Source organism: Hordeum vulgare, chromosome 6H (assembly GCF_904849725.1).
Source record: "Hordeum vulgare subsp. vulgare chromosome 6H, MorexV3_pseudomolecules_assembly, whole genome shotgun sequence".
NCBI classification, from domain to species: Eukaryota; Viridiplantae; Streptophyta; class Magnoliopsida; order Poales; family Poaceae; genus Hordeum; species Hordeum vulgare.
In genome coordinates this window covers 501,528,721-501,599,870 of record NC_058523.1, presented here as the reverse complement: position 1 = coordinate 501,599,870, position 71,150 = coordinate 501,528,721, and the positions used below count along the sequence as shown (strand labels likewise).

The 71,150-nt window shown below is 45.5% G+C and overlaps 4 protein-coding genes across 5 annotated transcripts; 3 read left to right on the top strand and 1 right to left on the bottom strand.

Annotated features, from left to right (window-relative positions):
• The first annotated feature begins 12,971 nt into the window (after positions 1 to 12,971).
• LOC123402419 (photosynthetic NDH subunit of lumenal location 4, chloroplastic) lies at positions 12,972 to 14,801 on the top strand. Its single transcript, XM_045096345.1, has 6 exons — positions 12,972 to 13,426; positions 13,553 to 13,645; positions 13,743 to 13,803; positions 14,078 to 14,146; positions 14,247 to 14,364; positions 14,445 to 14,801. Exons 1-5 carry the CDS (start codon positions 13,052 to 13,054, stop codon positions 14,312 to 14,314), a joined length of 666 nt encoding a protein of 221 aa, XP_044952280.1. The 5' UTR covers positions 12,972 to 13,051; the 3' UTR covers positions 14,315 to 14,364; positions 14,445 to 14,801.
• A 5,936-nt stretch (positions 14,802 to 20,737) lies between these two features.
• Positions 20,738 to 23,861, top strand: LOC123405001 (2,3-bisphosphoglycerate-dependent phosphoglycerate mutase 1-like). Its single transcript, XM_045098879.1, has 9 exons — positions 20,738 to 20,992; positions 21,256 to 21,488; positions 21,577 to 21,800; positions 21,909 to 22,027; positions 22,112 to 22,268; positions 22,508 to 22,609; positions 22,708 to 22,827; positions 23,343 to 23,400; positions 23,497 to 23,861. The coding sequence occupies exons 2-8, from the start codon at positions 21,257 to 21,259 to the stop codon at positions 23,385 to 23,387; spliced, it is 999 nt and encodes a 332-aa protein (XP_044954814.1). The 5' UTR covers positions 20,738 to 20,992; position 21,256; the 3' UTR covers positions 23,388 to 23,400; positions 23,497 to 23,861.
• Positions 23,862 to 25,207: 1,346 nt separating this feature from the next.
• On the top strand, positions 25,208 to 28,354 carry LOC123404998 (type I inositol polyphosphate 5-phosphatase 5-like). Its single transcript, XM_045098876.1, has 8 exons — positions 25,208 to 25,676; positions 25,774 to 25,860; positions 25,953 to 26,040; positions 26,165 to 26,269; positions 26,373 to 27,215; positions 27,303 to 27,411; positions 27,531 to 27,679; positions 27,785 to 28,354. The coding sequence occupies exons 1-8, from the start codon at positions 25,451 to 25,453 to the stop codon at positions 28,005 to 28,007; spliced, it is 1,830 nt and encodes a 609-aa protein (XP_044954811.1). The 5' UTR covers positions 25,208 to 25,450; the 3' UTR covers positions 28,008 to 28,354.
• LOC123404999 (phosphatidylinositol transfer protein 3-like) lies at positions 28,312 to 33,402 on the bottom strand. 2 transcript variants are annotated; one of them, XM_045098877.1, is made up of 6 exons: positions 33,251 to 33,402; positions 30,686 to 30,776; positions 30,396 to 30,572; positions 30,085 to 30,183; positions 29,742 to 29,984; positions 28,312 to 29,261 (listed from the first exon to the last, which is right to left on the bottom strand). In XM_045098877.1, the coding sequence occupies exons 2-6, from the start codon at positions 30,755 to 30,757 to the stop codon at positions 28,641 to 28,643; spliced, it is 1,212 nt and encodes a 403-aa protein (XP_044954812.1). In that variant the 5' UTR covers positions 30,758 to 30,776; positions 33,251 to 33,402; the 3' UTR covers positions 28,312 to 28,640. The 2 variants fall into 2 exon arrangements, with proteins under 2 accessions (XP_044954812.1, XP_044954813.1); XM_045098878.1 differs by having other exon boundaries at positions 33,205 to 33,374.
• Between the last annotated feature and the right edge of the window lie 37,748 nt (positions 33,403 to 71,150).

Here is a 71,150-nt window from a genome sequence, read left to right as displayed (position 1 = left end):
ATCACTCCTGATATGTTTGATCTTGATGCCGAAGTTCGTCGAGGCCCTTGAAGAAAATCGTTTGAAGATTTCCTGCACTTCAGTTTTATACACTATAATATGCACCCAAGTGTATCTGGAATAATCATCAACTATGACAAAGCCATATAGAGATGCTGCATTGGTTAGTGTTGCATAGTGAGTAGGTCCAAATAAATCCATATGAAGCAATTCAAATGGACGTGTAGTGGTCATGATGGTTTTGGAGGGATGCTTGGATCTGGTCATTTTCCCAGATTCACAAGCACCGCAGAGATGATCCTTGAGGAATTTGACTGATTCGATGCCAATGACATGCTTCTTCTTTGCAAGTGTGTGCAAATTCCTCATGCCTGCATGACCTAGTCTTCGGTGCCACAGCCATCCTTCTGAGGTTTTTGCTAGTAAGCAAGTGGCTGGTTGAGGACCTGTAGAGAAGTCAACAATGTACAAATCCCCTCTTCTTACACCTTCGAAGACTTTGGATCTGTCAGATTCCATGATGACTACACATCTATATCTACCAAAGATAACAATTATATCAAGATCACAAAGCATCGAGACTGACATGAGGTTAAAACCAAGGGATTCAACAAGCATCACTTTGTCCATATGCCTATCCTTGGAAATAGCTACTTTGCCAAGTCCCAATACCTTGCTTTTACCTTTATCAGCATATGTGATTTGCTTCAGAGGTGATGGAGTTAGTGGCATATTCATCAATAGGCTTTTATCACCAGTCATGTGATGTGTGCAGCCACTATCGAGAACCCACTCAGTATTTTTGGGTTTGTCATCCTGCAGATGAATTAGTACAGCTTACCATCTCATATGCTTCAGATTTGAAGAATATGATACTAATTTCATCAGTGAAATGTAAGGACGTGTGAAATATTTCTATTTCATCAATCATTAGCTTGCGTCCTATCAAGCATTTCCTCAGGTCTCCAGCAAATTCTTCAAATGATGATTTTCATCTGGAGACCTGACCTGTAGAAGTGATTAGTTTGATTTCTTCACCACCCACATCTGAAGGGGTGGCAAAGCGTTCATCATCCTGCGAGCACCATATGAGAAAGGTGGCATTGAAGCTAATGCACTTCTCTTAACAGTAGGGGGGTTAAAGTACTCATATGAGTATGCAGAGAACTGGTTTGAGGATTTATGAACATAATGATTTGAGGAGTAGCGTTCATAATCATATTCCTTGTAGTTTCCCTGCATGTTAGACGCATAAGCACAGGTACGAGCATAGTTTTGACAAGTTGAGGATTTTGATCCTCTTGAAGACTTTGGTCCTCCTGAGGAATTTGATCTGGGATTCAGATTCTTCAGAGGTGATGTCATGAGGACATTCACTTGAAGATTTTCAAGACAACTTTTGGGAACCCAGATTTTCCTCAGAGGAGGGCCATTCCTGCAGTTAGTTCCAACATATCGAGCAAATACTTCACCAGATCGATTTTTGAACAGTTTATAGTTGGAATCGAATGACTCATCCAAGGAATAGGATAATTCACATGAAAAGCCAGTTAGATTAGATGGATCAAAAGGAGGCCCAGTAGCAGCAACCCATGAGGTTTTGGGATACTGCTCAGGTTTCCAATAAGATCCATCAACATTCAATTTCCTCTCAAAGGCAATTCCTTCTTTCCTTGGGTTCCTGTTCAAGATCTGCGTTTTGAGCACATCACAAAGGGTTTGGTGTCCTTTGAGGCTTTTGTACATGCCTGTCACGTACAATTCCTTCAACCCTGCATTTTGATCAGTAACATTTGTGTTTTCCTCAAGTGAGGAAATAGACACAGCAGGTGCAGTTGAAGAATTTGTAGCATTTGATGTTTCTGGTGAGGAATTAGCAGTTTCACGTTCAATGCATTTAAGACATGGAGGAATAAATTCAACTTGACTAGCGCTAATCTGTTGAGCTAGTAATGAATCATTTTCCATACGAAGATCATCATGAGACATCCTCAGCTTCTCAAGATCAAGCTTTCTTTGAAGGAATTCGTAGGAAAGCTTCTCATGATCAGTGAGGAGTGTATCATGACTATCCTGAAGATTATCAAATCTAGACTGAAGATTTTTCATGTCATCAGCGAGGATTTGATTAAGATTCATTTCATCATTCAACAGATCATCACTTTTGTCTAGCAGTTTTTGAAGCTTTTCCAGAGCAGTTTGTTGTTTAGTGGCAATGATGGCAAGTTTACTGTAACTGGGTTTTTTGTAATCATCATGTTCACAGTCACTTGAATCAGAGGAGGAGGCATTATTTGATACCTTTGAACCTTTTGCCATGAAGCAATAGGTTGGAGCGAAGTCATCAGTATAGTCATCAGTATGGATGGTGCACTCATATTCTTCAAGATTGAAGATTGACTTGCTGACGAAATTTGTTGCTAGTACAAGACTACCTGTCCGGATTCTGAGTCTTCTCCAGAGCCTTCTTCTTCATCACATTCCTCTGATTCTGCCTCGGAATCCATTTCCTTGCCAATAAGTGCCCGAGCCTTTCTGAAGCTAGTCTTCTTGTGTAAGGAGGACTTTGAAGATGAGGATTTTGAAGATTTCTTCTTCTTCTTTGAGTCATCAGAACTGTCATCCTTGTATTTCTTCTTCTTTGATTCCTTTCCCCAGCGGGGACAATCAGCAATGTAATGACCTGATTTCTTGCACTTGTGACAGGTCCGTTTCTTGTAGTCCTCAGATGCAGATTCTGATTTCCTCATGTCTCTTCTTGATGATTTACCGAACTGGCCTCGTCGTGTAAATCTCTGGAATTTCCTCACAAGCATTGCAAGCTCCTGACCAAATTCTTCAGGGTCACAACTGCTGTCATCTGTGTCTTCTTCTTCAGATGAGGAAATTGCTCTTGCCTTCAGTGCACGTGGTCTGGAATAGCTTTGTCCATATAGATCTCTCTTTTCTTCTAGCTGGAATTCATGAGTATTTAGCCTTTCGAGGATATCAGCTGGATCTAGCATCTTGTAGTCTCGTCTTTCTTGAATCATCAGAACTAGAGTGTCAAATGAAGAATCCAAAGATCTCAGCAGTTTCTTCACAACTTCGTGATCAGTGATGTCTCGAGCTCCCAGTGCTTGCAGTTCATTTGATATGTCAGTGAGGCGATCAAAGGTGTCTTGGCAGCTTTCATTGTCATGTCTCTTGAAGCGATTGAAGAGATTGCGAAGAATATCAACACGAGAGTCACGTTGGGTTGATACTCCTTCATTTACCTTGCACAGTCTCTCCCAGATCAGTGTTGCAGAGCCTAAGTCACTTACTCTTCCAAACTGGCCAGGGCTCAGATGACCACAGATGATGTTCTTCGCTTGAGAATCGAGTTGCTTGAATTTCTTCACATCAGCCGCAGTGACACTGGCAGAGATGATGGGGACTCCATTTTCCACAATATACCAGAGATCATTATCAATAGCTTGTAAATGCATTTGCATTTTGTTCTTCCAGAAGGGAAAGTTCTTTCCTCCGTAGGTAGGACATGCTGCAGTCACCTTAAACATGCTTGCAGTCGACATAACTAAAACTCCAGGTGGTTAAACCAAAATCACACAGAACAAGGGAGTACCTTGCTCTGATACCAATTGAAAGTGCGTTATATCGACTAGAGGGGGGTGAATAGGAGATTTTTAGAATTTCATCACTGAGGAAATTCCTTTTGAGGAAATTCCTCACTGATGACTAACTTACAGCCGAAACAGTTAAGGATCAGTCGTGCAAACGTTCACCACAGCAGTATTACAGAGTGAAGATTATGAAAACAGATTGCATAGTAAGCAGGCACGCAGAATACAGATGATGATTAACTCAAGTGAAGAATTTGGGGTTGAGGAAATTCAGAGAAAGTCTTCAGCAAATTCTTCAAACAGTCACAGTGAAAGTCATCAACACATAATACAGAGAATGTAAAGAGTTGAGGAAATAGAACCCGATTCTTGGTGAAGACTGTTGTTGATGACCCAGTTCCAACTGTTGTGACAGTTGTACATCTGGTTTGGAGCGGCTTGGTATTGAAACCAAAGGACACCCAGTCCCGGGACACACAGTCCCTACCGTATTCTCCTTGAGCTAAGGACACACAGTCCTCGCCCAATACTCGTGGTAAGTCTTCAGGGCAGACTTCCAAACCCTCACAAACTCGGTCACCCGGCGATCCACAATTGACTGCTGGATTGCTCTAGACCATGACGCCTAACCGTCTGGAGGATGCACAGTCCTCAAAGGTAAAAGGCTTCAGTCCCACACAGGAACAACTTCTTCAGTGATGCTCAATCACTAGGTTTGGTTTGTGGTTTCGGTGGGTGGTGTATTTCCTCACTGATGATTTACTCTCGAAGGCTCTGAGGAATTTGGGTTGCTCTTATGACCAGTGTCAGTTTCTAACGGAGCAGCCAACCAGCTAGTGGTTGTGGGGGCGGCTAGCCTGGGAGCATCCCAACATGATTTGACACTAATGCCCTTAAATAATATGACCGTTGGAGTGGATAAGACCAGTGACTTGGCGTGGCTATCGAAACGGTCGGGACCCTCAACTGTGAGAATCCTCATGTCACTCATATTCCTCACTTGAGGCTTTTGGTAGGATTTGGTTTGGGTTGAGCATCATGAGGAAATTCATTCAATAGCGTTACTTTGACCCCCTTTAACAGTACGGTGTTCCTATTCATCAAATGCAAAGAAATTAAAACAGAAAACGTAAATCTTCACGCTTCAATTTCTTCAAAATGATTTTCTTCAGGAACCACCGATCTTCTCAATATCAATATCTTCATGAGGAATATCAATTTCATCGCAGATTCCTCGCGATTCATTTCTTCAGCTTCAGACCAATTTCTTCAACTGAAGATATACATTTTTAGGGGTCGATATTCTTCAAATCTCAAACTCCTCAATGACTTATAGATCCTGTGTATACTCACAAACACATTAGATACTTAACCTATAAGTCTTCAAACCACCAAAATCACTAAGGGGCACTAGATGCACTTACACCTGTCATGGCCAACCCCAAGTGCAACCTTTTCAGACTTAAGCACACGAGTAAGAACAATAGCATGATCTAGTTCCTTTTGCAATTTAGTGCAATCATCGTTGCGTGACTCCTCAAGAGCCAAACGAAGACTGCGCTCTTTTTCTAGTGCAATAGATAATTCAACAATCTCATCGGCATAGTCACGACTATGTCCTTGCAGCTTAGAGATAGTCTCCACATGAGACTCAATGAGGTCATTAGCCTCACCCAGTTGTTCCAAAAGAGCAACAAAGTGCTTCTTGGATTCTCCTTTGATTTTACACAGAAATTTGTCAAAATCATGCTCATTAAGTTCCACAACATCAGTATTATCAACACAATTTAACAATGAAGGAGCAGTAGTGATGGTGGTCTTAATGTTGGGTGTTACCTCACCTTTGGCCATAAGGCACTTGGCGATGTGGTTATCGTTGGGGGCGTTGAAGAGAGACATCTTGGGAGAAGGGGGGCAATGGCTACATTCGTAGTTGCCACCATATCGTCATCGTCATCATCATCGGAGAGGTACTCTTCAAGTGCCACCATACCCTTTGGATGGGGTTTCTTGACAAAGTTGTTCTTGTTTGTGAAAGACTTGGCTTTGTCTTTGCGAATGAGCTTGCCCCCGTTGTCTTCCCTCTTCTCATAGGGACATTTTTCCACTAAGTGACTCACATTGCCGCAGTTATAGCATGTGCTCACACGTTGCTTGGACTTGAACCCACTTGAGTTATTCTTGGAGAAGTTGGGGATTGAGTTTCTCTTGTTGCCCCAAAATTGCCTTGACGCAAGAGCCATGTGCTCGTGATAAGCATACTTAGTGTCTTCAGGGCAGCTCTCCTCTTCCTCATCCTCTTCTTCTTCTTCAGAAGCAACCTTTGCTTTTAAAGCAAGGTTGGGTGAAGCTGTCTTTGACCGAACACGAGCAAGTGCATTATCAGCGGTCTTGTTCATGATTGACATTGCAATGAATTCATCCAACACCTCACTCGAGGACAAGGAGTGGAAATCTGGTCATTGGCGAATGACGGATGACATGGCTTTGCTAAATGGAATGATGGCCTTGAGAAACTCGCGCTTGATCCATGTGTCATCCACATCCTTGCTCCCATGATCCTTGATAGCAACAACAATAGCAGTCACCCTTCGATAGAGATCACGAGGGTCCTCATGTTTCTTCATCACAAACTCATCAGCCTCTTCAAGCACCACTTCATAGTTGGATTGTTGAATGGTTGAGCTTCCCTTGTACAACACCATAATGTGCTCCCAACAGTCCTTAGCCACAGTGAAGGGCGCAAGTGAGGAAGATCTTCAGGAGGCACTACGGACTGGAGAATAAACAATGCGGAGTGATTATATTGATTGTCCGCTTCTTCTCTTGGAGTGATGTTGCTTGGGTCATGTGGATAGTAGCCTTGCTCAATGATTCTCCATAAATTTGTTGAGCTGTGATTAAAATGAGACTTAATGGAAAATACCCAGTTAGCAAAATCACACTTAACAAGCTTAGGAGGAGGACCTACAGGATTAATACGCGGAGTAGGAACCGGCTCTCCATAGACCATGGGAGGTGGAACTAAGGTATAGGTTCCAGTCCCATTAATATCGTGAGGGGAAGAAGGTTGCATACCTTTAGTCGCTTCCTTAGAGGAATTGGCCTCTGAATCCGTGTTGACGGGTTTAGCCACCAACACCGGTTCGAGAGAACTTTTAATTCCCTCAATTAACTCTTTAAGCATGATCTTGACTTCGTTCGTCAAGGACGTGCTGAGGTTGGCCATAGCCGCATTCAAGTCGTCCCTGGTGATCGATGTCAAGGCCATGGCCTCGGGTTGCTGATGGGTTCCTCCCTCATCCTCATCCATACTCTTCGGGCGGTGAATCCCTTAATAAAGAGACGTGGCTCTGATACCAATTGAAAGGATCGATATGGTTGACTAGAGGGGGGTGAATAGGAAAATACCACTTTTTAGCAATTCTTAACAAGTTAGAGTTAGCAACAAAGGTTCTCTAAAATGACAACAAGGTGATCAACCTATATGATGCTACCAACTACAATCGCTAAAACAAGTAAGAGATAATCTACAATAATAACATACGCAATGTAAAGGTTAGAGATAACCACAAGTGGAACCGATGAAGACGAGTATGTGTTACCGAAGTTCCTTCCCTTTGACAGGAAGTACGTCTCCGTTGGAGCGGTGTGCAGGCACAATGCTCCCCAATAAGTCACTAGGACCACCGTATTCTCCTCACGCCCTCACACAATGCAAGGTGCCATGATTCCACTATAGGTGCTCTTGAAGGCGGCGACCGAACCTTTACAACCAAGGTTGGGGCTAACTCCACACAAAGCTTGGAGGCTCCTAACAAGACCACGGAGCTTCACCACAATGGAATGTGGCTCCGAGGTGACCACAACCGTCTAGGGTGCTCAAACACCCAAGAGTAATAAGATTCGCAAGGGATTAATGGGGGGAATCAAATTTCTCTTGGTGGAAGTGTAGATCTAGGCCTTCTCCACCAATACCTAGAAAATCAACAAGTTTGATTGGCTAGGGAGAGAGATCAGGAACTTATGAGCTTAGGGAGCAACAATGAAGTCTTGGAGGGTCAAAGGTAGGGTTCTTGAAGTGAAAGAACCATTTATATAGTGAGGGAACAGATCCAACGGTTACCCTCACTATCAGCACGAGCAGGGCGATACTATCGCTGGCAGTAGCGGTACTACCACTGCCCCTCCAGCGGTACTACCGCCAGCTCCAGCGGTACTACCGCTCGGCCCATGGTAGCGCAAGAGCTACTACCGGGCCTAGCACCGCCAAGAAAGTCTTCGCAATAAGTCCGACCCAGTATAGCCACAAGGATGGCGGTACTACAATCTTGGAGCGGTAGTACCGCTGGCCAGGGGCAGTACTGCCGCCAGCTAGCGGTACTACCGCCAGGATGGGGTGGTACTACCGCCAGCTCCAGCAGTACTACCGCTAGGACCGAGCGGTACTACCGCCACACGCCTTTTTGCAAGATAGAGAGAAAGAACAGAGAGGGAACAAGCTCCATGGTTGTAAGGGAAAAGAGATGAAGATAAAATGTGTGCGTGCGAAATTGATTCCACCCAAACCTTTCTGACACGGATCCCCTTTTAATAGTACGGCGTTCCTACGAGTCAAAACCACCAAAGAAAATCGTAGATGACAATGTGCTTCTATTCCACGGAGGGGTGCCGAATCGTCTTGTGCCTTTGTCATGTATTATCTGAAATGCTCAATGCACACGATTAGTCCACTGAGGTACTGTCATCAATCACCAAAATCACTTAGGCATAAATATGCCCTAACACACCATTTCTCAAACCTAAACATCCTAGGGGAGGTAACCCTCCGAGCCCCAGTGTCAAGGATCAGCGGGGTATGATCACTTCCCACTCTCGGCAAGGTTGTCAACACCGAGAGAGGGAAATGACCATACCAAGAGGCAAAAACCAGTACACGGTCAATGGTTGCAAAGATAGGATTCTCCTTGTTGTTACCCCAAGTGTAACACCTATTAGCAATGTTAATCTCCATCAAAGCCCATTTATTAACCAAATCATTAAACAAATAGACTAACTGATGTTTGACTATCCCATTATTCTTATCTGCAATGGAACGAACCAGATTAAAATCCCCCCCCCAAAGATGACTAGATAAGTGAGTCCAACCATCACTTCATGCAGTTGTGCTATAAACTCCATTTTAAACTCATTATAAGTCGTGCCATAAATTATAAATTGCCACTAGATTCCAAACAAAACCATCTTTTTTATTCTTAAGAGTAGCAATACAACATTATTTTTTATCCACAAAGCCTATGATATCAAACAACTCATTATTTAGACCCACAAGGATCCCTCCTGCCATATTAACAGCAGGAAGCGAGTGCCAGGTAAAATCCCTGCCGCCCGCAATCTTTATCAAACTATTATCCTCAATGATCTCTTTTTTGGTTTCAAAGAAACCAACAAAGTCAACTTTATTAGCTTTCAGAAAATCGCAAAGGCGTTGTACTTTACCAGGTTTACCTAGACCTCGGATATTCCAAAAGGCCCCAATCATTTAATTTTAAAAGGGTGTGATAAGCCACAAGGCTTATATTTCATTTGAAGTTTAGGACTCTCCACCTCCAGCAGTGCCCCCTGATGTAGAAGGTGAATTGTGCCTAGAATCACTCTCAACTAACCCACGAACCATGTCCAGATTATCAGGGAGAACAATCTCTGGGTTGTTATTTGCAAACTGAATACCTTTAAATTTCTCCTCATCAATCATATCAAAGATTATACCTAACTGCTCCGCCTCGTTATCCCCTATGCATATATCAACATTATTTGTATAATAAATTAGGGTTTCAGGTGTAAAGGTAGCAAATGATTTACCTTTGAAAGTAGCTGGAATTTCCAAATTCTTCTTCTGCATGTATGCAGCAGCCTTATCCATGATCTTGACTCCCCCATGTTCCCTCGTCTTTGGTTTGTTGTTGAGGACAGGACCCCACCTCCCATCCTTACCAGCGTTGATTTTCTTCTTTTGCCCTGCTTCTTTCTCCAAGGTGTCCAACAAGGATCTCTTAGTAGACCCCAATGCAATAGAGATCTCTTTCGCGAGACATTGCATTTTAGGCATCATACCCACTTCCTCCTCATCAGATTCCAACATATCGAATTTGCGGAGTTGTCCAGAGCAGTAGTCCAGATGGACCGACATAGGCACGACACTGGTACAGATGGGAGAACCCATATCCACATCCAGCTCCTTCCCCATATCTGTCTCCAGGTCCAACATCTCCTCCTCACGCAGTTTTTTCCTAGTTTCCTCGACAAAGTCCTCATGGATCCCATCCAACAAAATATGGGGGCGGAAATCAGTTGCAGAAGCAACACAACCTTGAACACATTTATTACCACTCCGAGCTTCCAAGTTCTTGGACTGAAAATTGGCCTTATCAATTTCATCAATTGCTTCATCCTCTCCATCATCACCCATGTCATCTCCCTCAGCTTCTCCCCCTTGTTCTTCATCATTTACCTCATGGTTATCTTCATCAATATCAACACCATCTCCATCAGTCTCTCCACCAATTTGATCAGAACCTTCCACGGTGAAAAATAGGATACAGAGTTTCCTTTTCATCTCCACCAACCTCTCAAAGGGAATTTTCTTTGGGTCCCTGCAGGCAACTTTAATCCTGACTATTTCATAAAAACTCTTGAAAATCTCATTCCAATCCACATCCACAAAGATGCCAAAACAGGCAGCAACTTGAGCGAAACCTTCCAAGCACGCCACTTTGGAGGGATTCCTTCAATCTGAACCCAAGCTACAGTTAGTTCCCCAAATGGGTCTAACATGCCTTGCCATTCACAGATTTTCAGAGACACGCCATCAATCGGCAACTCAAAAGCAAAAAACTCAATTAGGTCATTTACATTCTTCCAAGGTAGAAACCTCAACAGGAACTTTTTCTCCTCCAGCTCTCTGATCTGCCATGGCCAATCCTTGTTCTTACAAAAGATCCCATTTAGCTGAGTTAACAGCTCCGAAGCAGAAACTTCACCTTTAATCACCTTAAGGATGGCACAATTTTTATAGTTTAACAAGCTTGATTCCATAGCCACGGGAATATCAATATGGTAGAATCCTAACCCAGCAGCCGCACTACCAAAATAAGTAGTAGTAGGTTGCAGTTTAGCCCAAGCAACACAGTTGTTCACATTGTGACTGCCCACACATATGAAACATCTTTTGGCCTCAATACAATTCCCCACATAATGACCTGGCCAGCTACAATTAAAACATATCATGTCCTTGTACCTGGGTTCAAGGGCCTGCACCGCTGGGATCTGAGGGGGTGCAGGAGGTTTGTCGGCAAGAGCTGGGGCAGGCGCAGGGATATGTTTCCCTCCAGTCCCAGCCTTGGCCATCGGCGCTTCTTTTGCTTGATTTCGAATAGGGGCAACGTTAGCCTCCTAGAGATTCTTCTTGCCAGGTGGGGGTCGACGATTCCTCATCTGGTTTCCCTGTCCCTTGTTCTCCATCTCCCCCCGCACAACTTGGGCGAACGATCTAGATCCAGGGGAAGTCCCCTCGGAGGAAACTCTAAAGAGAGTAGGGGATGGGTCAAAACGACCAACAGATCTCACGGGGAAGCAGTCTTGGAGAGTGAAATCCTTAGCTAGGAACAGATCCTTCCTCACCCAAAAGAGTTTGGGGAACGAGGAGCTAGGGTTTGGAGGACCGGGCTTAGCCTTATAACGCCTCGGTCGCCGGCACGGGGATGGAACCACCCAGAGCTGTCCAAAAAATCCACTACCTCCTGTGAAACCCCGCAAGTCAGGTGAGAATACGTCTTTTTATTTGGCACTTTCTTCCTGACCACACATCCATGTATGGCCGGGATCAGGAGTTATCGGACAGCTCCCAACGATCTTAGGCTAGATCAAATCGCTCCCCCCTTCGATTGCAGAAGCAATCTCTCGATCATTCCCCGATAACTCCTCAACCGGATCCTCGCTAGGACCAGAACCAACTCCTAGATTACTCAGAGGGACAACCCTCAAATCACCCTCATTACCATCTATCTCTCCATCAACCTTCATCATGAACCGATTTTTTTTTCAAATGATAATGCGAGTGGGACTTGGATCGACATACCTGAACAGATGACTTTGAGATTGCTCCATGATCCCCCGGCCAGGGAGGCGGCTCCAAATTGCCCCGTCGTGCTCTCCTGCCGGGGTTCAATCCCTTCAGGAGACCCGGGGGAGCATCATCCCCGGTGGCAGGAACTCCCGGGGGATCCTTGCAATCTCCACCACCGGAGGCGGACGAATGTTGAGCCTGGACGGGTTCCTTGTCCTGAACCGCATCCATCTCTCTGCCTGCACCGGATCTACGGATTCCGCCTCTTGAATCGCCCAAAACACCATCCCGTAATCCATTGCCATGTCGTCCCCGACGAACCTCATCCTCTCGACGAACTCCGAGCACCAGATGATCTCGACGCAGATATCCGGCCACCTTGAGCGGTCGGGGAACCTCTCCCGCACCACGCGCACCATCTCCGCCCTGGCCTCCGGAGATGATGACTCCACCCATGGCAGCTCCATCGCTGTAAACGGACGCAGCGGCGCCGGTAACGGGTCCTCCGCCACCGGATGAAGAGCTAGCGGTGGCGCCACCATATGTGCGGGATGTGGCCGCCTCAATCTCGCCTTGCGCCGCGACCCTCCAGTCATCTCGATCTAGACGACCTGGAGGAGAAGACAGAGGGCGTGGTGTGCCGAAGACTTGAGAAGGCAGGGTAGGTGGCTGCGAGAGGAATGCGAGCCCCTTAATGGTCGAGGAGTCGCCATTAATGGGGGTAGGTGGGGCATTGGCAATCGCCATGCATGGGGGTAGGTGGTGCGTCGGTTCACCCATCCCTTTGGCCTCTTATTTTCTTTCACTGCTATATGTGTATTTTACCAGCAGCTTTTAGAACCTACTTGACTCACTTCAGGACTCACTCACTTCGAATATTTTTATGACCCGTGATGAATGATTTACACACATTTAGAACCTACGATGAACGACTTCAAATTTTTAAGACCTACTTGATACACTTGAAATACTTTTAGGACCTTCAATATATTTTACTCATAAAAGAAAGCATCGATATTTTAAAAAAAAATCAAAGAAATTACTGTTTATCAACGAGCACGTGAGCTCGGGATAAAAGAACACTTTCACTGTATCACACTGAATGTTTTTTTGTTTTTGAGAGGCTGTATCGCACTGAATGTTTTTTTGTTTTTGAGAGGCTGTATCACACTGAATGTTTGCATGAATAATAAAGAACTCCTGAAGGAAAACCAATTTTCAAGCCCACCGGGCCTTAGGCGCGGCAAACGAGCATCGCGTAAAACGACCATCCGGGGCGTGCCCGCGCGCGGCTTGCAGCCACAGTTTGGAGATAATCATCATGCCGCCTCCTATCTCCCCGCTGCCGCTCATGGCCTCCAGCCCAATCCCGTCGCCTCCGGCCGCGCGACCCGGCAGCGGCAGAGCCATCGCCGCCGTCGCGCCCTGCAACTCCTCGGCGTCACCGTCGCCCTCGACGTCGGCGTCTTCGGCTGCGGCGGCGGGCGGCAGGAGGGGCGTGCTCGCGCTGGGCGCGGGGTTCCTGGCCTCCGCGGCGCTGCTGTGCCCGGCAGGGGACGCCGGCGCGACGCGCATCGAGTACTTCGCGACGGTCGGGGAGAAGCTCTGCGACATGGACTTCGCCAAGTCCGGGCTCGGGTACTGCGACGTCGAAGTCGGCACCGGCGTGCAGCCCAAGCGCGGCGAGCTCATCAATGTGGGTGCCCGGGCGGCGTTGGAGCTGCACCGATCGCTCTGCCCCCTGCTTGTTTCACCTAGAGAGTTGGAATTTTTGCAAGTTCGTGACCCGTCCTTCTGTTCTGTCTCGATGGTTGTCACTCAGATACACTACACGGCGAGGTTCCCCGACGGGACGGTGTTCGACAGCAGCTACAAGCGCGGGAGGCCACTGACGATGCGCATCGGCGCAGGCAAGGTGGGCAGCATTTGGTCACTGAAAGATGCAATGCTCATTATTGCAGGCAGCCCAAGATTTCTCTTGGCAACTGCTTAAAACACATTCTCGTTTGCAGATCCTCCGAGGGCTTCAACAGGGGATCGGCGGCGGCGGCGGCGTCACACCCATGCTCGTTGGTACTGTCAGGCTCTGTATATTACAAGCATGGGCATTTTGTTCCAAATAAGTGAATATCTTCTACTCCCTCTGTTCCTAAATATAAGTCTTTCTAAGAGTTTCACTAGTGGACTACATACCGATGTATATAGATATATTTTAGGGTATAGATTCACTTATTTTGCTCCGTATGTAGACACCTAGTGAAATATCTTAAAAGACTTATATTTAGGTAGGGAGGGAGTAGTGGTATGTTTTTTGCTGAACTGCGTGATGTCTCGAAACTGCTAACAGGCGGGAAGCGCAAGCTCATGATACCTCCGATTTTGGCATACGGGCCTGAACCAGCAGGCTGCTTCTCAGGTACAGTAATTCGGCTAACGCCGATCACATTCAGCCTCTTCTTCCCTGAAAAACTCAACCCACGCATGCATATTCAGACTAGCTTATCGATTGTTGACAGGGGACTGCAACATTCCTGGGAACTCCACGATACTATACGACATCCTTCTCGTTGGCATCTACAAGTGAGCGCCTGATGGCAGCGAACACCCAAGCCTTGAACATAGGTCCAGTACAAGGTAGTATCCTTTTTCTTCCAGCAAACCTTTTTCCCTGTGCTGGTTAGTGGTTACACCTGCAGTCTCTGTTGCTCTGGCAGAGAGTTTTTGGAGCACGTCGCACGGGAGACTGAACTATACAGGCGGGCGGGCAGACGAAGAGAAAGATTTGCTAGTTCTTCAGGTGGTGAAATCGAGTGCTCCCCGGTTGCCGATGCGCAAGGCGATATAGGGGGGCAAGCAATCTGTACAAATAGCATTCGTGATTATGAGGAGCATGTAAAGCGTCACTCTGTAATCTGTAAAGTCGAGTCGTGGTATATATGCTGCTGATTTTCCAGAAGCCGTCTTTGCTCAAGCCGAGATGAACTTCTGCGCGCTCGCTGCTTGACTCGGTGGGGTGGTGATACAGCTCACGTTTATAACATGCAGAAGCTGTCGCACGCTCTTGTTGATCACTTTCTTTGTCAGGGTTTGTTTTGTTAATTGTTATTTCGTTTCCAGCGTCAGGGATTCTCGTAGATCGCATGTGCGGCAGCCTCGAGTTTAGTAGGCTTTTGTCCCTCCAAGCAAAGGCCGTGTCTGAGAACTAGGTGCCGGCAACTGTTCTTTCCTAGAGCATCTTCAACCACACTCTTGGGCCAGTTTTTTTGGATGGCATAAAAAATAAGTTGTTTTTCCCAACTTAAAAAATAAATGAATTTCAAAATTATAAAGACTTTTAAATTAATTGTGTTATAACTAGTTTAACACTTTTTTTTCACTACACCCCCGGACGCAATGATGGCTCACATTGAACGATACCCTTTCATAAAAAAAGGGCAATATGGTCTGTTCTTCCGTTCCGACGTACGCACGTCAGCCCCGCGGCGTCAGCGGACGGTCGAGCGACATACATATACCGGGGATACGCATCGTATCCGTGTCAGCCGGCGTGACGTGCCTTCTCCACGTCGGCCTGACCGCGATCAAACCAGACCCGTCGCACCGGTTCCAGATTGACCGTCGGTTCCCGATGCCGCCGCCATTAATCCCTCCTGCGTCGTCAGTTCGTCGTCTCCCAAGACCGGCGTCATTAATCTCGCCCACGTCGTCAGTTCATCGTCTCCCGAGGCCCGTCGCATTGACGCTAGACGCCACCGCCTATAGACCGCCATCTCCCGAGGCGATGCCGCCTATTGACCGTCGGTCCGCCGTCTCCCAAGGCGAAGCCGCCTATTGACCGTCAGTCCGCCTATTAACCATCGGTTCCCGAGGCCACGAATTAACGACTGATGCCGCCGTCTCCCGAGGCCCGTCGCCTCCCCGAGGCACCGCGTTTACTCTGGGGGAGTAACGCCGCCCAACCACCCCGTCGCCTCCCCTTCCCTCGGGGGACTATATAAAGTCGGTGCCCACCCAACACGTCGTCAGACTCGTCGCTCTCCTCTCTCCTCCTCTCCCCCGTCGCCCCGCTACTCCTCTCTTCCTCGACCTCTCGCCCCGACGATGGCATACTCCGCCGACGGCAGGAGTTCCGGCGCTGGTGGTGCCCTACCGAGCATCTGGTCGTCGAGCCTTGACGCTCTGGCGACGGAGGAGCTCCACCGCTACGCGTTGCTGGTCCCGCCGGGGCGTCGGCACGCGAAGCCGTGGAGAGTCGGCAAAGACGGTTACGAGACGGCGACGGGCTGCGGATTCGTTGCCAGTGCCCTACCGAAAATCGCCACGGCGGCGGCACTGGCAACGAATCCGCAGCCCGTCGCCGTCTCGACGACGACAACATCGACTAGGATAACCTCGGCGACAGTTCCGACGACGACGACGGCGCGGACGGGGACGACGCGGTGAAGGGGCCGGACGTTGTCTACGTCGACGAGTTCGATTAGATTAGTTTTACTAATGTTTAATTAAATTTCGTTTTTAGTTTTAATAATGTTTAATTAAATTTTGTTTTTAGTTTTAGTAATGTTTAATTAAAAACGTATTATGCTCGAATGTAATATGAATGAAATATGGTTATTTAAATTAAGTGTTGTTTTTATTATTTCTTCAGAATATCAAAACAATTTTTGAAATATGTTAAAAATCGGCCTTCCTTACATTTTAAAAAAATATATACAAACAGTTTATAAAATTAAAAACAATCAAAGTATACGATTTTGAAAAAGACACACAAATGAAATTATCCAACTTTTGCCGGCATTTGAGAATGCACATTCAATGATGACACATAAAATTTCAACGAAATCAAAGATCAAACACACGTTGCGTCACGTCCGGCATCTGTTCTTGTCTATTTTTACATGAGAATTTACAGAAAAAAGCACCCATGCTCGTTGGTGCTGCCAGGCTACAACAACTATCTGTACATTACAAGCATGGGCATTTTGTTCCAAATAAGTGAATATCTTCTAGTGGTAGTATGTTTTTGCTGAACTGCGTGATGTCTCGAAACTGCTAACAGGCGGGAAACGCAAGCTCATGATACCTCCGATTTTGACATACGGACCTGAACCAGCAGGCTGTTTCTAAGGTACGTAACAAACAGAAGAACAGACTTGCTAATACCGATCATATTCAGCATATTCAGGCTGGCTTATCAATGTTGACAGGGGACTGCAACATTTTCTGATGGCAATGGGTACCCACTATCCGCATACCCAGTGGATATTTACCCATTAAGGTGAGGTTATGGAAAAAAATATTTACCCATGAATAAATAAATGATAAAAAGTATGCACCCATTAGGTATTTGCGGATGCGGGCATGGTACATCAAAATCCATGCATGCGTACCCACATACCAAGTATATATGACATGTGGGTCTATGAACCAAGGTAATTCTGAAAAAAAATCCCAAATAAATCTATTAGTCCACGGAGACGCAGTCACGCGTCGCCTCCATCCTCCTCGTGTCGCTTCTAGTCGTCATTAACGCTGGAGGTTGGACTTCTTGACTTCCACGCCCTTGTTTCCTCTCCCGTCTCCCGATCTCCTCAATCACCGCCCTGCGCCGCGCCCTGCCTTTTCTTCCTCCCATCTCGTCTTCTCCTCACCTCACTGTCTCCTCAATATCCTCCTCACAAGTCACGAGCTCACCTCACCGCCCTGCCGATTCCGACCAGCGGCGTGGAGAACTGAAGCAATTTAATGTGTGATAAACCTAGTTATATCTTATATTCCCTGTCATATGAACCTTTATTGTAAATTATAATCATTAAATTATGGACTTCTGAAGTTGATCGGGCATTCCATGTGATTGTTTTGCACATGTATTGACCGAAGTTAGAACTGTATATATTTTTATGCTTCTATGCATCTTATGTTGGGCTGCAGCCTCTGCATTAATGTTATTTTCGAATTACATAGTGTTGTTAATTTCATATACATCATAGTATATCATGTTGAGTTTTTTTTGGTGTGTTTACCCATGGGTTTTTAATACCCACATGGGTGCGGGTATGGTATAAAATTTATACCCAGACACGGGTGCGGGTGTGGTTAAAATTTGAAAACATGGTGTGGGTTTGGTTGAGCTCTACCAAACGACATCCTTCTCGTTGGCATACAAGTGAGCGTCTGACGGCAGCCAACACACAAGCCTTGAGCATAGGTCCAGTACAAGGTAGCATCCTTTTTTCTTGCAGCAACATTTTTTTTCCGTGCTCGTCGGTGGTTTACACCTGCAGTTTCCGTTGCGCTGGCAGCCAGTTTTTGAAGCACGTCACGTCGGCGTGCGGATTCACAGAGGAGACTGAACTACGGGCAGGCGAAGAGAAAGGTTTGGTTGATAGAAGTTCAGGTGCCGGGCTCCGATGCTTATGCAGGAGGCTATTGGGGGGGGCCAATATGTACAAAGATTTGATGATGACTTGATGAGGAGGAGCGTGTAAAGCGTCACTCTGTAATTTGTAAAGTCCAGCCGTGGCATATATGCTGCTGATTGTCCCGAAGCCGTTTCTGCTCACGCCGAGACCAACTTCAACTTGTGCATGCACACCCCCTTTGCTTCACACAGCATGCACAAGTGGTCGCACGTCGCCTCTAGTTAATCACATTTTTTTTTACCTTTCAGGGGTACCTTTTCTCTTTTTCTTTCTTTCTTTTATCACAGCTTTAGGGATTCTCACGTGCGGCCCCGGCGACACCAACTGTTCTTAGGTCGAGCTGCTGGGCATCGAAATGGGAATATTATGCACCGGTAAGAGAATATCCCTTTTCTTCTTAATTAAGACGAGCGCATATCCTTCGGACATCAAAAGAACTGATTAACCATGCCTCAACTCAACTGAGACGGAGGGTTGCATGCCATCATCGATCCATCCATGCATGAAGCGTGACCCGGCCGGGTCTGGACGGTGCCCACCAACCCGATCGAGCTGGGCTGGTGAGCGGGGCGAGAAGAAAACGACCGACGACTGCCTTTTTTGCGTCGTCTAAACAAGAAACTGTTTTCATTGACATGGGACAAAACTCAGGCCATTGTTGTCGGCAATGGCGAGGAGGCCAGAAGGTGAAAACGTGTCCCGTAGGGAAAGCATAAAATGAAAGCCGTTCATTGGCATAATTCAAAACTCTGTTTAGCCTGCCATTCTCCGTGTCGATCATACCAGCGGTATACACGCAAAAAAAAATTAAAAAAAAAAAATCATACCAGTGGTAATACTAGTATATATCTTAGTGGTGGGCAGGGGGTGTGTCATCAGCAGGTTCAGAGTGATTGGGCTCTTATCTCTTTGGTTAAGCGGCCGAGGTCAGAGCCGGGGAGCCGGATTGGTTCTTGGAAGCGCCAAGGGCTGCTTTGGTCGAGCCTGGAAATGGCTATTTTGCAAGGGAATTTCTGTTTTTCAGCTGCATGGTCGTTTTTGAAAATCGGCCCCTCCTGGCATTGGCTTGCCGAGGATGTCAAAGCCTAAATGCCCCGTGGTGCCTCGCTCGTCATCGTTACAAATGTGCTTTTCTCTCTCTCTCTCTATATATATATATAGAGAGAGAGAAACAGGGATCTCTCTTGTTCCATTTCATTGAGATAGAAGCTGCGGGGTTCAGAAACCGTATGTCATCCCGACATCAGCACAATACTAAAGAACAGAGTGTCACTCTGTTGGCTAGGCTCATGGGTGTGCAGCCATCCAGCCCGCCCCCGTTCGGACCTTGAAGCGTTGTGCTTAAGGATTTGTCTTCTATTTAAAAAATTGTTTTTAACGGCTACTTCCTCTGTTTTCTAAATAATTATAGTTGAACAGAACTAAGTTAGTTTTCCTCAAATGTAATTATTTAAAAACGGAGGAAGTAGTTTTGATAGTCATTGTTACTGTTTTGCTAATTCTTGTTCTTCTAAGAATTTGGATACCAAGAATTTATGTTCCAATGTTGGAACCGGTGCACTATTCCACATTTTAGTTGAAATATAAGAATAACAATATCTTCTTATAGGTTTGATAAATTATTACAACATTGTGTTCTTTTTTATAAAATTATATACAGAAAATTGTAAAGTAGACCAACAAATTAATACGACAAGTGACTACATTATGACATGTATAAAATATAAATTTATAAAACATTTTTTAGAAAAATATTACAACAAAGACGCTCCAATACATGCGCAAAAAGCCGTACACCCACCTGTATGTATGCACAGACATCGAACCCGCATGAGTACCTTCGAGACTGAACTGTAAATCTTGAGATTGATAAAGTGATCACTTGCGTTTTGTAGCTAATGAAAACGCCATCTTTCAATAAAGATACATCGCTGAAAAACCTAAACTAAAGCTCTCCTGCTTAAAAAAACGTAAGGTTCCATTCGATGGCGAAGCGTGAACTAAATCCAGGGGCAATAGAACTATAAGGATTAAAGGGTTGGATAATTAACATGGAGTTTAAGGGGGGCGGACCCCTCTTGGTCCCGCCGATGCTCCGCGCAGTGGTTTCATCGTCCACCATGTACTTCTTCTAACATTCCTCTTCTTTCTCGTCTTTTATTGTCTTGTCAAATAAGATTTTGTTTTCTCTTTGACAAGACAGTACGTTCTACCCAAATAAGCGATTATTAAATAAAATACTAATATTTATTTAGCTTGTAGATAAATCACGGGAATGATTTAATAAACAATTAAATAGACAATCATATTGATATGAAAGGCAATCATCAGTTAACATGTCATAAAGTATTTGAACCTTGGTGGATTGATTCCAGCACAAAAAAGTTAAAACGCAAAAAAAAAAGCGTGAATTTACGCACATTTACGTGTGCTCATAATGGGCTAAACCGCTAGAAGACCGCGCCGCAACGCATGTCACGGTCTTCTGCTTGGACCAACCAAACCCGGTCGCCTTTTATAAAACCGGCCCCCGACCCACGCACACGCACACGCACGGCACAGCCAAACCAACCGCGCCGCAACCACACCTGCACTGCACAACAAGAACGGCCCGAACAAAAATAGTCTTTCCGTCCCGTTGTTGTCTTGTCCGTTCCTTGGTTTCGTCGCCGCCCCCCGGCGATCTCCGCGACCGCGACCCGCCGCCGCCACAGATCTCGCCGAGGAAGCCGCGCTCGGTATTCCCCGACCTACTCGGGACGTCCGCGCCCATAAAACGCCGCCCTCCCCGCCCCCGGTCGAGCTCCCCGAGGCCGAGGCGCTCTTCTCCCGCCGCCCATGTACGTGCCGTATCGTCCCTCCCTCCCTCCCGCTACCTCCCCCCCCCCCCCCCCCCCCCTCCGCGTGGACGCGATTCGTTCGTGGCCGGGGGCTTGCAGCTCGGAATGCAATGGCCGGGAGCGAGCGATTTTTTTATCCCTCTTGGCTCGCTCTCGATCTCTTTTGCGTGCTTCTTTTGATTCGATATGCGTGGACTGATTGCTCAATCTACCATGTGACGGGAGGGTTAGCTAACCTTGCTGCTTTCTTTGGTGCGGAGCAGAATGGCCGCGTGCACGTCTCAGCATGCGCTCGTCTCCGTCAAATCGCGGCCCGCTTCCGCCAGCTTCAGCCGTGACAAGAGGGCCGGCAATGCGCGCTTCGTTTCAGCAGCGGGTTGCTGCCCCAGCAGCCGGAAACTGGGCTTGGTCTGCGCGTCGAATTCGCAATCTTCAGTGATTGAGCCGGCCCAGCTACCGTCGAGCCCCGAAAGCGGCAGCACCCCCAAAAAATCAAGTAATCTTCCTAACTTCTGTCAGGCTATGCAGCGGTATTCTCTGTTTCGCCTGCTATAATATCAATCAATTTCCTCATGTGCTTGTAGGCGAGGCTGCGCTGATATTGATTCGGCACGGGGAATCGCTGTGGAACGAGAAAAATCTGTTTACTGGCTGCGTTGATGTGCCCCTGACCCCAAAGGGTGTCAATGAGGCGATCGAGGCGGGTAAAAGGATATGCAATATACCAGTTGATGTTATATACACCTCATCACTAATCCGTGCTCAGATGACCGCCATGCTTGCCATGATGCAGCACCGTCGTAAGAAGGTTCTCTACATTTTTTTCTCTATCAGATTTGTAGTAGAAGCACGCTGTATCTGGATACTTTGAATCAATTAATATATTTGGAGGTCTTCGTGTCTGTGATTTTACCAGGTTCCAATCATTGTGCACAAGGAGAGCGAACGGGCACACCGGTGGAGTCAGGTGTACAGCGAGGAAACAAAGAAGCAGTCCATTCCTGTCATAACAGCTTGGCAGTTGAATGAACGGATGTAAGGGTTCACTCATATATCATCACAATTGTATTTCTGCCTCTTCAGTATCATGTGGACTTGTATTAATGTTGTGTCTCACAGGTATGGTGAACTGCAAGGCCTTAACAAGCAAGAAACGGCTGATCTGTTTGGCAAAGACCAAGTCCATGAATGGCGTCGTAGTTATGACATTCCTCCCCCAAATGGCGAGAGCCTAGAGATGTGTGCAGAAAGAGCAGTTTCTTACTTCAAAGATCAAGTAAGAATATGTTTCAGTGCTGTTAATTTTAGTTGGACCTTTGATTGTGGATACTTATGGTTTCACTTTGCCCTCCCAACTGTCTCTTGGCTCTGAAGACATATCAATTTGTGCTTTTGTGTCATCTGTTATCACCCAATGTGATATAAAATCAGGAGTCTGCATTCAGCTTTGATTTGCCGTTCTGAGTTAGTAACATATTTAAGAGGACTGTAACCATCATATATTTTGACCTACAGATTATACCTCAGCTTGTGGCTGGAAAGCATGTTATGATTGCTGCCCATGGGAATTCACTCCGTTCAATTATAATGCATCTGGACAAGTTGACTTCTCAGGAGGTGATATTACTTTGTATCTAGTAGTTTATCTACACTTTGCAATCGGCCGTATTTTATTGAGATATATAGATAATAATGCATGAAGACTTTTTACTCAGGTAATAAGCCTTGAGTTGTCGACTGGCATTCCTATGCTGTATATATTTAAGGAAGGGAAATTTATCAGGCGGGGTAGTCCGGCAGGACCTTCTGAGGCAGGTGTCTATGCTTATACCAAGGTAAGAGTCTTCTGTATTTTCTAACTGGAACATGTTGGGTGCAACAGGACGCTGATTTCATATATTTAGTGTAACTTGACCATTGTCCGACATTTAAAGCTTACTCATGTACTCCCTCCGTTCCTAAATATAAGTCTTTTAAGATATTTCATTAGGAGTCTACATACGGAGCAAAATGAGTGAATCTATTCTCTAAAGTATGTCTATATACATCCGTATGTAGTCCATTAATGAAACCTCTTTAAAGACTTATATTTAGGAACGGAGGGAGTATGTAAAACGGCAATCATAAGCCAAAATAGCTAACAGTGCCTTTTCTTTTACTCTGAACAAAACTACTTAGAAGTCAACGGGAGTAATTTCTGAGGTCAAGTGGAATTCATCACTTTTCATACATGTGTTTAAATGAATACTTAAAATTCACCGGTATTTGTTATTTATTTTTTATGGAGGGATATGCTGACATTTTAAATGGTTCATAATTTAAATCTGAAGAACTTAAATTTTGACTGCAGAGTTTGGCCAAGTATAGGCAGAAGCTTGATGGCATGGAACAGTAAGACAGTAACCATTGTAAGCAAACAATTGCTATTTAACACATAACAAGAAATATATATATTCCAAAGAGACCGCTCTAATGCCGATCCTTTATCTTGAATGGGCATGCAGGCTTTGTTTTGCAGCAGTGGTCTGAGGCATCCTCACTCGTCGAACATGCATTTCTCCCTCAAAGAAGCGGGTTGACTTCACATACTATTGACCCCTAGTAACTTTGAGATGTAAGGAGTTTGCTGCAGTTTGCAGCTTCTCCTCTGTTTCTTTTGAAACCATTGCAGCTTGTAACAGGGAAATGTAGAGACAATATAGGCTACGGCCTATAAAAGATTAAATGGGGATAAATTTCTGCTCACCAGTGTCTTCCCCACATTCTTTAGATGCGACTTTACCACGACTCGGTATTGAATGTTTTTGTGTTGGGTACTGTCAGAAATGATACTGTGTGATGGGAACATTTGTCTTCCCTTATTCTTGTATGGAGTTCTTGCCAAGTAGAATTTTTTTTTTTGAGTAACTCTTGCCAAGTACTCCCTCTGTACCTAATAATTGTTGTTGGAGAGAACTAGTCTAGTTCTCTCCAACAACAATTATTTAGGTACGGAGGGAGTAGATAATCACTGCTCATCATGTACATATGTTTACATTTTGTTAGGACATGTACATATGTTTACATTTTTTTGGAGAACTGTACATATGTTTACATGATATATCGTTTAATCCATTTGGGCTCATATTCCCCAGCCCATATAAGCAATACACAAACACAAGCGCTCAGCCCAGATCACTCACGGGCCTGTCTTATGTCTTGACCCAGTTCTTCTAAAAAAAAAACTTTTGACCCAGTTTTCTAGAGCTTCAGAAAATACGCACACGAAGGGTTAAAAAACTGGTTGCGTCGATCCAGAGGCGCGGAAATCAACAAGCGTACGTATGGCGTTTGAAGTTGGAAAAGTGGGTGATAAAAAACCTGTGGATCTGAGCTGAGGTCCACGTTCACCGTCCACATGTGGCCAGAAACTTAATGCTCGCTGTTTTGACCTGCTCATCCATAGGAGTATTTTATTTACCGCCCCACTCCCTCCACACTCTATCATGGCATCTCTTCAGGTAAATCCATCCATGACATTAAAACGCACATCATACTTGTTGACATGGCTCGTAATCAAACCCAGCAGCATCGGACAGATTCCAGGAGCATCCTAGGCAGAGTCTGAATTGACGCCTAGACACAAACAGTGCTCATGTCATTACACACTTCAGTTGCTAAAGTCGAAAGCAAAGAAAGACACAAACAAAAATGCCGAACACCAAGCAGCAAGAGGCCAAGAAGGAACATCTACACTTCTTTACATCGACGAATGGTCGCTGTTCTGGTGCGTTGGTTTTATGAGGTCTTAGCTACTACAACAAGTTTTTTCCAGCTCCGACGGGGAAGGGGTGATGATGACGGCGCGCCTTCGGCTCACTTCAACGCTTGTAGTCGTCGCTAGATGGTCTGTCAATCTAGATGTACTCCCTCTGTTTATAAATGTAGGACGTTTAGGATATTTCAATGTGAACAACAAACGTATTGAAATAGGTGAAGAAACGCACTAAAATGTGTATATATACATCTGATTTAGAAAAAATAAAATTAGAACATCTTATATTTGCGAACAGAGGGATTTTTTTTAATTATTACTGTTGCAATGTCATTTTTAATGATGAATAGAACGGAAGTTCTCTTGTAAAAAAGGGAAGGAACCAAAAGGGGTGCGTCGACCTATAAGCTATAGCTGAATACCAGGCGCCCGTTCATTCATTTTTGAAGCAAGCACAATTCCCTCCCCGCCACCCATTCTCACCCCCGCTTTGTTTCCTGCGCCCACCACTCCACATTTCGCTCTCGCCTTGCCTGCCGGGGGCCGTGGAGAGGGGACGAAGAGCAGAGAGAAACAAGGAGCTTCCTCTCACGACAGACAGACAGAGACAGACGAGGCGCCCGTCCCGGATGAGGGTCCATGCATCACGATCACGCCGTCCCCTCCTTTTTACCGCGACCGCGACCGCGACCGCCAGCGGCTGAATGTCAACCCACCACCAGCACCACCACCACCACCACCACAGCCTCAGCAGCAATGCCGTCCCCCGCGACATCCCCAAGCCCGCCTCCGCCGACGAGCTCGCCAAGAATGGCAAGAAGAAGAAGTCCTTCATGTCCAACATCTTCCGCAAGAAGGGCCGCAGCGGCGCCGGCGCCGGCACCTCCGACAAGCGCCCGCCCTCCCGCCGGGACCGGGACTTCCTCTTCGGTGCGTGCGTCGCCGTCGCCTTCGCCGTCATCGTTTTTTCGACGGTCATCGTTCTCCTATGTTTCTGACGGGCGCGCGGTTTCCTTTGCCATGGCAGATTTGGAAGAGAAATGCGGCGAGAGGGCGGACGCCGCGGCGGCGGAGTTCCTCGACGCGACCCCCACCGTCCGCAAGAGCGTCTCAGGTGAGCTCTCGTCGTCGTTTGTTTTGGGGGAGAAATGCGTGTGTGTGTGTGTACGCTCGTCGTGATCCATGGATCACATCGTGTCATGTCAGATCGGCATTGCGCGTCGCGAATCGAGAGCCTGACCCTCAGCTGCCTGGACTCGCCCAACAGGCAGAACGTCGACACACGGGAGTACAGGTAAAACAAACAAGACACCACGATCTTCAGCCCTCGTCTGATTGATTTTGTTGGATCGAAAGAGAAGAGGTTGACATTCTTGTCAGTCAGGTTGACGGCATTGCTGTGTTCTTTGCCGTCGCAGGGTGTTCGTGGGCACGTGGAACGTGGGCGGGAGGCCCCCTAACAGCAGCCTTAACCTAGAAGATTTTCTGCAGATAGAAGGGCTACCTGACATATACGTCCTAGGGTACGTACAGTACAGATTCTCACTGCAGTTTTTCACATGATCGACAATAACGATCGATGCTGCACATTTTTTCCGATCAAGTTATGATCTTATACGGGCGCAGGTTCCAGGAGATCGTGCCGCTGAACGCGGGCAACGTGCTGGTGGTGGAGGACAACGAGCCGGCGGCGAAATGGCTGGCGCTCATCTACCAGGCGCTGAACAAGCCCCAGCAGCAGCAGCACCAGCAGCAGACGCAGACGCAGCAGGAGCAGCCGTCCTCCGGCGACGAGCTGTCGCCGACGGAGTCCGTGGCGTCCTCCTCCCGGTCGACCCGCCCGGCCATCCCCAAGTCCTCCAGCGGCGGCGTGCTCCTCTTCCACAAGCCGTCCCTCAAGGCCCTCAGCAAGAACTACCGCGTCAACAGCGCGCTCGTCAAGACCTGCACCTGCATGGCCGACCCCTCCACCATGCACCGCCGCGCCAGGGAGATGCGGGACTTCATCTACCGCGTCGAGGCCTCCACGTCCGGCGCCGACGAACCGGACTACCCCTCCTCCTCCTCCTCCTTGTCGGCGGCGATGACGACGCCGCCCGCGGGGCTCGAGGCCGGCGGCGTCGGCGGGGGCGGCATGAGCTACTGCCTGATCGCCAGCAAGCAGATGGTGGGCATCTTCCTGTCGGTGTGGGTGCGGCGGGAGCTGGTGCAGAACATCGGCCACCTCCGGGTGGACTCCGTGGGGCGGGGCATCATGGGCCGCCTCGGCAACAAGGGCTGCATCGCCATGAGCATGACCCTGCACCAGACCAGCGTGTGCTTCGTGTGCAGCCACCTGGCCTCCGGCGAGAAGGACGGCGACGAGGTCCGCCGCAACTCCGACGTCGCCGAGATCCTCAAGAGCACCCAGTTCCCCCGCATCTGCAAGGTTCCCGGCCAGCGCATCCCCGAGAAGATCATCGACCACGAGTAAGCCAACCCCATCACCCACCCACACAACAAAATCATAGCCTCTGTCTGTGCTTGCTGATGTTGATTTCATCTGTGAAAATGCAGCCGGATCATATGGCTCGGGGACCTGAACTACCGCGTGGCGCTGACCTACGACGAGACCAGGGCGCTGCTGGAGCAGAACGACTGGGACACCCTGCTGGAGAACGACCAGGTATCAATCAGAATGGTGAACTGCATTTTTCAGATATGCTACAGTGCATGGCAGCAGCAGCCAAAAACCAAAGCAAACTCTGCTGGCTGACACCAAGAAACCTTTGTATCCCTGGGCAGCTGATGATCGAGAGGCAAGCAGGGAGGGTGTTCAAGGGGTGGAAGGAGGGCAAGATCTACTTCGCGCCGACTTACAAGTACAAGCTCAACTCCGACACCTACGCCGGCGAGACCACCAAGTCCAAGAGGAAGAGGAGAACACCCTCATGGTAGTCACCGGCAGAAAAAAGAATGGCCACTGCTGGACCTGAACCATGGAGGTTTCAGGTCTTTTGCCAAACTCTGACAGTAAGGTTACCTCCATGTCGATGCAGGTGCGACCGGATACTGTGGCACGGCAAGGGGATAGAGCAGCTGCAGTACATCAGAGGAGAGCACCGGTTCTCCGACCACCGGCCCGTCTGCAGCGTCTTTGTGGTCGAGGCCGACGTCGACAACGGGAGCAGGATCAGGAAGGGCTACTCCACCCTCGACTCCAGGATCCACTGCGAGTCCCCGTTGCCGATACCGCAGAGACACAGCTTCTATGACTTTTGACCTGTTATAGTGGTTCTCTTTTGTCTATACTTGTTCTATAGGTTACAAGGATCAGAAATGTCTCTAGTGAGAGTGGGGCTGAAATGTTTTTCAACTTTCATGCCTAGCACTCTTTCTTGCTGACTGAAATGTAAATGGTGGCTTCTAGCAGATATACAAGTTGTTGCCAACTCCTTGAGTTTTGACACTAGCTGGTACTCCTTGAGGGGTAAATAACAGTAGAAATTACTAGTATTTTTATCAGTCAAAAGCAGAGTAAAAACGACAGGAGGCGGTCAATGCGAAGTAAACATCAACTCTGATGTGCAGAAAAGGGCAGAAAGCCGATATTCAGATTTACTAAAAAGGGCAGGAAATATCATACATTCCAATAGATTCCAAGGAGCAACAGGCGTACAAAAACCCTGGGTAGCAAAGTACTTTATCATCGTTACCGTTTGATACGTTCATTTGTCGCCAAAAGGTCCTTCGAACAAGGTGACAAGGGCACCGACTACAAAATAAGTGAGGCAGCTTCCCCTTTGTTGTGTGTTAAAAGGGTTGTTATCACTTTTAATGTTCATCTGTTGGTGGGAATTCACTGTGGTGGGAGCTCATATCAACATCTGAGACGTACTTTTCATCCTGATAACTTCACGGATCAGATGAACTGCCACTTTTCTCTGCTGATGCACTACCTTCCCCTCGCGAGCTTGTCGATTTTACGGTGCTTGATTCGGTCTCTGTTTCTTCTTTCTTTTCAGACTCAGTCTCTGTTTCTCCTTTCTTTTCAGAAACAGTATCAGTTTCTTCCTTCTTTACAGATTCAGTCGCAGTTTCTACCATCTTCTCCGATGAAGTCTCGGTCTCTTCCCTCTCCTCAGATGCAGCCTCGGTATCTTCCTTCTCCGATCCAGTGTCTGTTTCTCCACTCTTTTCAGATGCGGCCTCTGTTTCCCCAATCATGTCAGATGCAGTCTCTTCAGTCTTCAAACCCGAGTCACCTTGTTGAGACCCGTGGTTCTTCATGCGATATGGCTCAGTGGCAAGAGCCGAATTCTCGGGGCTCCAGAATAATGGCATCTTTTTATCATCTTCTCTCATCCTTGCAGCATAATCATTTATGTTAAAAGTGGCCGGGTTTCTACCGCCAAATGCGCATTCTAACTCGTCCATATTGAAAAGGTCTTCCATTATCTTGTCAGTTTCAGGTCTATCTGAGTATACAAATTTGACCTTATTTTTCGTCTTTGGCTCAAGAAGGGGACTTGCCATCTGCATTCAGATCTAGAACTTAGTTTCGGAAACAGGTAACGATAAAAATAAATAAATAACACTGGATGCTCCATTTCCTTTGATATGCTAATATGCTATAATTGTTACTCACTGACAGAAACTCCACAAGACCAAAAAGAGAACATGAAGAAAACAAATACGAGGTGTTCTGATTTTAAGAAGAAGTTTTTAAGTTTATAACCAACCGTGATGTCTTATATTGGAAGTCTACACGCAAAGAGGAGAACAAAGATATGCTTAGGCACTAGATATGGAAAACATCACATCCCTATGTTTCTGAGACATTGAGGTATATTATGATAACCTAACTTTTCCAACCAGCTTTTGCCTATTTTTCTGCTTTCATGTGTATTTTACCACAGCAGATTATAAAATAAGGTTAGCACAACACAGTTTAGCAACCGCAAACTGCGGCTAAATAGATAAAAATAAGATGCTGAAAGCTTTTACAAATCATACCTTCCAGAAAGACTCAAAAAACTTGGGAGCGTTATAAAGAATTGCCACACCCAATCTTTCAGGATAATGACCTTGTAGGACATCCGCTGTTAACTTTGTCACTAGAAGTGATACATTAGGCAAGCTGAAGCCAGCAAAATCAATGAGCCAAACCATCTGATCCTGTCCAGCTGGAAGATTTAGAATTGCATTCTCCATACAGTATACCAAATACCTGATCTGTCCTTTGGACTTCTTGGTATTCTGAAAATGAGTCACCAAAATGAGAATGAAAAAATGACACAATCTAATGTGCATACATATGCACATTTTGATACAATAAAAAAGAAGGGCATCATTAAACCTGGCATCCAGGTCTCATGACAAGAATACTCCGTCCACTCTTGTCAAAATGATCACTTCGGTAAATTTTTCCAGTCATGGCTTCACCCGATATCTCATCCTATATCACGAAATTGAAATTAATAATGTTTGTCAAATACTAAGCCATCAGACGTACTACAATAATGCATCATTTACTCGGCTGTTTCACAAAGCATACTACAAAGATCCAGTACGTTACAAGGCGAATCACTTGTACCATATGGATACATGGCATGCTATTTCTTTGGAGAAATATAGGTTTGCTTAAGTCAAAAGGTGGGGACGGCTCACCCAACGTATCTCATCTGGCTTATACTCTGAACGCCATTTCAAGGTTTTTGTAAGCATTTTGGTAGCCTTCCTCACATCCCAGTTCCTTGCTATCAGGTACCTCGCAATTGAACCATCTGAGCAATACAGTGCAGATTTTCCAGATAGTTGTCCTAGAGCAGCTCTAACTTCACCAATCTAACAAGGAAGGATATAAATATGAGAAATAAAAACTGTATCCGCGCACAACAGGGTAAAGAATAATGAGTTGTATCTAAGCAAAATACTCAACCCAGGAGATACTGGATCACCTTTGACAGCTGCTGCTCATATAATGCTGCTTCTTTCGCATGGCCATTAACTGCACCACTCCCTGAGCTCATAATTCTGTTTTGCTATTCCCTATCATAAAACAACAGAAATTGCTTGTAAGAACTGTAAACTGAGTTGCATCAAGTTAGGCCAAAGAGAATGCCTGTATTTAGATGATATGAGAAACAGTATGATGAAGATAAAAAAAAAATCTAGCAGATCTGCACAACACAAGTGATCACGTAACTACGCTTAAAGATTACAGTTATGCTAGTTTGCACCCATTTGCAATGATAAACTCATAGCCAATCATATATATTCCCCACCACCCACACCCACACCCACACCCAAGAAAGTATGGCTCATACAGTCTAATCTCCCTCCCTCCCTCCCAACCCTAGCCGCCTCCCCCTCCCCCTTCCTTCCTCGCCGCCGCCTGAGGCAGCCGCCGGGCAAGCCCGGGGCACCAAGGATGGTGGCGGCGGGGCCTAGGCTGCCCTGCCTCTGCATGCGGAGTCCCGGATCTGGAGCGGCGGCTCCATTGACGAGGCACGGCAGGCTAGCAGCCGTGCGGGAGGTGGATCCGGCGTCTTGGCCGCGCGGGCGGCGGGATCCGGTGGTCGTTGGCGTCTGGCGGCGGCTTTTGCGGTGGCCAGTGCGCGCGATCTGTCGCCTCCCCTCCTCCCCTGTTCGGCGTGCGGGCCAGCCTGGTCGGGCCACGCTTTCTTGGATTGCCGGTTTTGTACAGGAGGTGCTACTGGTGGTGGGGATCTAGTTCGGACGAAATCCCTGGTCGGCCATGGCCGGCCGCGTCGACGGCGACGCCTGAGGGCGTCGTTCCCCTCCTTGGAGGCGTCGGTATGGACTGATCCCCTCACTTCCCCTTCCCCTAGGTCTCTCGGGCGAAAGCCTTAACTTTGTTGGGCGGCGGCAGCGCTTACGGCGCCGTTCCCTTCTTGAAGGTGCCGCTTTGGGAACCTTGGGGCTGGGTGGCGCTTGTGGGTGGTGGGCGACGGCGGTGGTGCGGCCCTATCCTAGCATGGATCTCCGTCCGTTGCTTGGAGATGGACTCGCGTAGGTGGAGGTCGTCGTTTGGCGCCATGACGGCGTCGATGGCGGAGGCACCTACCAAGGCTGGTACCTCAATCTGATCTGAAGATGGACCAGTGGAAGATGGCGGCGACGACACATGTGAGTGCGTCGGACCGGTTTGTGCCCCGAACCCGGTATGTGGCTCGGTCAGGGTGTCCGGCTTTAGATGTTAGGCTTAGGTGAGAGGTCTGGGTATTTGGTCCAGCTTGCACCCCTTCATCATATGGATAGGAGTAGCGACAGATGTTGCCAAGATGGTGGATTCAGGCATATTGTTGTACTGCTTCGTAAGGTCCTCGAGAATAATCAATAAAATGGCCGCATGCATCTCCCAGATGCAGAGGCCGGGGGTCATCCTCCTTTTCTAAAAAAAGCAATTGAGAAGACGGTGGTATGGACTGGGTGAAGTGAAAGTGACAGGGAAATAGAGCATTCTGTTGGTGATCTACATGAAGCATAACAGTTCATCGATGCCAACCAACTCATCTTTTTTCTCAATTAATACAATAGTCTGTAAAAGTAGACCTGTAACTGAAACAAGGAGAAAGTTACTGAGGCTGGAGCATTTTTTGTGTGTATAAAATTACCTACTCCGGTAGTATAGATCAATATTTGTGTGTATGTTTAAACCTTCATAGATCGTATTTGTCTTCAACTTGTGTGTTAATCCAATCTGACAACCAAGGAGTAGAATACAAGAAAAATAATGGACAAGGATACAATGTTCACATCAGCCATCACTGCGAGATCTTGATGCTGAATCTGCCGTGTCAACTATGAACACTGTCCAGTTAGCCATCCCGCAGGAGGCAGCAGAACAACCCAGTAGCAAACAAGACTCCCGCAAGTAAAAAAAAAACAATAGTCCCAAATTTCCACTGCCGGCCAACCACTCCGGAACGGCAAAATTGAGAGTCGTGTGCCCCCAAAAGGACACTAATCAACAGGCAACCTCGAGTACGCGACCCTCACCAAGAATCATCCAGATCCTCAACAATCTACCTGAACCATTTAAAGAGGGGGGGAATTGCGGAGCAGCCAGATTCCTGAAGGAACCTCCCAAATCAGGCTGGAAATCGCAGTAAATGAATACAGCCAAGGGCCATAAAACCACAGCTCCTGCCTGCCCGGGAAGGCGGCGCCCGCCGCAAGGACCAAGGAACGCCGCCGAAGTGGCACGCGCCCCAAGACGGCGGGGTTAACAACTCCCCAAGAAACGCCGCCGCGGGCAGGAATGCAAGATCCCACCCAGCCTACGCCTGGCCTCGAGCTAATAAACCACGCGCGCCCAGGGGATCCCGCCAAGCCGGGAGCTTTCCGGCACATGCAGCAGCAAATCGTCCGTCCGGAAGCAAAGCAACAACGCCCAAAAAGGACAGGCAGCCTTTCTTCCGGAAGAAAGAAAAAAGAGAGGAGAAACTGGTACCGGAGAGCAAGGGCTGGCTGGCTGGCTGGCTGTTCCAGGCGCTCACCTCGTCGACGGCGAGGCGGGGAAGGCGGAGCGCGCGAGGGCCGGCCGGGTCGGCCGAGTCGTCCTCTCCTCTCCTCTCCTCTCCTCTCCCACCACGCATGGGAAGCGAAGACGCGAGTGAGACGAGTACTAGTAGTAAAAAAAAAGTGGAATCTGCCTCCCGTCGATACGTTCGGGGAATGGAATAAATCGGACGGCCCCGCCAGGCCCGATCCCCTCGCGTCGGGCCATCGGACGGCCGGGCCCGCCCCGCGTGCTGGGCGGTGAACGGGACAGGCAGGAAACGGAAAAACTATTTGGGATTGTCGGGAGGCCGTGAGCTGTTTTCCCGTCTTGTGTTACCGTGCTCGTGTTTGGGCGCCGTGATCGCGGAATGGGATCGGATTGGGCGGTTAAGCGCTGAGGATAATGATATGAGAACATGCCACCATGGCGAAAGTGCCATTCTTCTTGGAGGTGGTGTGAATGCGCGGCGAAGAAATACTCGTTGGTTTAGCAACGGGGATAAATATCATAGTTTTATTTATTTTTTTACTTTTTGTAAATGGCTCAAGGCCATATATTAAGTGAGTTTTTTTAGAAAAAACGCATGCACAACTGAACTGCTAGAAAAGGCCCCTTTCAGATGAAATTGATGTAAAAGACCACTGGGCTATCGCGGCACACGCGTCAGCCGACACGTGACACCTGCCGCCAAGCCCACATGCGGCAACACCGGTCACTCCTGGCGCCACGGCAACACTGTTCATCTAGGATGAACGGTAATTTTGAAAAAAAAATAGCAGGAAAACACAAAAAAAAACCTGGAATTTTGCATCTAGTTATAACACTCGATCATCTTTGCTTGTTGGCAAAAAATTTGCTGCTATTTTTTTGGGGGAATAATGTTCATCCATAGTGAAACATGTTTTCTGAGCAAAAATCGTCCTTCGTCTAAACAGTCGTGAACATTGTTGTTGTCCTTGGTCGTGGCGGCAGGTGACACGTGTCGCCATGGTCCGGGGGTCTTTTCTATCGGCATGTGGTCCTTTTGAAAAAAAAATATATTAAGTATCGCAATTTCGTAAAGCAAGATGTGGTTGGATGGTTAAAGGACAGTTGTATCAAGACGTATGTAACGACTTCGTCAATCTTAAAATGATGTGTTGGTTCAGCCTTTTGAATAGGCTGTGAGGTATTTGCCCGCGTTGTTTACCATGCTCTTGTTTGGCGGTGTGATGGAGAAATCGGATTGGATCGGACGGTTAAGTGTTGAGGATAATGATAGGAGACCATGCTCTTTTTTGAACATGATAATACGCAGATACTCACTCATACACATATACATTAGATATGAGAACATGCTATCATGAGGAAAGTATCGTTCTTCTTGAAGATAATGAAAATGTGCGATGAAGAAATATTTGTTGGTTTAACAACGATGATAAATATTAGAATATTCTTTTTCACTTTTGCAAATGGCTCAAGGCCATAAGTATCTCAGTTTCGTACTAACGCACCCATTTAACACATATTAGAGTTACCCCTAAGGTTTCGGTTTGCGATATAATCTACCCTATTTAGCAAATTTCTTTTCAATTTTTACTACTCGATTTATGCAGATTGTTGCTACTTTTACCCCGTCTAATTTATTTATTTTTGCCTTCTGACTAGTCGGCCCACCTATAAGTGTTGTCTTGGATGCCATTCGGTTGGTTAATTTGGCTAACCCATTTTCTTTTGTTACGTTTGGTTTTTCTTTTCAGGACGAGTGAGTCCAATGCAATGGTGTTTCGCGAGGGTATTGTTGTTGTTAGTTGCCTCGTCCTCGTCGTCATCGGGTTATCCATCGGCACACTAAAGTAGTGGTGTTGTCGGGGCGGTAAGCTCATGCTCACGAGATGGGTGGGAGGCGAGAATTCGCTGAGTGTGCACTAAGCTCAGGAGTGTTAGAGGGCAAGAGAGGGAGATGGAAGAGGTGAAACAACAATAGAAAGCTCAGCACAAAAAGGCGAGGACGCTCTGTCGAGCTAAAGGAGCTAAAAAATAATGACATCATTGTTAATGGTGGGTATCGAAGCTGACGCTTGTGGGGTGGCAGATCCAGGATAAAGGGTTGCTCGGGGACGGTTATAAGAGCTTTGCCATCACCATGTAAAGTCGATAAGAGGAGAACAAAGAGCGGGGACAAGACTGTAGGGACATATCGATCGCGGTGACGACAGGCCAGAGACGAGGAAGAAGAAAGGGGTGATGGTCATAAAGGGCTTCCCGGGTTGACTTTGATGGAGTTGCTCCGGGGGCAGGGATGAAACCTCTTAGACATGAAGGCGTAGAGAAGCGTGGACGTTGGCCCAAGGCGTGGACGGTGGCTACCATGCTCGGAGCCCTGATTATTGTGGCCACATGAAAAGTTGGTACCACTATAACATGAACCCAACAATCATCTGGAGAAATAAACCAGCCCATTTGGCAAGCCAAGTCAACACTTACATGTGGACCGAACTGTTGGAATTATGCCCTAGAGGCAATAATAAATGTATAGTTATTATTATAATTCCTATATCAAGATAATAGTTTATTATCCATGCTATAATTGTATTGAATGAAGACTCATTTACATGTGTGGATACATAGACAAAACACCGTCCCTAGCATGCCTCTAGTTGGCTAGCCAGTTGATCGATGATAGTCAGTGTCTTCTGATTATGAACAAGGTGTTGTTGCTTGATAACTGGATCACGTCATTGGGAGAATCACGTGATGGACTAGACCCAAACTAATAGACGTAGCATGTTGATCGTGTCATTTTGTTGCTACTGTTTTCTGCGTGTCAAGTATTTATTCCTATGACCATGAGATCATATAACTCACTGACACCGGAGGAATGCTTTGTGTGTATCAAACGTCGCAACGTAACTGGGTGACTATAAAGATGCTCTACAGGTATCTCCGAAGGTGTTAGTTGAGTTAGTATGGATCAAGACTGGGATTTGTCACTCCGTGTGACGGAGAGGTATCTCGGGGCCCACTCGGTAATACAACATCACACATAAGCCTTGCAAGCAATGTAACTTAGTGTAAGTTGCGGGATCTTGTATTACGGAACGAGTAAAGAGACTTGCCGGTAAACGAGATTGAAATAGGTATGCGGATACTGACGATCGAATCTCAGGCAAGTAACATACCGAAGGACAAAGGGAATGACATACGGGATTATACGAATCCTTGGCACTGAGGTTCAAACGATAAGATCTTCGTAGAATATGTAGGATCCAATATGGGCATCCAGGTCCCGCTATTGGATATTGACCGAGGAGTCTCTCGGGTCATGTCTACATAGTTCTCGAACCCGCAGGGTCTGCACACTTAAGGTTCGACGTTGTTTTATGCGTATTTGAGTTATATGGTTGGTTACCGAATGTTGTTCGGAGTCCCGGATGAGATCACGGACGTCACGAGGGTTTCCGGAATGGTCCGGAAACGAAGATTGATATATAGGATGACCTCATTTGATTACCGGAAGGTTTTCGGAGTTACCGGGAATGTACCGGGAATGACGAATGGGTTCCGGGGGTTCACCGGAGGGGGGCAACCCACTCCGGGGAAGCCCATAGGTATTTGGGGGGGTCACACCAGCCCTTAGTGGGCTGGTGGGACAGCCCACCAAATCCTATGCGCCAAGGAAGGAAAATCAAAGAAAGAAAAAAAAAGGAGGGGAAGTGGGAAGGGGGAAGGACTCCCTCCCACCAAACCAAGTAGGACTCGGTTTGGGGGGGGGAGAGTCCTCCCCCCTGGCTCGGCCGACCCCTTGGGGTTCCCTTGGACCCCAAGGCAAGGTCCCCCTCCCTCCTCCTATATATATGGGGCTTTTAGGGCAGATTTGAGACGACTTTCTCACGGCTGCCCGACCACATACCTCCATAGTTTTTCCTCTAGATCGTGTTTCTGCGGAGCTCGGGCGGAGCCCTGCTGAGACAAGATCATCACCAACCTCCGGAGCGCCGTCACGCTGCCGGAGAACTCTTCTACCTCTCCGTCTCTCTTGCTGGATCAAGAAGGCCGAGATCATCGTCGAGCTGTACGTGTGCTGAACGCGGAGGTGCCGTCCGTTCGGTACTAGATCGTGGGACTGATCGCGGGATAGTTCGCGGGGCGGATCGAGGGACGTGAGGACGTTCCACTACATCAACCGCGATCTTTAATCGCTTCTGCTGTACGATCTACAAGGGTATGTAGATCACTCATCCCCTCTCGTAGATGGACATCACCATGATAGGTCTTCGTGCGCGTAGGAAATTTTTTGTTTCCCATGCGACGTTCCCCAACAGTGGCATCATGAGCTAGGTTCATGCGTAGATGTCTTCTCGAGTAGAACACAAAAGGTTTTGTGGGCGGTGATGTGCGTTTTGCTGCCCTCCTTAGTCTTTTCTTGATTCCGCGGTATTGTTGGATTGAAGCGGCTTGGACCGACATTACTCGTACGCTTACGAGAGACTGGTTTCATCGTTACGAGTAACCCCCTTTGCTCAAAGATGACTGGCAAGTGACGGTTTCTCCAACTTTAGTTGAATCGGATTTGACCGAGGAGGTCCTTGGATGAGGTTAAATAGCAACTCATATATCTCCGTTGTGGTGTTTGCGTAAGTAAGATGCGATCCTACTAGATACCCTTGGTCACCACGTAAAACATGCAACAACAAAATTAGAGGACGTCTAACTTGTTTTTGCAGGGTATGATTGTGATGTGATATGGCCAAACGATGTGATGTGATATATTGGATGTATGAGATGATCATGTTGTAATAGAAATATCGACTTGCATGTCGATGGTACGACAACCGGCAGGAGCCATAGGGTTGTCTTTATACTAACATATGTGCTTGCAGATGCGTTTACTATTTTGCTAGGATGTAGCTTTAGTAGTGATAGCATAAGTAGCACGACAACCCCGATGGCGACACGTTGATGGAGATCATGATGATGGAGATCATGGTGTGGCGCCGGTGACAAGAAGATCGTGCCGGTGCTTTGGTGATGGAGATCAAGAAGCACGTGATGATGGCCATATCATGTCACTTATGAATTGCATGTGATGTTAATCCTTTTATGCACCTTATTTTGCTTAGAACGACGGTAGCATTATGAGGTGATCTCTCACTAAAATTTCAAGATGTGTTCTCCCCGACTGTGCACCGTTGCTACAGTTCGTCGTTTCGAGACACCACGTGATGATCGGGTGTGATAGACTCAACGTTCACATACAACGGGTGCAAAACAGTTGCGCACGCGGAACACTCGGGTTAAGCTTGACGAGCCTAGCATGTGCAGACATGGCCTCGGAACACATGAGACCGAAAGGTCGATCATGAATCATATAGTTGATATGATTAGCATAGAGATGCTTACCACTGAAACTACTCTCGACTCACGTGATGATCGGACTTGGGATAGTGTAAGTGGATCATGAACCACTCAAATGACTAGAGAGATGTACTTTTTGAGTGGGAGTTTAGCATATAATTTGATTAAGTTGAACTCTAATTATCTTGAACATAGTCTAAGTCCACTTTGAATATATTTGTGTTGTAGATCATGGCTCACGCAAGTGTCATCCTCAATTTTAATACGTTCCTAGAGAAAGCTAAGTTGAAAGATGATGGAAGCAACTTTGTAGACTGGGCTCGTAATCTTAAGCTAATCTTACAAGCTGGAAAGAAGGATTATGTCCTTAATGCTGCGCTAGGAGATGAACCACCCGCTACGGCTGATCAGGATGTTAAGAACGCTTGGCTAGCACGTAAGGAGGACTACTCAATAGTTCAATGTGCAGTCTTGTATGGCTTAGAGCCGGGACTTCAACGTCGCTTTGAGCGTCATGGAGCATTTGAGATGTTCCAGGAGTTGAAGTTTATCTTTCAGAAGAACGCCCGGATCGAGAGGTATGAGACCTCCGATAAATTCTATGCTTGCAAGATGGAGGAAAGCTCGTCTGTCAGTGAACATGTGCTCAAGATGTCTGGGTACTCAAACCGTCTAGCTGAACTAGGGATTGAACTCCCGCAAGAAGCTATCACTGACAGAATCCTCCAATCACTGCCACCAAGCTATAAAGGCTTTGTGTTGAACTACAACATGCAAGGGATGAACAAGTCTCCCGGCGAGTTGTTTGCGATGCTGAAAGTCGCAGAGTCTGAACTCCGTAAAGAGCATCAAGTGTTGATGGTGAGCAAGACCACTAGTTTCAAGAGAAACGGCAAAGGCAAGAAGGGCAATTCGAAGAAGAGCGGCAAGCCTGTTGCCAATCCGCCGAAGAAACCCAAGGCTGGACCTAAGCCTGAAACAGAGTGCTTCTATTGCAAGGGTATGGGTCACTGGAAGCGCAATTGCCCCAAGTATCTGGCAGATAAGAAGGCGGGCAAAGAAAAATCAGGTATATTTGATATACATGTTATTGATGTGTACTTAACCGGCTCTCGTAGTAGTGCCTGGGTATTCGATACCGGTTCTGTTGCTCACATTTGCAACTCGAAACAGGAACTGCGGAATAGACGAAGGCTGGCGAAAGACGAAGTGACGATGCGCGTAGGAAACGGTTCCAAGGTTGATGCAATCGCCGTCGGCACCGTGTCACTTCAACTACCATCGGGATTAGTGATGAACTTAAATCATTGTTATTTAGTGCCTGCGTTGAGCATGAACATTATATCTGGATCTTGTTTATTGCGAGACAGTTACTCTTTTAAGTCTGAGAATAATGGTTGTTCTATTTCTATGAGTAACATCTTTTATGGTCATGCACCGAATGTGAGAGGATTGTTCATATTGAATCTCGATAGCGATACGCATATACATAACATTGAGACCAAAAGAGTTAGAGTGAACAATGATAGCGCCATATTTTTGTGGCACTGCCGCTTGGGTCATATTGGTGTAAAGCGCATGAAGAAGCTCCATGTTGATGGACTTTTCGAGTCACTTGACTTTGATTCACTTGACACGTGCGAACCATGCCTCATGGGAAAGATGACTAATACTCCGTTCTCCGGAACAATGGAGCGTGCAAGTGACTTGTTGGAAATCATACATACCGATGTGTGTGGTCCAATGAGCGTGGAGGCACGCGGCGGATATCGTTATTTTCTCACCTTCACTGACGATCTAAGTAGATATGGTTATGTCTACTTGATGAAGCACAAGTCTGAAACATTTGAAAAGTTCAAGCAATTTCAGAGTGAAGTGGAAAATCATCGTAACAAGAAGATCAAGTTCCTACCGTCTGATCGTGGGGGTGAGTATCTGAGTTTCGAGTTTGGTACTCACTTAAAACAATGTGGAATTGTTTCGCAGTTAACACCGCTTGGAACACCACAGCGTAATGGTGTGTCCGAACGTCGTAATCGCACTTTATTAGAAATGGTGCGATCTATGATGTCTCTTACTGATTTGCCGTTATCGTTTTGGGGTTATGCATTAGAAACAGCTGCATTCACTTTAAATAGGGCACCATCGAAATCCGTTGAGACGACACCGTACGAACTGTGGTGTGGCAAAAGGCCAAAGTTGTCGTTTCTTAAAGTTTGGGGATGTCAAGCTTATGTCAAAAAGCTTCAGCCTGAAAAGCTGGAACCCAAAGCGGAAAAATGCGTCTTCATAGGTTACCCAAAAGAGACAGTTGGGTACACCTTCTATCTCAAATCCGAGGGCAAAGTGTTTGTTGCTAAGAACGGAACTTTTCTCGAGAAGGAGTTTCTCTCGAGAGAATTGAGTGGGAGGAAGATAGAACTTGACGAGGTTGTCGAACCTCTCATCCCTCTGGATGGTGGCGCAGGGCAGGGGGAAACCTCTGTCATTGCGACGCCGGTTGAGGAGGAAGTTAATGATGATGATCATGAAACTCCAGTTCAAGTTTCTGTTGAACCACGTAGGTCGACGAGATCACGCGCTGCTCCAGAGTGGTACGGTAATCCCGTCTTATCAATCATGTTGTTAGACAACAATGAACCTGCAAATTATGAAGAAGCAATGGTGGGGCCAGATTCCAACAAATGGCTAGAAGCCATGAAATCCGAGATAGGATCCATGTATGAGAACAAAGTGTGGACTTTGGAGATACTACCTGAGGGCCGCAAGGCTATTCAGAACAAATGGATCTTTAAGAAGAAGACGGACGCTGACGGTAATGTGACCGTTTATAAAGCTCGACTTGTGGCAAAGGGTTTTTCACAAGTTCCAGGAATTGACTACGATGAGACTTTCTCTCCCGTAGCGATGCTTAAGTCCGTCAGAATCATGTTAGCAATAGCTGCATTTTTCGATTATGAAATCTGGCAGATGGATGTAAAAACGGCGTTCCTTAACGGTTTCCTTAAGGAAGAGTTGTATATGATGCAACCCGAAGGTTTTGTCGATCCTAAAAATGCTGACAAAGTGTGTAAGCTCCAGCGATCCATTTATGGACTGGTGCAAGCATCTCGGAGTTGGAACAAACGCTTTGATGAGGTGATCAAAGCATTTGGGTTTATACAAGTGGTTGGAGAATCTTGTATTTACAAGAAAGTGAGTGGGAGCTCTGTGGCGTTTCTAATATTATATGTGGATGACATATTACTGATTGGAAACAACGTAGAGCTTTTTGAGAGCATAAAAGGTTACTTGAATAAAAGTTTCTCTATGAAGGACCTAGGAGAAGCTGCTTACATTCTGGGCATTAAGATCTATAGGGATAGATCAAAACGCCTGATAGGACTTTCACAAAGCACATACCTTGATAAAGTTTTGAAGAGGTTCAAAATGGAATAGTCCAAGAAAGGATTCTTGCCAGTGTTACAAGGTACGAGATTGAGTAAGACTCAGTGCCCAGCAACTGATGAAGATAGAGAGCATATGCGCTCCGTCCCCTATGCTTCAGCCATAGGCTCTATCATGTATGCAATGCTGTGCACTAGACCGGATGTTAGCCTGGCCATAAGTATGGCAGGTAGGTTCCAGAGTAATCCAGGAGTGGATCACTGGACGGCGGTCAAGAATATCCTGAAGTACCTGAAAAGGACTAAGGAGATGTTTCTCGTGTATGGAGGTGACGAAGAGCTCGCCGTAAAAGGTTACGTCGATGCAAGCTTTGACACAGATCCGGATGACTCTAAGTCGCAAACCGGATACGTATTTATTCTTAATGGGGGTGCAGTAATCTGGTGCAGTTCCAAGCAAAGCGTCGTAGCAGATTCTACATGTGAAGCGGAATACATGGCTGCCTCGGAGGCGGCTAAGGAAGGTGTCTGGATGAAGCAGTTCATGACGGATCTTGGAGTGGTGCCAAGTGCACTGGATCCAATAACCTTGTTCTGTGACAACACTGGTGCCATTGCCCTGGCAAAGGAACCAAGGTTTCACAAGAAGACCAGACACATCAAACGACGCTTCAACCTCATCCGCGACTACGTCGAGGAGGAGGACGTAAATATATGCAAAGTGCACACGGATCTGAATGTAGCAGACCCGCTGACTAAACCTCTTCCACGGCCAAAACATGATCGACACCAGAACTGTATGGGTGTTAGATTTATTACAATGTAATTCACATGGTGATGTGAGAGCTAGATTATTGACTCTAGTGCAAGTGGGAGACTGTTGGAATTATGCCCTAGAGGCAATAATAAATGTATAGTTATTATTATAATTCCTGTATCAAGATAATAGTTTATTATCCATGCTATAATTGTATTGAATGAAGACTCATTTACATGTGTGGATACATAGACAAAACACCGTCCCTAGCATGCCTCTAGTTGGCTAGCCAGTTGATCGGTGATAGTCAGTGTCTTCTGATTATGAACAAGGTGTTGTTGCTTGATAACTGGATCACGTCATTGGGAGAATCACGTGATGGACTAGACCCAAACTAATAGACGTAGCATGTTGATCGTGTCATTTTGTTGCTACTGTTTTCTGCGTGTCAAGTATTTATTCCTATGACCATGAGATCATATAACTCACTGACACCGGAGGAATGCTTTGTGTGTATCAAACGTCGCAACGTAACTGGGTGACTATAAAGATGCTCTACAGGTATCTCCGAAGGTGTTAGTTGAGTTAGTATGGATCAAGACTGGGATTTGTCACTCCGTGTGACGGAGAGGTATCTCAGGGCCCACTCGGTAATACAACATCACACATAAGCCTTGCAAGCAATGTAACTTAGTGTAAGTTGCGGGATCTTGTATTACGGAACGAGTAAAGAGACTTGCCGGTAAACGAGATTGAAATAGGTATGCGGATACTGACGATCGAATCTCAGGCAAGTAACATACCGAAGGACAAAGGGAATGACATACGGGATTATACGAATCCTTGGCACTGAGGTTCAAACGATAAGATCTTTGTAGAATATGTAGGATCCAATATGGGCATCCAGGTCCCGCTATTGGATATTGACCGAGGAGTCTCTCGGGTCATGTCTACATAGTTCTCGAACCCGCAGGGTCTACACACTTAAGGTTCGACGTTGTTTTATGCGTATTTGAGTTATATGGTTGGTTACCGAATGTTGTTCGGAGTCCCGGATGAGATCACGGACGTCACGAGGGTTTCCGGAATGGTCCGGAAACGAAGATTGATATATAGGATGACCTCATTTGATTACCGGAAGGTTTTCGGAGTTACCGGGAATGTACCGGGAATGACGAATGGGTTCCGGGGGTTCACCGGAGGGGGGCAACCCACTCCGGGGAAGCCCATAGGTATTTGGGGGGGTCACACCAGCCCTTAGTGGGCTGGTGGGACAGCCCACCAAATCCTATGCGCCAAGGAAGGAAAATCAAAGAAAGAAAAAAAAAGGAGGGGAAGTGGGAAGGGGGAAGGACTCCCTCCCACCAAACCAAGTAGGACTCGGTTTGGGGGGGGAGAGTCCTCCCCCCTGGCTCGGCCGACCCCTTGGGGTTCCCTTGGACCCCAAGGCAAGGTCCCCCTCCCTCCTCCTATATATATGGGGCTTTTAGGGCAGATTTGAGACGACTTTCTCACGGCTGCCCGACCACATACCTCCATAGTTTTTCCTCTAGATCGTGTTTCTGCGGAGCTCGGGCGGAGCCCTGCTGAGACAAGATCATCACCAACCTCCGGAGCGCCGTCACGCTGCCGGAGAACTCTTCTACCTCTCCGTCTCTCTTGCTGGATCAAGAAGGCCGAGATCATCGTCGAGCTGTACGTGTGCTGAACGCGGAGGTGCCGTCCGTTCGTTACTAGATCGTGGGACTGATCGCGGGATAGTTCGCGGGGCGGATCGAGGGACGTGAGGACGTTCCACTACATCAACCGTGATCTTTAATCGCTTCTGCTGTACGATCTACAAGGGTATGTAGATCACTCATCCCCTCTCGTAGATGGACATCACCATGATAGGTCTTCGTGCGCGTAGGAAAATTTTTGTTTCCCATGCGACGTTCCCCAACACGAACTAGTTAGAATGGCAAAAAGGGTAGAAAGTGGCAACCTTTTATTTAAGTTAAGTAAAAATGTGTTAAATGGAGCACATTGTGTAAGAAATCTGAAACTTGGGCATAAAAATGGAGTTTACTCCACACATTACCTAGTAAACAGGACACAAATTACAACAAATGAAGCTCATTTGTAATTTAGCTTGGACATCAACATTACCAAGGACAACGATTGTATATCTCCTAAACAATCTTATTATTACTGGTTTGTTGGCCCTTGTGGATGGGTTTTTTGTCAAAAAATACCTAAAATTATAATAGATTTGTTAATTATTGAGAAAAACAATAACTAGTAAAATAGGAAGATAATTGGATAGAAATGACCGATAAAAAACAAATTTACACTAAAAATCATGCCGGTTATCTTGTTCCTTCAATAATACACCGTCCACTCAAGATTGAAAATTTCAATAAAATGGCATAGAAGGGAAGAGACACCTGCAAACACCCTCGCCGCTTGAACTAGAAATTGTTGAAGAAACATCTGTTAGGGCATTACCCTCTTCAATACACACGTACAATTCTTCACTACAAATCTAAATGATTGGAGAAACCCGACCAAAAAAATCAAAAGAAGATGTCGAAGTCGTCACACCAAAATACTTCGCAAGCCCTTCATCTGTGTCAGATTGAATGGCATTGAGGTAGGGAGATACCGAAAAGGCATTATTTCAATGTGCATCGCCGCCGCCATCTTGTCGATGCAACCAGAAAATCAAAACCTAAAGAGAAGACATACCTAGTAAAATTGACGAAAACAACGAAAGAGACTACTATTGAAAAGGCCTTATTTCAATGTGCATCGTTGTCGCCATCTCGCCGATGCTACCAGGAAATTAAAACCTAAAGAGAACACAAACCTAGTAAAATTGAAGAAAAAAAATGAAAGAAACTACTTCGAACTCATCTTATCGTCGATGAGACTGTCGGATAGGAGAGCGGATGAGCATCAATGCGATGGCACGGAGAAGGCCTTGGTGTCGGCTAGGGTTGAGGGGACGGGAGACGTATCGTCTGGCCTTTGCCACTAGTTGGTTTCCGGCCAAAATCACTGTTTTGACCCTTTACACATAGATTAACACGATTTAACCATGTTTTAAAAATAATTTATGGTCTGGCCATTTTTATAGCGCATGTAACAACGGCGCTATGGTCTTTTCGGTATGCAATAAAATTGCATCAGATCGGCCAAAAATACACCTAAGTCTACGATCGTATTCATAACACCCTGATGTTGGACGCTATGGTCTATATATACCATATCGTTACTGTGTAGGATGCTATATTGTGAAAAAGAGTAACGCTGTCGGGGAATAGCATCGATGTCCTCGGCGTTAGAGTATCTCCAGCCGCCCCCTCCCCCAAAAGCCCCCCAAGGTCCTTTTTTAGCGCCTACAGGGAAAAAATGACCCAATCGTGCCCCGAGGATGTCGAATTTCGTCGGTTCGGCCCATTTTTTGGCCCGGCGATCCCAGGCGAAACCCAACGCACTAAGTGGCACCTGGGGGCTCCGGCGAAAGAAAAAGTGGCACGTGGGCCACCACCGTCACGTGAGAAACACCTTTTCCCCGCCCGAATTTGACCCGCGAGCAACACTTCCCACCCAGGATGACACTTCCCCTTTCGTCGCCATGTCGATCATTGAGAGCGAGAAGGAGGAGACAATGTTTGACATTGGACCATATTTTAGGCAGGGTCCTTTTGCAGTTGTTGATCACCACGTACTGTCAGCATGGTCTGCCTTCTTTAATATGTGTCAGGAGATTCGAGACCAACAGTACATCAAGAACCGCAACACGATGTGATGGAGCACCTATGTAGGCTGAAGAACAACGCTTAGTTCGATGTGTTTTAATCTGTGTTTGAATTATAAGCTTGCTTCATTGAAGTATTTAATATTTATTGGTTACTATTGTTAGAGTAAAATGAGATTGAATGAAAGTGAATGAACCATTAGTCCTGTTTCTATTGATTCTCAAGTATATATACATCTGGAAGAGGTGCAAAGAAGAGGTGTCTGTTCGGAGGCATCCCTCCAAAACAGGTGCCTATTGGAAATAGAGAGAGAAAAGACACGACTGTTCGGGGTTGGACACATCCCTTGGATTAATCTAATAATTAATTTCCAACACTCCCCCTTGTACAACACCGCTCCTTGAATGTTTCATCGTTGAAAGCTTCTTGCATATAGATCTTCCATCTTGAGAAATCTTCCAGATAATCTTGAGAGTCTCCCCCAAAAACCCTGTGGGAAAAATATGAGGAGAATAGAGTAGATATGTTGCTAAAACTCCTTTAAACCCAGTGGGAAAATAAGGAGAAAATGATGCAACATATGATGATTATTGTCTCTTGATAACTCATACGAGAAAAACCTTTAAAGAAGGAGAAAACTCGCCGATAAGTTTAGAGAACAATTAATATGTCTTGAGTACTTTCTTTAAAAAACCCGATAGGGAAAATAGAAAGTATGACATATGATCTTTGAGAAGATATTGCCTCATTAAAAACCATTATGAGAAACTTGAGATAAAACTCATAAGGGAAAAGAGTGCAATCTTACATGCCATTGAATACTCCTTTAAAATCCAGTGGGAAAAATACAAGGAGAAAATGATATGACATATATGTTGGGGAACGTCGCATGGGAAACAAAAATTTTCCTACGCGCACGAAGACCTATCATGGTGATGTCCATCTACGAGAGGGGATGAGTGATCTACGTACCCTTGTAGACCGTACAGCAGAAGCGTTAGGGAACGCGGTTGATGTAGTGGAACGTCCTCACGTCCCTCGATCCGCCCCGCGAACAATCCCGCGATCAGTCCCACCATCTAGTACCGAACGGACGGCACCTCCGCGTTCAGCACACGTACAGCTCGACGATGATCTCGGCCTTCTTGATCCAGCAAGAGAGACGGAGAGGTAGAAGAGTTCTCCGGCAGCGTGACGGCGCTCCGGAGGTTGGTGATGACCTTGTCTCAGCAGGGCTCCGCCCGAGCTCCGCAGAAACGCGATCTAGAGGAAAAACGTGGAGGTATGTGGTCGGGCTGCCGTGGGAAAGTCGTCTCAAATCAGCCCTAAAACCTCCGTATATATAGGTGGGAGGGAGGGGGCCTTGCCTTGGGGTCCAAGGACCCTCAAGGGGGTCGGCCGAGCCAAGGGGGAGGACTCTCCCCCCCCCAAACCGAGTTGGACTAGGTTTGGTGGGAGGGAGTCCCCCTTCCTTCCCACCTCCTCCTTTTTTTTTTCTTTCTCTCTTGATTTTCTTCTCCTTGGCGCATAGGGCACTTGTGGGCTGTCCCACCAGCCCACTAAGGGCTGGTGTGTCTCCCCCAAGGCCTATGGGCTTCCCCGGGGTGGGTTGCCCCCCCCGGTGAACTCCCGGAACCCATTCGTCATTCCCGGTACATTCCCGGTAACTCCGAAAACCTTCCGGTAATCAAATGAGGTCATCCTATATATCAATCTTCGTTTCCGGACCATTCCGGAAACCCTCGTGACGTCCGTGATCTCATCCGGGACTCCGAACAACATTCAGTAACAAACCATATAACTCTAATACGCATAAAACAACGTCGAACCTTAAGTGTGCAGACCCTGCGGGTTCGAGAACTATGTAGACATGACCCGAGAGACTCCTCGGTCAATTTCCAATAGCGGGACCTGGATGCCCATATTGGATCCTACGTATTCTACGAAGATCTTATCGTTTGAACCTCAGTGCCAAGGATTCGTATAATCCCGTATGTCATTCCCTTTGTCCTTCGGTATGTTACTTGGCCGAGATTCGATCGTCAGTATCCGCATACATATTTCAATCTCGTTTACCGGCAAGTCTCTTTACTCGTTCCGTAATACAAGATCCCGCAACTTACACTAAGTTACATTGCTTGCAAGGCTTGTGTGTGATGTTGTATTACCGAGTGGGTCCCGAGATACCTCTCCGTCACACGGAGTGACAAATCCCAGTCTTGATCCATACTAACTCAACTAACACCTTCGGAGATACCTGTAGAGCATCTTTATAGTCACCCAGTTACGTTGCGACGTTTGATACACACAAAGCATTCCTACGGTGTCAGTGAGTTATATGATCTCATGGTCATAGGAATAAATACTTGACACGCAGAAAACAGTAGCAACAAAATGACACGATCAACATGCTACGTCTATTAGTTTGGGTCTAGTCCATCACGTGATTCTCCCAATGACGTGATCCAGTTATCAAGCAACAACACCTTGTTCATAATCAGAAGACACTGACTATCATCGATCAACTGGCTAGCCAACTAGAGGCATGCTAGGGACGGTGTTTTGTCTATGTATCCACACATGTAAATGAGTCTTCATTCAATACAATTATAGCATGGATGATAAACTATTATCTTGATACAGGAATTATAATAATAACTATATTTATTATTGCCTCTAGGGCATAATTCCAACAGTCTCCCACTTGCACTAGAGTCAATAATCTAGCCCTCACACCACCATGTGAATTACATTGTAATAAATCTAACACCCATACAGTTCTGGTGTCGATCATGTTTTGGCCGTGGAAGAGGTTTAGTCAGCGGGTCTGCTACATTCAGATCCGTGTGCACTTTGCAAATATTTACGTCCTCTTCCTCGACGTAGTCGCGGATGAGGTTGAAGCGTCGTTTGATGTGTTTGGTCTTCTTGTGAAACCGTGGTTCCTTTGCTAAGGCAATGGCACCAGTGTTGTCACAGAACAAGGTTATTGGATTCAGTGCGCTTGGCACCACTCCAAGATCCGTCATGAACTGCTTCATCCAGACACCCTCCTTAGCCGCCTCCGAGGCAGCCATGTACTCCGCTTCACATGTAGAATCTGCTACGACGCTTTGCTTGGAACTGCACCAGCTTACTGCACCCCCATTAAGAATAAATACGTATCCGGTTTGCGACTTAGAGTCGTCCGGATCTGTGTCAAAGCTTGCATCGACGTAACCTTTTACGGCGAGCTCTTCGTCACCTCCATACACGAGAAATATCTCCTTAGTCCTTTTCAGGTACTTCAGGATATTCTTGACCGCTGTCCAGTGATCCACTCCTGGATTACTCTGGAAACTACCTGCCATACTTATGGCTAGGCTAACATCCGGTCTAGTGGACAGCATCGCATACATGATAGAACCTATGGCTGAAGTATAGGGGACGGAGCGCATATGCTCTCTATCTTCATCAGTTGCTGGGCACTGAGTCTTACTCAATCTCGTACCTTGTAAAACTGGCAAGAACCCTTTCTTGGACTGTTCCATTTTGAACCTCTTCAAAACTTTATCAAGGTATGTGCTTTGTGAAAGTCCTATCAGGCGTTTTGATCTATCCCTATAGATCTTAATGCCTAGAATGTAAGCAGCTTCTCCTAGGTCCTTCATAGAGAAACTTTTATTCAAGTAACCTTTTATGCTCTCCAAAAGCTCTACGTTGTTTCCAATCAGTAATATGTCATCCACATATAATATCAGAAACGCCACAGAGCTCCCAGTCACTTTCTTGTAAATACAAGATTCTCCAACCACTTGTATAAACCCAAATGCTTTGATCACCTCATCAAAGCGTTTGTTCCAACTCCGAGATGCTTGCACCAGTCCATAAATGGATCGCTGGAGCTTGCACACCTTGTCAGCATTTTTAGGATCGACAAAACCTTCGGGTTGCATCATATACAACTCTTCCTTAAGGAAACCGTTAAGGAACGCCGTTTTGACATCCATCTGCCAGATTTAATAATCGAAAAATGCAGCTATTGCTAACATGATTCTGACGGATTTAAGCATCGCTACGGGTGAGAAAGTCTCATCGTAGTCAACTCCTGGAACTTGTGAAAAACCCTTTGCCACAAGTCGAGCTTTATAAACGGTCACATTACCGTCAGCGTCCGTCTTCTTCTTAAAGATCCATTTGTTCTGAATAGCCTTGCGGCCCTCAGGTAGTATCTCCAAAGTCCACACTTTGTTCTCATACATGGATCCTATCTCGGACTTCATGGCTTCTAGCCATTTGTTGGAATCTGGGCCCACCATTTCTTCTTCATAATTTGCAGGTTCATTGTTGTCTAACAACATGATTGATAAGACGGGATTACCGTACCACTCTGGAGCAGCACGTGATCTCGTCGACCTGCGTGGTTCAACAGAAACTTGAACTGGAGTTTCATGATCATCATCATTAACTTCCTCCTCAACCGGCGTCGCAACGACAGAGGTTTCCCCTTGCCCTGCGCCACCATCCAGAGGGATGAGAGGTTCGACAACCTCGTCAAGTTCTATCTTCCTCCCACTCAATTCTCTCGAGAGAAACTCCTTCTCGAGAAAAGCTCCGTTTTTAGCAACAAACACTTTGCCCTCGGATTTGAGATAGAAGGTGTACCCAACTGTCTCTTTTGGGTAACCTATGAAGACGCACTTTTCCGCTTTGGGTTCCAGCTTTTCAGGCTGAAGCTTTTTGACATAAGCATCACATCCCCAAACTTTAAGAAACGACAACTTTGGCCTCTTGCCACACCACAGTTCGTATGGTGTCGTCTCAACGGATTTTGATGGTGCCCTATTTAAAGTGAATGCAGCTGTTTCTAATGCATAACCCCGAAATGATAACGGCAAATCAGTAAGAGACATCATAGATCGCACCATCTCTAACAAAGTACGATTACGACGTTCGGACACACCATTACGCTGTGGTGTTCCAGGCGGTGTTAACTGTGAAACAATTCCACATTGTCTTAAGTGAGCACCAAACTCGAAACTCAGATATTCACCCCCACGATCAGACCGTAGGAACTTGATCTTCTTGTTACGATGATTTTCTACTTCACTCTGAAATTGCTTGAACTTTTCAAATGTTTCTGACTTGTGTTTCATCAAGTAGACATAACCATATCTACTTAAATCGTCAGTGAAGGTGAGAAAATAACGATATCCGCCGCGTGCCTCCACGCTCATTGGACCACACACATCGGTATGTATGATTTCCAATAAGTCACTTGCACGCTCCATTGTTCCGGAGAACGGAGTCTTAGTCATCTTGCCCATGAGGCATGGTTCGCACGTGTCAAGTGAATCGAAGTCAAGTGACTCCAAAAGTCCATCAGCATGGAGTTTCTTCATGCGCTTTACACCAATATGACCCAAGCGGCAGTGCCACAAAAATATGGCGCTATCATTGTTTACTCTAACTCTTTTGGTCTCAATGTTATGTATATGCGTATCGCTATCAAGATTCAATATGAACAATCCTCTCACATTCGGTGCATGACCATAAAAGATGTTACTCATAGAAATAGAACAACCATTATTCTCAGACTTAAAAGAGTAACCGTCTCGCAATAAACAAGATCCGGATATAATGTTCATGCTCAACGCAGGCACTAAATAACAATGATTTAAGTTCATCACTAATCCCGATGGTAGCTGAAGTGACACTGTGCCGACGGCGATTGCATCAACCTTGGAACCATTTCCTACGCGCATCGTCACTTCGTCTTTCGCCAGCCTTCGTCTATTCCGCAGTTCCTGCTTCGAGTTGCAAATGTGAGCAACAGAACCGGTATCGAATACCCAGGCACTACTACGAGAGCCGGTTAAGTACACATCAATAACATGTATATCAAATATACCTGATTTTTCTTTGCCCGCCTTCTTATCTGCCAGATACTTGGGGCAATTGCACTTCCAGTGACCCATACCCTTGGAATAGAAGCACTCTGTTTCAGGCTTAGGTCCAGCCTTGGGTTTCTTCGGCGGATTGGCAACAAGCTTGCCGCTCTTCTTCGAATTGCCCTTCTTGCCTTTGTCGTTTCTCTTGAAACTAGTGGTCTTGCTCACCATCAACACTTGATGCTCTTTACGGAGTTCAGACTCTGCGACTTTCAGCATCGCAAACAACTCGCCGGGAGACTTGTTCATCCCTTGTATGTTGTAGTTCAACACAAAGCCTTTATAGCTTGGCGGCAGTGATTGAAGGATTCTGTCAGTGATAGCTTCTTGCGGGAGTTCAATCCCCAGCTCAGCTAGACGGTTTGAGTACCCAGACATTTTGAGCACATGTTCATTGACAGACGAGTTTTCCTCCATCTTGCAAGCATAGAATTTATCGGAGGTCTCATACCTCTCGATCCGGGCGTTCTTCTGAAAGATAAACTCCAACTCCTGGAACATCTCAAATGCTCCATGACGCTCAAAGCGACGTTGAAGTCCCGGTTCTAGGCCATACAAGACTGCACATTGAACTATTGAGTAGTCCTCCTTACGTGCTAACCAAGCGTTCTTAACATCCTGATCAGCCGTAGCGGGTGGTTCATCTCCTAGCGCAGCATTAAGGACATAATCCTTCTTCCCAGCTTGTAAGATTAGCTTAAGATTACGAGCCCAGTCTACAAAGTTGCTTCCATCATCTTTCAACTTAGCTTTCTCTAGGAACGTATTAAAATTCAGGATGACTGTCGCGTGAGCCATGATCTACAACACAAATATATTCAAAGTGGACTTAGACTATGTTCAAGATAATCAACTTAATCAAATTATATGCTAAACTCCCACTCAAAAAGTACATCTCTCTAGTCATTTGAGTGGTTCATGATCCACTTACACTATCCCAAGTCCGATCATCACGTGAGTTGAGTATAGTTTCAGTGGTAAGCATCCCTATGTTGGGGAACGTCGCATGGGAAACAAAAATTTTCCTACGCGCACGAAGACCTATCATGGTGATGTCCATCTACGAGAGGGGATGAGTGATCTACGTACCCTTGTAGATCGTACAGCAGAAGCGTTAGAGAACGCGGTCGATGTAGTGGAACGTCCTCACGTCCCTCGATCCGCCCCGCGAACAATCCCGCGATCAGTCCCACGATCTAGTACCGAACGGACGGCACCTCCGCGTTCAGCACACGTACAGCTCGACAATGATCTCGGCCTTCTTGATCCAGCAAGAGAGATGGAGAGGTAGAAGAGTTCTCCGGCAGCGTGACGGCGCTCCGGAGGTTGGTGATGATCTTGTCTCAGCAGGGCTCCGCCCGAGCTCCGCAGAAACACGATCTAGAGGAAAAACTATGGAGGTATGTGGTCGGGCAGCCGTGAGAAAGTCGTCTCAAATCTGCCCTAAAAGCCCCATATATATAGGAGGAGGGAGGGGGACCTTGCCTTGGGGTCCAAGGGACTCCCAAGGGGTCGTCCGAGCCAAGGGGGGGAGGACTCCCCCCCCCCCAAACCGAGTTGGACTTGGTTTGGTGGGAGGAGTCCCCCTCCCTTCCCACTTCTTCCCTCTTTTTTTTTTCTTTTCCTTTGATTTTCTTTTCTTGGCGCATAGGCCTCCTTGGGGCTGTCCCACCAGCCCACTAAGGGCTGGTGTGTCTCCCCCAAGCCTATGGGCTTCCTCGGGGTGGGTTGCCCCCCCGGTGAACTCCCGGAACCCATTCGTCATTCCCGGTACATTCCCGGTAACTCCGAAAACCTTCCGGTAATCAAATGAGGTCATCCTATATATCAATCTTCGTTTCCGGACCATTCCGGAAACCCTTGTGACGTCCGTGATCTCATCCGGGACTCCGAACAACATTCGGTAACCAACCATATAACTCAAATACGCATAAAACAACGTCGAACCTTAAGTGTGCAGACCCTGCGGGTTCGAGAACTATGTAGACATGACCCGAGAGACTCCTCGGTCAATATCCAATAGCGGGACCTGGATGCCCATATTGGATCCTACATATTCTACGAAGATCTTATCGTTTGAACCTCAGTGCCAAGGATTCGTATAATCCCGTATGTCATTCCCTTTGTCCTTCGGTATGTTACTTGCCCGAGATTCGATCGTCAGTATCCGCATACCTATTTCAATCTCGTTTACCGGCAAGTCTCTTTACTCGTTCCGTAATACAAGATCCCGCAACTTACACTAAGTTACATTGCTTGCAAGGCTTGTGTGTGATGTTGTATTACCGAGTGGGCCCGAGATACCTCTCCGTCACACGGAGTGACAAATCCCAGTCTTGATCCATACTAACTCAACTAACACCTTCGGAGATACCTGTAGAGCATCTTTATAGTCACCCAGTTACGTTGCGACGTTTGATACACACAAAGCATTCCTCCGGTGTCAGTGAGTTATATGATCTCATGGTCATAGGAACAAATACTTGACACGCAGAAAACAGTAGCAACAAAATGACACGATCAACATGCTACGTCTATTAGTTTGGGTCTAGTCCATCACGTGATTCTCCCAATGACGTGATCCAGTTATCAAGCAACAACACCTTGTTCATAATCAGAAGACACTGACTATCATCGATCAACTGGCTAGCCAACTAGAGGCATGCTAGGGACGGTGTTTTGTCTATGTATCCACACATGTAAATGAGTCTTCATTCAATACAATTATAGCATGGACAATAAACTATTACCTTGATACAGGAATTATAATAATAACTATACATTTATTATTGCCTCTAGGGCATAATTCCAACACCCTATGCTAATCATATCAACTATATGATTCATGATCGACCTTTCGGTCTCATGTGTTCCGAGGCCATGTCTGCACATGCTAGGCTCGTCAAGCTTAACCCGAGTGTTCCGCGTGCGCAACTATTTTGCACCCGTTGTATGTGAACGTTGAGTCTATCACACCCGATCATCACGTGGTGTCTCGAAACGACGAACTGTAGCAACGGTGCACAGTCGGGGAGAACACAATTTCGTCTTGAAATTTTAGTGAGAGATCACCTCATAATGCTACCGTCGTTCTAAGCAAAATAAGGGGCATAAAAGGATTAACATCACATGCAATTCATAAGTGACATGATATGGCCATCATCACGTGCTTCTTGATCTCCATCACCAAAGCACCGGCATGATCTTCTTGTCACCGGCGCCACACCATGATCATCCATCAACATGTTGCCATCGGGGTTGTCGTGCTACTTATGCTATTACTACTAAAGCTACTTCCTAGCAAAATAGTAAACGCATCTGCAAGCACAAACGTTAGTATAAAGACAACCCTATGGCTCCTGCCGGTTGCCGTACCATCGACGTGCAAGTCGATATTTCTATTACAACATGATCATCTCATACATCCAATATATCACATCACATCGTTGGCCATATCACATCACAATCATACCCTGCAAAAACAAGTTAGACGTCCTCTAATTTTGTTGTTGCATGTTTTACGTGGTGACCAAGGGTATCTAGTAGGATCGCATCTTACTTACGCAAACACCACAACGGAGATATATGAGTTGCTATTTAACCTCATCCAAGGACCTCCTCGGTCAAATCCGATTCAACTAAAGTTGGAGAAACCGTCACTTGCCAGTCATCTTTGAGCAAAGGGGGTTACTCGTAACGATGAAACCAGTCTCTCGTAAGCGTACGAGTAATGTCGGTCCAAGCCGCTTCAATCCAACAATACCGCGGAATCAAGAAAAGACTAAGGAGGGCAGCAAAACGCACATCACCGCCCACAAAACCTTTTGTGTTCTACTCGAGAAGACATCTACGCATGAACCTAGCTCATGATGCCACTATTGGGGAACGTCGCATGGGAAACAAAAATTTTCCTACGCGCACGAAGACCTATCATGGTGATGTCCATCTACGAGAGGGGATGAGTGATCTACGTACCCTTGTAGACCGTACAGCAGAAGCGTTAGGGAACGCGGTTGATGTAGTGGAACGTCCTCACGTCCCTCGATCCGCCCCGCGAACAATCCCGCGATCAGTCCAGTCCCACGATCTAGTACCGAACGGACGACACCTCCGCGTTCAGCACACGTACAGCTCGACGATGATCTCGGCCTTCTTGATCCAGCAAGAGAGACGGAGAGGTAGAAGAGTTCTCCGGCAGCGTGACGGCGCTCCGGAGGTTGGTGATGACCTTGTCTCAGCAGGGCTCCGCCCGAGCTCCGCAGAAACGCGATCTAGAGGAAAAACCGTGGAGGTATGTGGTCGGGCTGCCGTGGGAAAGTCGTCTCAAATCAGCCCTAAAACCTCCGTATATATAGGTGGGAGGGAGGGGGCCTTGCCTTGGGGTCCAAGGACCCTCAAGGGGGTCGGCCGAGCCAAGGGGGAGGACTCTCCCCCCCCCCAAACCGAGTTGGACTAGGTTTGGTGGGAGGGAGTCCCCCTTCCATCCCACCTCCTCCTTTTTTTTTCTTTCTCTCTTGATTTTTTTCTCCTTGGCGCATAGGGCACTTGTGGGCTGTCCCACCAGCCCACTAAGGGCTGGTGTGTCTCCCCCAAGGCCTATGGGCTTCCCCGGGGTGGGTTGCCCCCCCCGGTGAACTCCCGGAACCCATTCGTCATTCCCGGTACATTCCCGGTAACTCCGAAAACCTTCCGGTAATCAAATGAGGTCATCCTATATATCAATCTTCGTTTCCGGACCATTTCGGAAACCCTCATGACGTCCGTGATCTCATCCGGGACTCCGAACAACATTCGGTAACCAACCATATAACTCTAATACGCATAAAACAACGTTGAACCTTAAGTGTGCAGACCCTGCGGGTTCGAGAACTATGTAGACATGACCCGAGAGACTCCTCGGTCAATATCCAATAGCGGGACCTGGATGCCCATATTGGATCCTACATATTCTACGAAGATCTTATCGTTTGAACCTAAGTGCCAAGGATTCGTATAATCCCGTATGTCATTCCCTTTGTCCTTCGGTATGTTACTTGCCCAAGATTCGATCGTCAGTATCCGCATACCTATTTCAATCTCATTTACCGGCAAGTCTCTTTACTCGTTCCGTAATACAAGATCCCGCAACTTACACTAAGTTACATTGCTTGCAAGGCTTGTGTGTGATGTTGTATTACCGAGTGGGCCCGAGATACCTCTCCGTCACACGGAGTGACAAATCCCAGTCTTGATCCATACTAACTCAACTAACACCTTCGGAGATACCTGTAGAGCATCTTTATAGTCACCCAGTTACGTTGCGACGTTTGATACACACAAAGCATTCCTCCGGTGTCAGTGAGTTATATGATCTCATGGTCATAGGAACAAATACTTGACACGCAGAAAACAATAGCAACAAAATGACACGATCAACGTGCTACGTCTATTAGTTTGGGTCTAGTCCATCACGTGATTCTCCCAATGACGTGATCCAGTTATCAAGCAACAACACCTTGTTCATAATCAGAAGACACTGACTATCATCGATCAACTGGCTAGCCAACTAGAGGCATGCTAGGGACGGTGTTTTGTCTATGTATCCACACATGTAAATGAGTCTTCATTCAATACAATTATAGCATGGATAATAAACTATTATCTTGATACAGGAATTATAATAATAACTATATTTATTATTGCCTCTAGGGCATAATTCCAACAATATAAAGACACTTGTGTTTATATTGTCTCGTTAAAAACCTTTATGAGAAACCATTAGGGGAAAACTCATCAAGGGAAAAATAGTACAATATATGCAATCTGATGATTGTTAATAGGTTATAGTTTGGGAGATTACTCCCCCTGAACTTTGCAAATATGAAGGACGTCTCATACCAATTCCATTGACATGAACATAAGATTATGTATAATCTGTTGGGTTATAATAGTATTTTATTTGCAAATTATCTCCTCACTTTTCTATAATCCGTGAGGCTAAGTAATTTCTAAGCAATGTGATTTATGATATTGCTCTTCATATAACCTGTAGGTATTGAGTAACACAAGTGAAAGTATCTTGATAAATCAAGTTATGTGATTCTGATGAATCTCAACCACACGATTTTGAGTGTGGTTAATCATTCTGCCAAGCCATACATATTTTTGCAATGCTTTAGGATAAAGCAATTATGTTAGAATGATAAGTGGAAATAACCATGAAAATCCATTTATATGACTTCCATGTGAAGGCTATTCCAACAATTTCAGTCATTGATATGGCGTCGTTGGGATCAAATAAAGAGCCAATATCATTACATCATATCATGGTCATATCTTCTATTTCCTGATGGAAATATTCAAGATTTATTGTAATCTTCAGATCTAAGATGATAGTGCTTATATGAACCATATACCTTTTGTTTGAGGTTGCACTCCGAATAAAGATAACAAATATAGTGTCAGGCCTGACGTAGTTTGCAAGTATATGAGTGCTTTGGCATTAGTGAGATATAGAACTTCAAGTCCTAGTATCACTTCATTATCACCCCTAGGTATGAATGGATTTGTAACTTATCAAAGGTAGTATGACCATACATGTCTTTTGTTGATATGATATATCCAAATTGAACTTCTCGTATATGTTTGGATACATGTAGACTGATATGTATTCTGGAGAGAATGCTCAAGTTGTAAACTTAAGCTAAATTTGGTTGAATCCAAATTTTCTGTCTTGAGATGATTTTATGTATGTTTAGGTCTTGTAGAGACATTGATGATGAAATCATCATATACACTGAGGTGATGTAAGGAAATAAAATTTTTGGTATTCCTTTATTAACACATAAACAATCATCATCCTTTGAGTAATCATGTGAAGAAGGAACTCGTCTAGTCGGTAGTACCATATGATTCACGACTATTTCTAGTCACAGAGTGACTTATGAAGTTTTACACAATACATGTTGCGATTTGTTTTTGGATTTGGAAATGAAGCCCTTCAGGGACTTTAATATAGATTTCTGAAATGAGTGACTCATATGAGTATGTAGTCACTACATGGATAATATTATTTGTACTGCCAATATTATTTATTATCGAAACATAGTTCCACTCATACCAAGAAGGTATGTTACATCGTAATCGATGTCGAGTCTCTGCGTGAACCCTTTTGCTACAAGCCTCGTTTTTCACCACCTCATTGACTTTGTCTATGAATGAGAAGTTTTTAGTATTCCATATGGAGGATATATACTTATGAGGAGTAGGTATTACTGTGGTAAATACCACTCTTTGATGAGCGAGTGCTATTCTTCATTAGTTGCTTCCTTTTATGTGAACCAATATGAGTACAAGAGGCACTCTACCATGGATTTTGGTTCAGGGCCCAAAAGGTTTTAGCAATTTTGAGAAGAAATATATGTCAACAAATGTAGACTTATGCTATATGATTCTGGAGGAATCGATGAAATTTGTGGAAATGTATTTATTCCTTTTAACTCCTTGTGATTTCCTACAACAATGGATTCAAGGTGTTTCGATGTCCCGACACCAAAATCTTTGTGCACTTTTATGTCGGGCTTTGGATGATGAGCATCCAATGAGGTGTCTTTCAACTTGATGTTGAATTACATTTATTGGTTGAGGATTTGATTTCCTCTATTTTCGTGGAAGCATATGCGAGATTATATCTCGTGTGGTCAGATTTCTCCCCCTCTTGCTCTCATTTCGGGAGAAGAGTGGTTTATCAGGTACCTCCACTCTTTCTGACACTTTAGTGCAGGAATATAATTGAGTAACACCTTTGTCATCAGTAAATGTATGTGGCAGATTTGCAATGTGTTGCAAATATGTGATTCTAAACTTCTTGTTCAGATTCTTTGAGTACGTGGATATAAGGACTGAATGTGAATAACATTTCTAATTTATTTCTTGGCATTCTTTGTGGTACTTATCTCCCCCTAATGCCATAAGTCCTTATCGCTCATGCAATCAGCATACGGGCTATGAATAATTTTGATGGATGGATAAATTTTTATTCCTCACATAGATCCCTATTTTTTTTGTGAGAGCCCATTGATGTATGCTGGAGTGGTGATATTGGTATGTAACCGAATTATCGCAGATAGGAAATACTTTGTTGATTTCCACGTAATTACTACAAGGAGAAAGTAGTACACTATGCAGTTGGTATGATTTATATCATACTTACGGTGTGTAATGCCGTATTTGTCTAGCATGAGGCTTGTAAATTACAATTCTATAAGTTTGATCATATTATTAATTTCACTATCTTTGATAAGATATTTAACTAAACCATTCCGGGTATGTACATAAAGTATTATGTATAATCATACATTGCTTGTGAAATGAGTTCAACGAAGTTGTCCATTCGAATGGATTTATCCCTTGTTTAGGATAACCCTATCTTACTTTGAGAATTTGAGCAATTAATTTAGTTATGTCATTCATGGTTTTGTGTGACAAGAGACATACTTGAAATCATTTTAAAAATGTTTCCATGAGTACCATGAAGTATCTATATAATACCACATAATGGTTGAGTAATCCACATATCTTCTAAATGTGTTCAAGGAAGAATGAGTTGGCTCATTTAGAATTGTAAGGTGAGAGTTCCTTAAATTAATTTCCCCTATGGCACATGTGGTGCACATAAAATCTGATGATTTGGGAAATTTTGCAACTTGTTAAGTTGTGACCAATAGAATTGTCAATAATTTTTTAATCAACCCCAAACCAGGATTGTAAGGCTTAAAGCCAAATATTTTGTAAGATTTAGAAAATTATTTTTTTACGCAACAAAACTGAGTATGAATCGACATACATTCAAAATTTATCAAATATAATGTCCAATACATAGGATATTGGACATTTATACTACATGTAGTAGTACAACTATAGGCAAACAATATTTTGGGAATAATCGGGATGTTACATGAGGTCTCTCATATTACTGAAAAATGAATTACGTAAACATATCATAGGCACAAAAGAATTGATCATTCTTTTATTGCACTATAATTTTGGTTCTCCTTCTGATGAAGATTTGAGAACATCATTTACCAGAATATTTTCTCATTATATGTTTGCAAATTTGGTTGTATTTTAGCCTCCACTTTACTTTGAATACATCATGGTCTATTTTGTGACCACTGACTTGCATAGTATTCTCAATGCTAGAAAGAATTTCGAATAATGGAATAGCACCCGTTGGGTGAATCTGATGATTTTATGAAATTCCATGTTTCTTCATCATGAAAATGGTAGGACTATCATAAGAAGATGTAAAGTGTATTGAGGGCTTTTCAATTGGATCTTCGGATGAAAATATTTGATCATAAGATCTCAACTTAAAGTTGAATGAGTGACAAAAATGTGAGTTGCGATAGGCTTGAGGTCTTGAGAAACGAATGGATGATTATTCGCGATGTGCTCATGGCAGCATGTTTCTCTTAAGGGAAATATTCAAGATGAATAAATATTCGCTCATTATGTACTTAGTTTGAGAACTAAGTGAAGTTGGTGAGAGACGAAATACATATAAACATACTTAGCTATTAAGAGAATAGCTATGACACATATTTCAAAGGTGGAGTTATAGTGGCCACAAGTGCCGCATGTGGATACAATGACTGATGTCATGAATCATCTTACAATAAATACTCCCACCAAATCATGCATTTACTGTATTTGGAAATGACAGTCATGCATTACTTAAAAATGCTAATGCATTTATTTAATTTACTTCTAGGAGTAAAATAAAATATATGGATGAAATGATCTTTTTGAGCATAGTCCGCAAAGGTGATGCTTGGTGAACATGGGGTGTAATCCTTCAATATAGTGCATGCGATAAAATTATTGCTAATGTTTTGGGCTTCATTCGTCAGAAAAGGTTGACTTTAGAGTCACGTCCAAAACATAGACTTTGCAATTTTAACATTGCTTAGTCACTATGAAAATAACAACCACAATGTGATGTGGATCTTGCAATAGTGTTTGAGACACTCGCTATAAATTATGGCATCCATCTTGCTGGATGGATGACACTATAATTAAAAATTATGACATATTCAAGCAAAATGTGCAAGAACAATATTGACTATGAGAGTAAAATATTTTAGTGAACAACAACAATAAATGCTTCAAAGGAGCAAGTTCTTGTTTGGCTGATGCCTTATATGTGTAGACCTCAATTGATATAGAATAACACTTTGAAGATAATCACCAATAAGGTGTAATAGAAAACATAGTCTGACTTTTGTTAGTAGATGTTCGTAAATCTATTACCTTATGTTATGCTATATTTAAAAAAATCACTTTGAAGGTAATCATCTGTCACAGTGACACGATGTAGACCTTACAGTAATAGTGGATAGTCTGCAAAATTATGCAGTAGATGCCAGTATCACCTTATGATACCTAGAGGTAGTCACATATAATATTAATATTTGAAAGATCACTTTGAAGGTAATCATCTTGTTAAAATAAAAATATGTAGACCTTACAGTAGTGGTGAATAATCTACATATGATGCACTAGATGTCACCAATACCTTGTGATTCACAAATATTTTTTTGGGTTAGTCATATTAAGTATGACACATTATCATTCTTGTTTGAATGTATGTCAACATTTGCAAGAAATATAATTTCTATTGCAAAATTATAGTTTTTCTGCTAAAACGTAGGAAATGTTTGCGGCAAAAGACATATATGATGTCTTAAATTCCAAAGGAATAATTTTACGCAAAACAATTTTTTTGTGTGCATTAGTATTACTGTGGTAATACATATAGATGCAAACCTTAATAATTTACGTGTTTATGTAATATATGAAGACAGAGGCTTCGAATGATATTTTACAAGATGTAAAATGGGCATAATTATATTTTATGCAGTTTTGGAAGACATAAAAGTCTAACAGCAGGGGAAAAGGAATATCATATGCACAAATGGAATAAAGTCAGAGGACTAACTGCAAATAACTTGATTCCTCATCGCTTCTGTTCTTGTGCTTGGATAGAAAATAACTTGATTTACTTTATCTCTCATGTTCCACGCTGATATGGCCGCCGTTGTGGCACGCCGCAGGGCTGATGCACCGAAAAACGACATGCAGAAGCCTTGTCCTCGCTGGATGAAAGGCCGAGGGCCGCCTCTCACCAAGTCATGCCTGGTGCGTCGGAGGGTGATGTCCTTTGTCGTGCAGTCGACATTGGACAATCGCTTCTCGAAGATGTATGCGTGATCCTAAATGGTCGCTACTACTATCTTCTTCCTGTGCACCTTCTTAATGTTGACGTGGTGGTAATGGAATTTATTTTTTTCAGCCAAAATCTTCTTGTTGCAAATTGATGTCTGAGGGCATCGCCGATGAAAGGTCGTGGCCACAGGCAGCGACGTCATAGGACGCCAAAACACTGTGTGCCGTGGGTAGGCGCGCCGCTCGCCGGGGAGCGTCGTGTTAGATGGCGCAGTTGTGCGGTGGCCAGTATCATTGAAGGGCGCTTTCGTCGCATGTTTGAAAGGAGCGCTTGCAGCGTATTGAGCCGTCGCGGTGGTGCAAAGGTTGTCGTGGATGCGAGAAATCCATGTGTTAATCGTGGCTTTGAATGAAGCAACATCCATGAGTTTGTGCGGAAGTGATCATCATATAGGCGGAAGTGATCATCATATAGGCGTACATGCAAAAACAACCAATAATTAGATTAATGATTTTTTTTGAATCACTACAAGACAACCAAATTAGCAATCTCTTGATCGACTTCCTGTACGGTTGCATGCATGTCAACACACATCCATCCTTGCTGTAGAAGGCGTAGCGTCGATGAGACGCCGTGGTGCCTGATCCGTAGTCGAGCGATGCAGCCGCTGCGCAGGCCATGGCTTTCGCCACCAAGCGTAGGTCATAGGGTCGCTCCCGCCATTGTCTCTGGAAGTGCCTCTTGCAATTAATTCTTGTTTGGATTTTCAATCCATTAATCAGGGATGCGCTTCTCTGTTCCTCTGTTAATTTCTTGCCCACACAAGAATGCAAACATTGCCCAGATTCTTGATCACGTCCTTGATTGATAATTGCGGCCAATCAATTCGTTGATTTCTTCTTGTGCAGAACTGCATGGACACATGCTTGTGTCTTCCTTCCCGTGCGTCTGACTTTGGTCGCCTTTACCATCGGCGGGAAGAGCGACGTTGTTGATGTCCGTCCTGCCCATAGCGAGGGAGCACCATGGGTTGATTCTCGTCATGGCTGGCGAACGAGGCTGCTGCCTGCGTGTACAGGATGCCGGCTGTTCGTCGAATTGGAGCATGGCGAGTTCTTATGTTCTACAATTCCTCTCTATAGTTCGTGTTCTCGGTAGAGCGTGCTGATAACATGTTAGAGTAAAATGAGATTGAATGAAAGTGAATGAACCATTAGTCCTGTCTCTATTTATTCTCAAGTATATATACATCTGAAAGAGGTGCAAAGAAGATGTGTCTGTTCGGAGGCATCCCTTCAGAACAGATGCCTATTGGCAATAGAGAGAGAAAAGACACGACTGTTCGGAATTGGACACATCCCTTGGATTAATCTAATAATTAATTTCCAACAACTATGATGAACTATATGATAAAAAAATAGTTTTTATTAAATTTGTGCTGAATTTGGATCAAATTTACGTTAAATTTACGCTGAATTTTAATTTAAAATGGATAGTTGGAGGCCGAACTTGAGACGACGGCTAGGGAAGAGAGCCCCACGTCGAAAAATGCGTCGACGAGCCCTCAAAAAAATTATTTCATATCATTGAGGCCGACCGGCCGGAGATGCTCTTGGTGTTGAGCATAACGTCCACCGTTGCAGACACCATGAGAAAGGGTCAAATTGTGCTAATCTTTATATCGAACAGTGATTTTGGCCACCGGAACCATGAAATCTAGGTGCACGTTCTGCTTTTTAAAATTTCCAGGATAAACCGCCCTGCTTGACACGAAGTAGTGCTAGTTTAGGTCCACGAGTATATAAATTGGGTTGTTCCACAGTTATGGAAGCATGGCATGCTAAGCTAGCTGTCACGATACTGTTGATCCAGGGCGCATGATTCACGTTTGCCGGGAACACGTGGTTCGATCCGCCTGCGTGGATTTTAGCAGCTGGAAATGACGGTCTATTGGGCTAGGACATGAGTTTTGTTTCCGAACTGATCAGGGCGTGACATGAGCAATGAGGTTTTGTAGTACACTAGCCGTCCCGCTGGGGTGCTCCTTCTCGCGTCTCAGAATGCAGGAACACTTCAGATTCAGCAGGCTACCTTTTTTTTCTTTTCTTCCGAGAGACCGTGCGACCTTGGCCATCGGACAGATTGTGTTGCCGTCGCGAGGCAGGGGCTTGGCGTCGTACACAGCATGGTAAATGAGCGTGGAGCACAGGGTGGCCTGCAGGTCGACCTCCTCCCGCAACGCTAACACGCGTGCGGCCGCAACCACATCTCCGGTTGCGGCGGCCTCCTTCGCGTTGAACCACGCGAGCTCTTCATCCCTCCGGGGCTGCAGCGCCGGATCGAAGATGGCGTCGATGCGATGGAAGTTGTCCCACGCCCGTGACTTGGAGCCGGTGCCGTGCGACTTGGCGTCGTGCTTGCATGTCGCCTTCCTTTACCTCTCCGACACGGGAGGACGGAGGCTGGAGCCGGTTGCCTCATCGCCGTCCCTACGCTTGAGGGCGGCGAAGCCGCGACACTGAAAGCCCTTGCGGTCCCCAAAACCTCGACCACTGCCACGCCCCACACTCGCCGTCGCTATCGCCGTGTGGATCCACTCAAGAAAACCGACGCAGAGTCTTGCGGAGGGGGAGGGGGCGATTTATCGTTGGAGGGGCTCGATTTGCAGCTAAGGAGGAAAGGGGAGAAGGAGAACGGATACCCTAAATCCATCCGGAGTCGGCATGTATACCGAAATCATGGGCGGTTTATGAGCCTCCGCTAAAGTTTTACTGGCCGAGCCATATTTGTCAGGTCTGCTTGGACCGGAATTTTGACATGTCACGTAAATCGGCTGGAAAAGCCTACTTTGTGGTCGTTTACGGGATCTGCTAGAGATGCTCTAAATGCAAATATAGCCGCAGTTTCATGCATCATGCAGTATAAGATTGTGTTGTTGTTAAATTAATGAAAATCACCAATGGCCTAACCCTTGACCATGACCCACAGTTTGCCAACCTCTCGAAAAAGATTGCTCAAGTCACACTTGCTGAAGATATATATAGAGGATTCCATTATCTCGAAGTTCATCAAGGACGGTTTTATTCTGCCTCCTCTGCTTATAAGGCGCAATTTGAGGGACTTACTACGTCAGGCATGGTCCATTCAGTGTGGAAAGTGTGGGCTCCTCCGTGGTGCAAATTTTTCGCCTGGCTTGCTCTTCAAAATAGGATTTAGACATCGGAACGCCTTATTCGTCGTGGATGGCCCAACTACGATCTTTTACCCTTTTGCAAACAAAGTCAGGAATCGGTGGCTCATCTACTGCTCCAATGTCTTTTTGCCTTTCGTATGTGGAACGATATCCTCTAGTGGCTTGGCATGCATTACATCAATACCGCTGATTGCATGACGAGGGCCTTGGTCTCGGAATGGTGGACCGGAGACGTTCATATTCGTAGCGAAACCTCCAAGGCACTTGCTTCACTGAGGATGCTCATTTCTTGGAAGATTTGGTCGCAGCGCAATGCTAGAATCTTCCGCAACAAGGCCGCTTCTTCAACGGTCATTATTAGCAAGATTAAAGAGGAGTTGTCTCTTTGGGCTTTGGCGGGTGTCAAACATTAAAGTATTGTAATGGGGCGAGAGTAGACCTTTATTTCTTTTGCCACCTTGTGGCTTTGTCTAAACCTTCTTTCTTATTCAATGAAATGGCAAATATTTTTCCTTATTTCAATTTTTTTAATGAAAATCTATGTGTTCAAAGTAAAACTGTACTCGCACATAACGGATACGATCATGGTCCGATCACGAGGGTAATCATGTATAACATAATTTTTAGCCAACCACATCACATATACCATCTATATATCATCATTTTTAGATATTCACACAAGGTATCCCGCCTGTCCGACAAGAGGGTGCTCCTTGGACCCTTACATGAATCGCGATGGGGCAACTGGTCTTGGAGCCAACTTCTTCCGCAAGTCGTAAGGTTTCGGATGCGGAAGCGTGTCCTTGGTGTGACGATGAGGTATTTCGAGGGGATTTTTATGCCCACCTACTAGCCTACCTCGACCCGGAGGAGGGCGATCCGACTGTTCAGCTACTCGTCTTTTGACAACACGCTGTTATCAACCTCGTCGTTGAATTATGAGAGCAGGCGTCTCCGTGGGTAGGACTATTTCGTCCCTACGAGTATATCCTCGAGTTCCTGCTCAGTCCTAAGGACCTCGGCCCATTTTCATTAAGCTCGTCATGTTCGAATTTGAGCTTTTGACTCTTCCGTTTGATGTTTTTTGTTGTGCTGATTAGCCATAGGTGGAATGCCTGCAGCCGAGGATCAGTCATGGGCTCCACGGGAACGTCGAATTCATCGGGTCCAAGGCTTATATCCTCTTCGGACTCCGGATATTGGTTGTAATCTTTGGGGTCATCATACTCCCCATTAATCATGGAGTCTTCGAGGTTCGCAACGCCGGCGTCATCGCCTGTATGCTGGTCGTCGGCGCCATTCGGAGTAGCTCTGTTTTCTGTGGCGTCACCATTATCGGTGTCGTCATGACTAGCATCACCGTTGTATGCACCTTTATGGCGGCGTCTCATGCATTGGTGTTTGGGTGGCTCTTTGTCTCCTTCGTCATCCTTAAGGTAGTCTATCATGTAGACATCGTAGGTAGATATAGTTGTCCACTTCCTAGTATTGGAGGTCGCTAATGGTGTGTTGGAAATATGCCTTAGAGGCAACGATAAATAGTTATTATTATATTTCCTGTTTAAAGATAATGGTTTATTATCGATGCTATAATTGTATTGAATGAAAACATAGATACATGTGTGGATACATAGACAAAACAATGTCCCTAGCAAGCCTCTAGTTGGCTAGCCAGTTGATCATTGATAGTCAAGGTTTTCTGGCTATGTGCAAGTGTTGTCACTTGATAACTCGATCACATCATTAGGAGAATCATGTGATGGACTAGACCCAAACTATGAACGTAGCATATTGATCGTGTCGTTTTATTGCTATTGTTTTCTGCGTGTCAAGTATTTGTTCCTTTGACCATGAGATCATATAACTCAATGGCACCGGAGGAATACCTTGTGTGCATCAAACATCGCAACGTAACTGGGTGACTATAAAGGTTCTCTACAGGCATCTCCGAAGGTGTCCGTTGAGTTAGTATGGATCAAGACTGGGATTTGTCACTCTGTGTGGCGGAGAGGTATCCCGGGGCCCACTCGGTAATACAACATCACACACAAGCCTTGCAAGCAATGTGGCTAAGTGTAAGTCACGAGATCTTGTATTACGGAACGAGTAAAGAGACTTGCCAGTAACGAGATTGAAATAGTATGTGTTAGCAGATCCCTGGCAATGGCTAGAAAAATGCTATTCTCGATTGCTCAACAATTAGAAATTGTCTTGCAATGACCCACCAGCGCATGGGATCGAGGCAGTTTTCGAGGGTAGAGTATTCAACCCAAATTTGTTGGTTCGTCGGACAGGAAGTGAGAGGATACTCTCAAGTATTAGCAGCTGAATGTGTCAGATTCAACCACACGTGAAAGATTAGTATCTGCAAGCAAAGTATCAGCAACAAAGTAGTATGATAACAACGGTGTCAGAAATGATCTGTTGACGGCAGACTATTCCTAACGATTGTATCAATGGCGCCAGAAGTTGCCCGTGGACGGGAAATATTCTTTCCCGTCAACGTCGTGCGAACAAGAATTGTAGCAGGTAGCAGCAGTGTAACGAGTAACAACAGTGGCAAGGAACAGCAATAGTGAGAGCAGTAACAAGTAGCAACAGTAGCACGTAACAGCAGAGCAAAGCAAGTAACAGCAGCAGCAACAGTAGTAACAACAACAGAGCAAAACAAGTAACAGCAGCAGTGGAACAAACTCGTAGGCAATGGGTCGGTGATTTGTTTGGATGATATTCATCATGCAACAGTTATAACACGGAGAGATATGTGGCTAGCTCCCACTCGTCAATGTGATGTAGGCATGCATTCCGTGTGTCGTCATACGTGCTTAGGGGAAAGAACTTGCATGACATCTATTGTCCATCCCTCCCGTGGCAGCGGGGTCCAAAAGGAAACTACGGGATATTAAGGTTCTCCTTTTAATAAAGAACCGGACCAACGCATTAGCACTTGGTGAACACATGAACTCCTCAAACTATGGTCATCACCGGGAGTGGTTCCGGTTATTGTCACTCCAGGGTTGCCGGGTCATAACACATAGTAGGTAACTACAACTTGCAAGATCGGATCTAAAATACACATATATTTGTGACAACATAATAATTTCAGATCTGAAATGATGGCACTCGGGCCCTAGTGACAAGCATTAAGCATGGAAAGTAGTAGCAACATCAATCTCAGAACATAGTGGATACTAGGGATCAATCCCCGTCAAAACTAACTCGATTACATGATAGATCTCATCCTACTCATCACCGTCCAGCGAGCCTACGAATAGATTACTCACGAACGATGAAGAGCTTCATGGAATTGGAGAGGGAAAAAGGTTGATGATGACGATGGCGACGATTTCCCCTCTCCGGAGCCCAAAACGGACTCCAGATCTGCCCTCGAGATGAAGAACAAGATGTGGCGGCGCCTCCGTATCGCAAACGCGACGAAATCTTCTCTCTTGATTTTTTTCTGGGACGAAAGTGAATTTATAGAGGTGAGATTGGGGCGGCAGAGCCACGTGGGCCCCACAAGCTTGCTAGCCGCCACCAGGGGGGTGGCGGCTATAGGGCTTGTGGCCCACTGGCCCATCCCCTCCGGTGGATCTTTGCGCAGGTATTTTTCATATTTTCCAGAAATATTCTCCGTAAGTTTTCAGGACGTTCCGAGAACTTTCATTTCTGCACAAAAACAACACCAAGGCAATTCTGCTGAAAACAGCGTCAGTCCAGGTTAGTTCCATTCAAATCATGCAAATTAGAGTCCAAAACAAGGGCAAAAGAGTTTGGAAAAGTAGATACGATGGAGACGTATCAACTCCCCCAAGCTTAAAACCTTGCTTGTCCTCAAGCAACTCAGTTGACAAACTGAATGAGAAAGAAAAACTTTGATAAACTCTGTTTGATCTTGTTGTTGCAACTATGTCTAACTCATAACCAGAATTTCAGCAAGATCACAAGTTAACCACATAAGCAAGTGACACAAAGGTCTCACGGTAAACTAATATCAATGGCATAATCAGCTAACGAGCAAATAATAATGAGTTTCAAATACCAACAATTCAATCAAAACAAGCATGAAGCAACATGAATAGGTGGTATCTCGCTAGCTCTTTCTGAGACCGCAAAACATAAATGCAGAGCACTTTCAAAGATCAAGGGCTGACTAAACATTATAATTCATAGCAACGAAGATCTAGTCATAGTCATACTCAATATCAATCCAAAGCAAAGCATGAAAATGACAGAGGTTCTCTCTAATTGGTGCTTATATAAGAAGAGGATGACTCAACAGGAAAATAAATAGATAGGCCCTTCGCAGAGGGAAACATTGATTTGCAGAGGTGCAAGAGCTC

Excerpts from the sequence above, each read along its gene's own strand:
- LOC123402419 (XM_045096345.1), top strand. The coding sequence starts at position 13,052 with ATGCCGCCTCCTATCTCCCCGCTGCCGCTCATGGCCTCCAGCCCAATC. Across the intron at positions 13,427-13,552 it reads AGCGCGGCGAGCTCATCAAT|ATACACTACACGGCGAGGTT; the intron begins GTGGGTGCCCGG and ends GTTGTCACTCAG. Across the intron at positions 13,646-13,742 it reads TGCGCATCGGCGCAGGCAAG|ATCCTCCGAGGGCTTCAACA; the intron begins GTGGGCAGCATT and ends TCTCGTTTGCAG.
- LOC123405001 (XM_045098879.1), top strand. The coding sequence starts at position 21,257 with ATGGCCGCGTGCACGTCTCAGCATGCGCTCGTCTCCGTCAAATCGCGG. Across the intron at positions 22,269-22,507 it reads TTTCTTACTTCAAAGATCAA|ATTATACCTCAGCTTGTGGC; the intron begins GTAAGAATATGT and ends TTTGACCTACAG. Across the intron at positions 22,610-22,707 it reads ACAAGTTGACTTCTCAGGAG|GTAATAAGCCTTGAGTTGTC; the intron begins GTGATATTACTT and ends CTTTTTACTCAG.
- LOC123404998 (XM_045098876.1), top strand. The coding sequence starts at position 25,451 with ATGTCAACCCACCACCAGCACCACCACCACCACCACCACAGCCTCAGC. Across the intron at positions 27,412-27,530 it reads CCCTGCTGGAGAACGACCAG|CTGATGATCGAGAGGCAAGC; the intron begins GTATCAATCAGA and ends ATCCCTGGGCAG. Across the intron at positions 27,680-27,784 it reads AAGAGGAGAACACCCTCATG|GTGCGACCGGATACTGTGGC; the intron begins GTAGTCACCGGC and ends ATGTCGATGCAG.
- LOC123404999 (XM_045098877.1), bottom strand. The coding sequence starts at position 30,757 with ATGAGCTCAGGGAGTGGTGCAGTTAATGGCCATGCGAAAGAAGCAGCA. Across the intron at positions 30,573-30,685 it reads ATGAGCAGCAGCTGTCAAAG|ATTGGTGAAGTTAGAGCTGC; the intron begins GTGATCCAGTAT and ends CTTCCTTGTTAG. Across the intron at positions 29,262-29,741 it reads TTTTTGAGTCTTTCTGGAAG|ATGGCAAGTCCCCTTCTTGA; the intron begins GTATGATTTGTA and ends ATCTGAATGCAG.